This window comes from Phaeoacremonium minimum, assembly GCF_000392275.1.
Source record: "Phaeoacremonium minimum UCRPA7 unplaced genomic scaffold PA7_03_scaffold_265, whole genome shotgun sequence".
NCBI classification, from domain to species: Eukaryota; Fungi; Ascomycota; class Sordariomycetes; order Togniniales; family Togniniaceae; genus Phaeoacremonium; species Phaeoacremonium minimum.
The window spans coordinates 143756-204703 of NW_006921170.1; the positions used below are offsets into that span (position 1 = coordinate 143756).

Below are 60948 nucleotides of genomic sequence, written 5' to 3' on the forward strand. Positions count from 1 at the left end.
CGCTTACTAGAACAACATATAGATCGATTCCGTTCCGGAAGGCGCAGTTGTGTTTGTTTCTTGCCCGCCTAAGACACCGAATGCTGTTTATGGTGGTCTCATGTCTGCCAGGGCACAGGCGAGTAAAGCTGTCGGCTCCGTCATCGACGGTCGATTCAGAGATTTGCAGGAGCAGCGCGATCTCAATTTTCCTGTAAGATAGCTTGAGTTTGCCCTATTGCTTGATAGCTAATGACGTTTAGATATTCGCCCGTGATGTTGGGACGGCTCCGCCATACGAGCTAGTCAAGGTGGTTGGTGTGAATGTGCCCGTCAAATTGCAGACAGATGAGCAAGATATGACGATCAATCCCGGTGACTATATCATCGGCGATTTGAATGGTGTTGTCGTACTTCCCAAGAACCTAGCCGAGCAGGCTTTGCCTCTGATGGCAAAGCAAGTTGAGGCAGACTCACAAATGGCTGTTGAGATCAAGAAGGGTATGAGCTTTTCAGAGGCAAGCAAGAAATTTAGGGCATGATGGGAAGGTGAAAGCGATCATGGCAGAACTACACCAGTGTAGAGCAGTTATAGGCAGTAACCAAAGTAGCAGTCCCGCTGTACTGACGACTTATGCTGCAACGGTACAATGACAATGTCATCACTGTACAGCCGAACTCATTCGTCTTTATCTCGTGAAATATCTTCGTTCTTCTGCTAACATTATTCACAACGCGAGTTGGTGAGCTGACTAATGGGGAAGGATTGGCGTTGCATGCGCAAGCAAGGCGCGATTTTGTGCAAGGAAGATGCGATCTGTTGCGGAACCAAGACGCTAACCCCGCCATGATTATAAATCGTGCGATATCAACTCGCTTCCAGCCGGTGGCATAGAGCATTGGTCTTCATCCGTGCTATAGAAATAAGACAGACTTCTCGGTATAATTTGGTTCCACTCTCATTGTAGCAAACATGGCCAAGTTGTCTGAGAAGTTGGTTGGCAAGAGAATTGCTGTGGTCGGCGGGTCTTCCGGGTATGGCAGTCAATGCATCGAATGAGAAGAAGTGCTAACACATGATAGAATAGGATTTGGCGCTGCAGAAGCATTGGCTGATGTCGGAGCAATTGTGACTATTATTTCATCATCACAAGAAAACATCGACAAGGCCCTTGGCCGCCTGAACAATCCCAAAGTTCAGGGCCGCGTGGGCGACGTTCGAGATGAAGAGGCTTTCACCCAGCTTTTAGTTTCCCTTGCTCCCCTGGACCATATTGTATTCTCTGGTGTCGACAAGATCATCCGCGGCCCACTTGCTGAGGCGAATCTGGATGAAGCGAAACACTTATTTGGGGTTAAGTTTTGGGGGAGTATCGTCGTGGGAAAAGGTAGGTCAAGCTGCAACCGGCTGTATCATGTCGTTTTTTCGGCGTTCTGACAGTGCTCTGCAGCTCTTGCGAAGCACGATATCATTTCTCCAGGAGGGTCCTTGACACTCACGTCTGGCGGTGCCGCATTCAAACCCGGAAAGGGAGCGGCGATTGGGGGAGCACTGAATGGAGGTGTTGTAAGCCTAACAAAAGGTCTTGCGAATGAGCTTGCGGACAAGAGAATTCGCGTCAATACTGTTGTACCTGGCCTAGTCAAGACAGAGCTCTGGGACAAGTTGGGTCACAGCAAAGAAAAGCAGGAAGAGATATTCAACAAAGGCTCAAAGGACTTGAGCGTCGGATTTGTCGCAACACCTACAGATATCGCTGAGGCATATTTGTACACGGTTAGGGCAGATTATGCGAATGGGACTCTTGTCGTAATTGGTAAGCCCTCAGAAATATTCGGAGATCCTGCGATGGTTAATACCTCTAACTTTTGTTGTAGATGGTGGTTCGCAGATCTAGATCTGTATGGTAACAATGAGAGCAAATATGTCACCATAACCCTATCAGTTGTAGTCAATATCATCAATTCAATCATGCGCAGCACACTATTATAAACAATTGACGAGGTATGACGTTGTGATCCGGCAATGTGAGCAAATCGAAGTGGGAAGATCTAAGTCTGCTGACATCAGAAGTCTAAACAGTCTCCCTAGGCCGAGTCTCAACCTTGTGGAACTTCAATTCAACAGCAAGGCTTGAGCGACCATGAAGAAAGGCGGATACTGTGCCACTTGCTTGGGCATGTTATTGAAACGGGAATGCGCAAGCTACCAACTGAAAAAATTGAGTCCATCTAAAACCTCGGTCTCGGATACAGGTAGTTTGACTCTCAATCTGAAACACATGAGCACGTGCTATGACCAGCCAATCTTATTGCGCCTTTTCTATGAACTTAGAATCTGCGACGACCATAGTCCTTATTGCAAACATGGAGAAGATGACATGCACTTTCTCTTTGGTGATCAGCTTAGGCCATTGAATTGCAATCTGGCATGTGAAAGACGCGTCGGGATATTTGCTGGGAAGATCAGGCTAACCGATCGAAACCCCTATGTTTGAAAAATTTCTAGACCATGCTAAAAGAGGATCCTCAACCAAATCTGGCAAGCTGAATCTCGGCAAGGACCCTGACTCGCCATTGAATTCCACCACTATGGCGCGGCCAGCAGTCTGGACCAGTCAGGAGCGAGGGAATGTTGAGCCGCACGGGCCCGATGCCGGGTACGTTTTCAAGTCCCCTGCTGCTGGTGGAACGTTGGTATCAATTTTGTTGGTATCTTATTTTTCCCCCCCTTAGCTTGGCGCGACCCCGTTTCTTAGCTCGAGAGGGAGAGGGAGAATAAAATGGCGGGCTGCCGCCGGTTGCGGGCTCGTTCCTGGGGAGTCTCGTCTTCAAGTTCTGGAGGGTGAAAAAACTTCTCAAGAACCAGGGGAATCGCCATGTCGCAAACTACTATGACTGTCACGGCTCGAAAGCCCGAACAGAAGGTAATGACAATATGCGCCGCCATATATATGTATATGCGCAACTGAGCTAACGTTTTACAAGAAATCGGAGGCCTCTGTCCCTGATGTGAACACAATCAGAAATGCCATTCCGGCGCATTGCTTTGAGCCATCGACATTGCGCTCATTGTCGTATGTTGCTAGAGATCTTACTCTGGCGGCCGCTCTAGGTTGGCTTGCCCTGACCTATATCCCACAAATTCCCAGCACTCTATACCGCACAATCGCCTGGATTGTCTACGGATTTTGCCAGGGCTGCGTCGGTACTGGAATCTGGATTCTGGCCCATGAAGCTGGTCACGGTGCCTTCTCAGCACACCAGACCCTTAATGATATTGTCGGCTGGGCTCTTCATTCGGCATTGCTAGTCCCATACTTCTCTTGGAAGTTCTCGCACCATCGCCACCACCGATACACTGGCCATATGGAAAAGGACATGGCTTTTGTGCCAGCGACCCGACCTAACTCACCCAAGAAAGGCTTCAGCACTCTCTACCTCAACCCCGAATGGCTTGAGGACTTTGAGGACGCCCCGATTATCCAGCTTCTACGTTTGATAGTGCATCAGCTTGGCGGGTGGCAGGCATATCTCCTTTTCAATGTCTCGGCTGGTAAGGCTAGTCGCCAATACGAGGGATCCAGCTGGTTCCGCAACAGCCACTTCGACCCTGGTAGTGCAGTCTTCCGACCGAATGAGGCTCTCTACATCGTGCTCTCAGATATCGGCCTTGCCATTACAATCGCAGCCCTGTATATGGCTTCGAAGGTTGTGGGAGGAAGCACGGTATTCCTACTTTACGGAGTTCCCTATTTTTGGGTTCATCATTGGCTTGGTATGCGCCCAATTCTCATCATCCATTGAACATCACTAATAAATCATGATAGTCGCTATTACCTATTTGCATCACACTCATCCAGAGTTGCCTCACTATGAGGCTGATTCCTGGACCTTTGTCAAGGGTGCTCTTGCTACAGTTGACCGTGATTTCGGGTTCATTGGCCGCCACATGTTCCATGGTATCATCGATACCCACGTTGTCCACCATCTTTTCCCGTGAGTCTTCTCCAAAGTCCGAGGATTGCAGACCTGTAACTAACAACATCAGGCGCATCCCATTCTACTACGCCGATGAGGCAACTGAGGCTATCAAGACCCTTCTTGGAGATCTCTACCACCGAGACGACCGATCCTTTATGGGACAACTTTGGACCACCTTCAACGAGTGCAAATTTGTTGAAAGCAACCCTAAAGTTCCTGGTGCTTTGAAATGGGCTGAATAAGTCCATGTATATATTTAGACATAGACCGCATGCATCTCACGACACTAGACCTAGACATGACTAGACATAGACATTTATAGAGACAGAAGAACGAACAGCTATGTTGGCGGCTTACAATCAAGTCGATGGGACCGAGGCTGTCAACTTATTAGAGATATTGATATCCAGCATTAGAGTTCGGGCCTATTGAGGGGGTCTTAACAAAGATCATATTTGAAATCCATGCGCACGGCCTAAATGCTTGAAGTGACAATGATACCAAGCGAGAACATTGTATTGACGGCGAACATTGCTCGTAGCTATCAACCTGTTCAGCTTACATGTTGCCTTGACGGGAGCTGAGATGGGTTGCATATCGAAGGATCACGAACAGGATTGTCCTCATGTTCGATACCAAAGCAACAACCAACATGAGACTTTCAGAAGGAATTCGGAAGTGAAGCGGGCCAGAAAGATTTGCAAGCCAGATGAAATAAGATGAAAATGCTTGAAACGATGCAATCCTGTCGCAGGGAGCAGGACAATGCAAAGACAGGGCCATAGGGCTGAGAATAGATAACATCCAATATGTCCCGGTTGCATGAACACCTGATATCAGGAGGATTGGTCCTTTTTAGCTTGGCGCCGCAGACGTCTGTGGCGTGATCAAAGAACTAATAGCATCAGTCAAACCCCACGATTAGAGAGCACTGATTGTGTCTCGCTGATTGGCCAAGTCGCTTGAAGGATGCTGTTACTAACAAAGAAAGTGCGGCTAACATGGAGATCAAACGCCCAGCACTGTGGCTTCGTCCACCAAGTTGGCGTCTCATTTCAGTACAAGTGCGGCACAGTTCATGGGACATACAATACTGGCAACCGAGTTTGCTGGGCTGTGCGATAACATGGTGAATACAACTTTTCCATAGAGAAGGAAAGACAAATCCACAGCCACCACAATGATTATGTTGGAGTGTATAAAGAACCATGCCTTTGTCCACTTGAGTGGATCACTTGGACACACACTGCCAGGTCTCGTTGATTGGTTTCGCTGATATGGCAATTACTTCAAATGATATCTTTACGGGTTTGTGGACAAATTGGGCTAAGGGATCTGTATTTGGGGCAACTATTACCATTCCATCAGGCATGGGAGCGATTCTCACGGCTGTTCTCGCGATATTTGTGCAACTCGCCGCAAATCATATTTGGCACCTGGCATCATATATCATTCACCGCGTGAGAGACACAGATGAGGTACGGTGGAAACTTTCGAAATAATATTGACCAATCTAACAGTAACTAGGATTGCTATGGTATCGTCAGGCAGCAACAAGTTGTCTTAAGGAACACATCGTCTCCTCTCGCCACGTCTCTTCGAATCTTCCAACTCGCCTGGGCATGGCGTAATCGACGTCCCATATCCCTATGGCTGTGGAGCTCGCTAGCAATCATTCTCCCGGCGCTTCTCTGCGCCTCAGCTGGAATCCTAGCTGGTATCTTCTCCTCGTTTGTCATCTCGACATCTGATATCGAGGTGCTTCTGAATTCAGCAAACTGCGGCATGTGGGACACTAAGAATCCATTTACTGAAGGCCAGGCAAACCAGAACGTCGCCGCCAGTAATGTCTTTGCAGCTGAAGGATTGATCGCTGGTGAAGCATATGCGAGACAATGCTACAATGCCTCATCCCTGAAGGATTGCAACACGTTTTCTGTGCCTACTATCAACTGGAGGACCGACTTTCTGGCTGCTTGTCCCTTTGACGAGAGCATGTGCATCGGACCTGCAATGGCGATGGATACTGGCCCAATCAACTCAAACCATGTCCTAGGTCTTAACTTTGCACCAGAAAATCAGATCACAATGCGCAAGTTGACAACCTGTGCTCCCTTAGTCCAAGATGGGTTCGTCACCATTTATAATGATTCCGGGTTGAACTATGCCTTGTATGAGTATGGTCCCACCGTGGGGTTGTTTAACGCAAACTATACCTGGCCCATTAATCTGGAGACACTGGATCTTGTAACAGCATACACTACAGCGTACGTGAATCCGAGAACACAACCTTATCTAAACTTTCCTAACACATAATTAGAGCCATGGCATATTGGTCTGATGCATCCTATCAGAACGATTTTGACCCCATTCCGGCGCTGAATCGGTCAGACGGAGATGGCACACTGTTCTTTCTTTCTAGCAATGCTCTGCAGTTTCCGCAGCCTTGTGACGACCTAGTTTTTGCTGCCCACACGCCAGACCCTGGTGTGTCTTTCAGTAACGAGACATTCTTTCTGGGAGATAACCCTGCCGGTGTTTTTGGCTGCCTTGAACAGGTAATGAGTACTCAGCAGCGTATCATGAGTAAGACTAATGGTTAATTGTAGTATCAAATTTGCAACCCAGCAGTCTCTGGCGGCTCGACTCTCTGTAGTGCTGTGACGGGAATATTTGCTTCAACAGATACGGAGGTTGCCAACCTCAATCTGAATGCAATTCAGGATGCTATAGTGCAGGTCCTTTTTGAGGCTATCGCCTTCTGGGATGTCACGATGACGATCAATGCGGCGAGCAGCCCCCCAAACTTACTTGCACAAAGCCGCGTCACAGCAGGCTCTCAATTCTCTCTGCCCTCAAACCAATGGCAGATCGAGCTGCAGAATTGGCATGCTGCCGTCCTCTCTACATTACAAGAGCGCCTCACAATGCACGTCATTGGACCATCGGATCAATCAACTCAACAATTTGTCCTGGCACCGGAGGTTGATGCCGCCAAGTCAGTGTGTCGCGCGCAAAGGGTCCGAGTTGGCCAAGACTTCAACAATGTCTCTATGTTTGGACTGCTGTTTGTCTTGATAGGGGGTGCCATGGTAATTCTCACTAGCGTCTGCCTTGACTCCATCGTGGGTCTCGTTGTCAAGCTCACAAAGTCGACCAAGGTGGCCAAGGGACAAGAAAGCTGGTTTTTGGACGACGTGTTACAGATACAGCGACTGGCTTACAAAGGACAGACCTTCTGGAACTGGTACGGTGATACTGCAGGAGAAACACCGATTCCAGAAGAGGGTTGCTTGCTGGGACCTCTGGAGGAGCCACTGAGTATAAAGAACAGTCGCGACTTCGTAGGCACAGGCAGCGTCTATCTCTCCGATAGAACGAGAGCATAGACGGTTTATACTCGACAATAGTGTATCACATATCATTAGCTCCTCACTGTGGATTGAGTTTCTAACAACTATTGGACACGGCACCGCTGTCCACAATGATGGCGATGTCCAGCCCGCAACAGGCTTCCATATCTTCCAGGCGTCGTGTTCCTGTGCGCAAGCAAAGTAGTGCTGGGCCCCAATTGTCAAGCGTAGATAGTCGACAAGGTGATACCAGTGCAATTTTGCCCACCCACTGCTCCTGGTCCAGCACCAAGATCCAATTGTAGGCCACACCCGAGTAGTGTCTTCCACGTGTCTTGCTGGCAAGTCAGCTGACCCGAATCTACCGAGCACACTGCAGGCTGGTATTCGGGCTCGAGATTCTGCACAATCTTCCCATCCAGAAGGTATATAGCGCTGGCCGTCAATTCCTCGCGAGCCTCGACGGCGGCGATTTCTGGGTATCCTTGATCGCCTAAGCTACCCACGGCGCACAAATGCCCGCTGCCCTCGACACTGAAGCTACTGGCGCGCTCCTGCTCGGATGTAAACAGGATCATGTTGCCGCTTGTCTTGAGATACCAGCCATCGAACACGGAGCCGTCCTGCTTGATTTGCACAGCGAAGGGAGTCGCGGTCTCCCCGCAGGTCGTGTCGAGTACCCGCGACGGTGTGCTCGTAGCAGTCGTCAGCGGTCGCGTGCCAGTCCCCGTCGCGTTGCCGTGCGGGTATGACCCGTTTCCGCGAAAGGTTGGGGCTGTGCCATTTCGAGGGAGGACAATTCGAGGCATGTTGGGCTTCGGGTCTTCGCCCTGTAGCCAACTGTCAAGGCTCCATGCTAACCCGCACGATGAGTACGCTAGCACCGGAATGATGATTGACAGAGGTCGCATCTCTTTCAGCTATCACGGCGACTAGAAAACACGCACCCTCGCAGGATGTCGTGCTTGAGAGGGTCGGTGTGGACGGTGGTGGGAAGGAAATCCATTTCGTCCTAGCTGACTTGGTCGTGGAAAACCTGTTTTGTTTGCTATAACAGAGCCGGTCGTGAAAGTGTTAAGGTAGCATTTTCAGGGGATTTAATTGCGGTTTCATGCAATTGGCATCCTCCCTAGAGCCAATAGTAGCTTGTTCTGAAGGCAAGAGGCCCAGCACCCGATTGCACTGATAACGATGTATACATGTACCTGGTTTATGATAAGCCTACTGTTCGCGGGGTAGATTTTTGGTCAAAGCATCGAATTCTCGACATCGGCTCTAAATCAATTCTACGAACCTTTCTCACGGTACCACAAGCAAATCGAGGACACGGACATCGCTGTGTACAATCACTGCAAGGGCAATTCCAAGTTTGCTGCCGTTACATTTGATACGTCCAACCCGTGCGAGTGGCACATTCACTTTGAATTGATCATAGACAGCAAGGAAGAATGGAACTATGAGTGGAAGTACAGTAGACTGGCCATTTGATCGACTTTGTGTGGCTGGTCCAACGTGATTTGGAGGAGAGGAAGACTAATACAGCCTTGGCGGCTAAGAAGTCTCATGCTGCTCTACGTAGCGCCGCTCATGCGCAATGATGTTGCAATATTTCAAATCTAAATCTAAAGCTACTTCTGGCCTTGGAAACATGGTGATGCAAGAATGCGCCATACGCTCGAAATCCCAAAGCGTGGAGACGGACAAGTGAAAGTGAAAACGGTCTTGAACTTCTCCAATCTTATCTACCCTTGTTTGAGGCAACTGTTCTGGAGCCCTACTGTAGGTACCTAAGTACCCCACTAGGACTAAAAACACCCATAAGTCACGGCACACTCTTCACATGTCTGTACCGAGCAGCTCTCGCCTTCCTTACTTCGACGTATTTGACTTTTCTACTGACTCCTACGTCGCGATAATTCTATATTCCAGCTGAGAGCAAGTTGTGTTCACCAGCCCTTAATGTAATGCTAAAATAACATGTATCGGTTTTTGATCTAATTTTAGGCGTTTACTAGATTGACTTAGCACACAAATGACCTAGTATCTAGCAGATTGCTGAGTAGTGATAGGATTAATTTAGCGCTTTCTTGGAAAATCATGGTAGCATGCCAGAGTGGTTAATGGGTAGGACTTGAATTATTTTACAATGATATCCTATGGCTTCGGCCGCGTAGGTTCGAACCCTACTGCTATCGAACTTTTTGGCTTTTGTTCATGCTTTCTTTCCCCAGCTACATTCCTTCTTAGGCTTGTCACCATACTGTACCTATGCTTTGTTCTTAATAATTTATAGCCATTGATAACTAGAGTGCATCGTACTTCACTTGGTTGTAGCCACGCAAAACACAACGAGAGGCAGTATTCAAACAATCGATGCGAGGGCCGATCTTCCGCATAACGTTGGGTAAGGGCTTTGCAGGACGTTTCAATCTCATTTTTTAACGAGACTTGCCATCCGTTTACAGCCAAGTCAATTGATTTAAAGTAGAGAGCCAGAGCTTTTGTTATCGGCAGTCATCTGTATCTCCTAGAACGCCCTGCCCTGATTGCATTAAGACTTGCAGGCATGATATGTGAACTGATAAATGAATAGCCGTAGAAGATTCGCACTGAATTCAGATGGTCCATCAGAGTTCACAATATCTCTCATACATCGATGGTATGAAATGTTCTTCATTCGGAACTCCTCAAAGTCGGGAATAGTTCGAGGTACTCTTTCGCTCCAAGAGGCCTTCTTCTCCGAACCCAAAGATTTGAGGAGAACTTGTAAGCGCTGCAGATGCTTCCGCCATATGACAACATAAGGACCCATGAGTATCTTGCTATAAATCGATGGTTCCGTGAGATATTGCTCAAGTGATCTTAAAAGATCCTCCTTAGTTCCGAATACGATTCTTGAACAAATATATGAACTATCAAGTAGGATTTCGTTTACTTTCGCGATGTGCTCGGGTGATAAATGGAAGAAGCTAAAATAGAAAATGTGATCTTCTCGCCTTGGACGTTCGTGCGCGCCAAGGGATTGCACTCGGCCGTTTTCCACAACGCTGTAGTTGTTTTTTGCTATCGTTATGGGGAGATCCCCGAGAACCGAGTTGGTACCAGGTCCAAAAACGTCATCAACAACTCTAGACCAGGCCGATTCCCTCCAGGCCTTGGTTTTAGGGTTGGCGTCTTCTTCTGGAATGGGAAGAAGTTTGCTTCGCAGAATGATCATCAATTTCGGGGAAACTGGAGCAAATTCGTGAAACGTGACATAATCAGCATCGTGCATCGTGCCTGTTTTTCCGTCTCGAACAAAGTTATTAGGGCCTTCGAAGATGTTGTAAGCATTGTCGGGAAGAACGAAACTATCTCCGGACTCTGCGGGAGTGCAAATGGCCATATACATTTGCTGAAAATGGCACAGGAACGACATTGCGTCTATAGGAAGCATCTTTCTGTGGATATCCAGCTCCCAATTTCCTGTCGTATCCATGTCTAGCTCCATGATCGTCTCGAGATTATGGAACCAAAGGTCCATCGGGCTTTTCAGGCCACGCTCTCGCATGTAATCATGCACTAGGTCCCGGTCGTCCTCCTGATAACTACTAGCTTCAGCGTGGCAGAAGCGCTTATGGAATGTCTCCCCACGATAATTCAATAAGAATAGAAATTTCCTGACCAGATATGTCTCATTTCTTGTCAGCAAGATGCCGTCGTTGCCGTTCTCGAAATCATTGATAATCTTTCGAAAGATGGCACTTGCTTGTGACTCCATTTTATTGAACATAGCTTCAATACGGCGATGATCGCGTTTCGAAGGCTTCATGGTGTTTTCGTACATGTCGTGCTGCCCGCAAATTCTCTTGACAGGGGCCTCGACTTTATAGCTTTGGGAAGTGGTGAGATCTATACTGTATACTACTGGATCTCTTTTAAACTTCCCTTTGCGACGATTCCGGATTGGCGAATCCGGTGCATTTAGTGCAGATTTCTTACGCTTGTAAGGGTGCGCATAATTTTTCAAGATGAATTGCGGAATGAAATGCTGAAACTCTGGGGTTCTTGATTTGGAAGACATGATGATATTCAAGAATTGCTTGAGTTTCAATAAATGTCAGGAGCAGCTACATATGGTTTTTCCCAAGATGAGGTAGAGTCTTTATAGCTTACAAGAACAAAACAAAGCGTGAGCTCAATAGTGCCTGACTGCCTGATGGGGGGCCTACAAATGCATAGGCCCCCATTTCTACCAATGGAGTGCGTATTTGAAGCTTGGGCACATATACAATCTGGCTTGTAGGAGAATACTTGCAAGCCGAAGTAGAAGGTACTTAACAGATGTGTGCGTTCATTTCAAGTCAAAAGCCATAAATTGGGGTTACCCCCAATCCGTTGCTAATTCATTTGACTCACACATCTTTCCACCACATCTTCACAACTCAATTCTCACAACGTCTATTCTTGTCTTGCCCGCTTCGATTGGCCTCAGTGTACTTGCTCAGCAAACTCCGTCAATCAACAACAATTTGCAATCAATAAGGCTGATCGAAGCGGGCAAGACAAGAATGGGCGTCCGTGGGGTTCCGCTCCTTACCTCATTCCCTTTGTTCCGTCTACGCTTGCGCCCGTCCCATCATACCCGTATGTTACCGAGAAACACAAGTGAACATTCGTTACGGTTCTTTACTAATGAGAGATCACACCAGACATTGGACTTACGTCAACATGGCGGCATTTGAGTGTCTTGTGGTGTCTAATAAGTCCAGCGACGGTGTTTCTCGAAGATCACGTCTTATTCCTCAAGTGGTTGTTGCCTTTGCAATCTGCTTTGGCTGCGGTTTGCCATTTGAGTTACGAGCGCGACCACGAGTATTCACTGGAACAGGCGAAGACCCACAGCCCCTTAAGCGCCGTTGCGTGTCAATTGCGAATCAATTGCGAAGCACGATGCGGGTATGGCAGATAAAGACACCAATATTCAACCACGAACAGTAAGTGCCTCAAAGATCAATTTGAACCCATACTAAAAGACCTTCTACAGTAGATTGATGGACCCGGATAACGTCGCTAAAAGGTGTCCTATTGCTACTGCCGAAAACATCGGGTAGCATTACTCAACAATCTCAACAAGCAAACACACATAAATACAACTCTAGAAGCTAAAAGCCATCATATTTAAAATCCCCAAACTTCAATACCTACCTTCTCGGGGTGGGTTCGTAACTGCTATCGATAGTAATTGGCCATGGAGGAATCTCAAGGCAATGGAGCTTTTGAGTTTAGCTGGGAAGACTCCGGTGACTATTTAGAAAATGGGCAAGTCGAGTGTCAAGATGCCTTATTTGGAATAGGTACGCTCACGGCTGAAACACCATATTGGGTTGCAGAGCTACAAGGACCAGACTCGGATGACACGTACGCGAATACTGGAGACTTTGACACCATCAGAGATTCAAGTGAGATGGATATTGGCACAATATCAGATCCAGATTCAGTACCGCATATCTGGGATGACAATGCTTTCATGAGAGGCATTTCTATCGACAGCGAGCAAATGTCACGGTCCTCAGAACAGCACTCTCCAGCCACATCATCATACTGGGACAACCGGTCCTCATCTCAAGAAGCAGCTCCAGCTTGTATCTGTCCTCAGCAGTTAGACGCCCTGTCGTCTTCTGGATCTTCTCAAGCCATGTCATCCGTATCTCAGATGAGGTCGCCTCAAAGTGCTGTGCCACCTGATTCGGACGACTTGATTAGTCCATCAATGCCAACAAGAGTCGGCAAGGCCAATGAGCCTCTCCGAAAGCCCGCGTGAGTCCATATGTGTTCTTAAAGCCCAGAAGTCCAAATATAACATCTTCACAGAAGGCAATTGCGTCTTGAGACCAAGCCAGAAATCTGCAAGAAGTGTTTCAAAGGATATCAGTATTGGCGTGATCTGAAAAGACATTATGTCATACATCACAAGCGAGAGGCGAAGGACATGAAGCTGAACATGTCTAGGAAAGTTTGCAGCCGGTGTTCAAAAACATTTAGTAGGGATGATCATTTGAAGAGACATTTGGACAGCCCAACAGCATGCAAGGCTAAGTCAAGATACACGCGGTCAAATTGTTGAGACTTTTATTGTGTAGTTTCGTGGTATTATTTCATTCGGTTCCAGATTAGTCTAAGCTTTACGAATTTACGACCATAAAATCTATCCTATGAACTTTATAAGTTGTGACTTCTCCTCTCTACTTGAAAAGAAATCACCTTCATACCTACTATCCTCACTCGTGTGTGTTTTTCACGGCGAGAGCCTTACGACTGGATGGCGGAGAGGATCTCCTTTGCCGCATAATTGCGACCAGCACCTTCGGGATAATTTTTTGACAGTCTCTTCACTTGCTCCAGGATAGCTGCCGTCTTATCACTAAGAATCACCTCTTCTAAAGCACTTGCTAGCTCATTTCGCTTCCATGAAGGCTTGGCTACCTTGTTGGCCCACCGACCGACCTTGAGAAGCTCGACGCGGTTGCCATAGTCGAAGCAGTCGGACCACGCGGGTAACAACACCTGAGGGATACCAGCACTATGGCAGATGTATGTAAGCGGTGTTCTGCTCGAACAAGAACGATTTGACTCACCATATCGACTCATTGAATGAGCTAGCTCCGCCATGATTCACGGAACAAATGACACGCCCTGATTCAAGGATTGATTTCGGTTCCGCCGTTATCCAGCTCGTTATCCTCACGCGATCTGACTCAAATTCTGAGCGCAGTGCATCCTGCACCAGCTTCCATAGGCCCGAGTAATCATTGGGGTCCGATGCATGCTCGCCATGGGGAGTCTTGCGGCGTAGCTTCCAGAGAATCTGCAATTTCGCACCTCCCTTACCTCCGTAGTCCACGTCTTGTGCCTTGTCCAGGAGATCGCGGAAAGCCAAGGCCATCTCCAATGCCTGGTTTACATCCATCTGCAAATGCGTTCCAAGGTTGACGTAGACCGTGGGACCTCGCGCAAGCCATGCTGCAAGCTCACTATCGACGTCGGCAACGGCTGGAGCTGCGCGTACTATTGGACCGCAAGGGATGACGTGCTCCGGGAGTACGTCGAACGGATAGTCGAGGTCTCGTGCATTGGAAACAAGAATACGGAGCCCTGGGGGTGGCGCTTTCAGAACACCTAGCTCATTCGCGGTCATGAGGTTGATCGAAGGCGCGATGTGCTGTCGCATGTAGGATACTGTGTTCTTTATCCTTGTGTCGGTGACAAGCGCATAGCCTGCGACCAAGTTGAAGACGATGTTGCTTGGGATGAGATGCCATGGTAAGGGGAATGGGAAGGCCGAAAAGATACTGGTCGAGTTGTTAGTCCCTCGAAGTCAAGACATAATCATTACGGGAAACTCACAGCGGGTATTTCCACATCATGGCCAGCCACGGCTGAAGTGGTACAGCAAAGTCTTTGATGGTATTCGGTGCCAAGACGATCCAATTTGTGTCAATGTAATGACACAATGTCATCCCAGGAGTAAAAAGGGGCTCGACTACAGTGATATCCGGCTGTACTTCGTCGTAGACACGCTTCGCTTCATGATACAGGCCGACAAACTCCTCCGGCGTCCACGGCTGCATAATTGCCGGAATCATCAGTATGCCCTTCGACGAGTTGATGAACCCTGGGCCTCGGGCAAATGACTCCATGACACCGACCTCAGGTCGTTCTTGGGCGCTCCAATTGCTGATGCCGTTGATCAAATGGAAGATTAGCGGGCTTGCGGTACGGGCGGTGCGCAATGCGAACTCGGATGTATGGCGAACGCCAATTTCCAGCCCGGCAAACGATGCAATGTGAATTTCTGTGTCTGGAGCGATGTGCATCATGGCATGTGCCGTGGCCAGAACGACGTTGGCCTGGCCATAGTCGCTGTTGGTCAGAAAGAGGACCTTTCTCCTAGGGGACGCCATTTAGATTGTTGCTGCGACATCCACCTGAGAGCAGTTTGGCAAGAGGGAACGCCATACTTAAGAAATAATGGAACAAGACCCGGTAATTCACAATTTGATATTTACAATACCTAAAATAGAGCAACTCAAATGTTCAAGGATATACGGATCAGCATGACCCGCAGCCCGGCGGAGGTTGTACATGTTGGAGGATGACACAGATGAGCAGCCGTGTACCGCTAATTGTTGAAGGACAGCAAGATGAAAACAGCTGTGTCGCATGCATTAACAAATACATGGGCTCCTACACTGTCGCTAAGCCCTAGCAATTTCCGCCGCCCGCCCGCTCAATCTACGGGCTTTCGGGCGACGGCGGAAGGCAGCTGAGACTTGGCATTTCTACGACAAAAGACAGATCTGGCTGGGGCTTACATCACCCATATCCATATCAAAATACTCTTTTTCAAGAGCCAAAGATCCCCAGTTCGGATTACAGTGCTGATGTGAGACCGAAACCCTTGCAAATACAGCTCTCTGTATCTGGGCAGTGGGACTTCGGCGACGCCGATCGTGAAAAGACCGTCCCTGTCCCCTGCCCGCTCCCTGAGCCGGCGTATAAGTTGATTGGCCGCTCGCACTCGTCTGTTGATCGTCTTTTCGACTTGTAATCAAGCGTGAACGGTATAGATGATTAAGTCTATTGTTCGGTTTGGGTATCTAATGCTTCCTTCTAATCAACTTCAGAGTAGTATGTGCAGTGGCCCGTCGCGCATGTCCAGAACTGCACGTTCGGGCGGGCCGAGTAGACGCCCGTCATGTCCTTCCGGCTCGGGCGCTGGCAGTGGCACGGGGGATTTGTGTCGTGCAGCCCGCGGGCGTCGGCCCATGACACCCAGCCTCGTCCAAACTGACATGTGCCGCATGCGTAATACTGTCTTCCCGCGTTGCCGTTGGGGTTGGAGGCGTTGACGGAGTAGAGTTGTGATGGGTTGCCGCACGAGTGACAGGCTGGCCCGTGGTGAGGAGGCGGTGGAGGCGGGAGTTGAGGAGGGAGGTTGAAGTTTGGCAGGGCGATCGCCGCTTGAAAGATGACTGCTGGCACGGGGTTGTAGCCGACGGCCGCCATGCCGAGAGGATTGTACTGTGATGTCCTCCTAATACCAAAGGGGTGAGTGTGAAGATCGATAGCGTTCTGATCAGGGAGACCTACGGTGTTTGAGATTAACAATATATGTGTTACGGTTTCAACATGTAATTGTTCACTTCAGTCACCAGTTCAAGAGTGATTAATGGTTGACAGAGAAACCTTTACAGTCTTTCCCTTTGGTTTATCAATTCAAGTCTCGAGACTCTGTATATCAATCAGATCATCGTTCGTCACACACACACACACACAGCCTGAGCCAGCCTGACCTGGCCTGACTGAGTTAGAGTTGGGCGCAGTCCTGAGTCTCGAGAGGCAGATTTGCTTAGCGCCCACGCAAGAGGCCGACTATTGTATGCAAGATGCACCCATGCGCGCCAACCACTTGGGGTGCTGAGATTGGACCGATAGGGGCAAGTTGATCATCTCTGGACGCCAAGGCACCCTCAGTTCCGAATTGATCATACTGAAGGAGACAGAAACAGGAAGAATCAAGAGTTGGGCCTGGTCAATCATTGCGCCGTTGGTCCTCATGCTTCATACACTAAGAGACATCAGTCGTCAAGGCTACAATGAACCGAAATGTGATACCTCAACCTGACTGAATGCCGAATGTACTCTCTTCAAGTTTGCCTTTCGAGATGCAATGCAATGCTGGCCGAGGATATCATCATGCTCGTTGGGCGTAGACTTGGCTCAGCATGCAGACACTCGAGTAAACAGTGACCCACGATGACAAGCCTGTGTCTTAGCTACTCAGAGTTACTGTGTTTCCTTCTCAGCCTGTCCAGCCTGATCAACCAAGGAGAGCACTGCCCTTCATATACTTGGCAGGCAGTAATATTTGGCTATGCGGCAATCATTGATCTCTAAGAAAGCCGAGGAGGACTCGGACTCGCAACTGTCAATTGCCAGTCAGTCCAAGGCACGGGTCTTGATGGATGGCTGGACTGTGAACAAACTGATCGGCGGATAAGGGCGAGGGGGCGATGCATCTTGGCGGGCGGTTAGTGGACTCCGGCGGCCTCTGCCGCTAACCGACAGGGGCCGTTAGTGACGGCAGGCCATAGATACCCCGCCATCGTATCGTTAGGGAATCCAGCCGTCGTTTGCAACATCCAATCACCAGCCCCGCCTCGATTGTGCCTGCCAGCTGATACCAGATGGGCCAGATGGACCGAATGGGGCAGTCTGAGATAGATGAACCAACGACGTCAGCGTGTGTCAATAAACAGATCGACAAGATTACAGTGGACTGGCAGTCTGGCAAGACGACCTCATACGCCATTGTGCTGTACAAGCTCCCAACATTAACCTGAAATCGGGGAGAAAGAGAGAAAGAGACACGGGTCAGCCTCATCTGGCTCCTCTGCTGATCCGGCTTCAGTCACACACTCTCCAGCCAGCCAGCCAGCCTCACCCTTGGAACTCGTTTGCTTGCTTGCTTGCTTGTGGCTGGTGGTGAGGGCTTCACCTTCACGGAGTGAGCAAACATGTGTGTCTCCTATGAACGATGGATGGACCGTGAGCATCAATCCGCTGACCCCCATCGTCCTGCTTAGGATCGACCCTTCCCTCCGGCTCCGACGCGCCATCCACGCCAACGACGCGCTGCTGGTCCAGCGCATCCTCAAATCCCATCCGACTCTCCTGCTCAACCCGGACGCCTCCCCCGAAGGCCTCTCCAACTCCAACCTCCACCTTGCCGCCTCGCTGGGCCACCTCCAGATCTGCAGACTGCTCGTCTCCCTCGGCCACGAAGCCGAGAGCCCCGCCCTCAACGAGAACCACCAGACGGCCCTCATGCTCGCCGCCGCCGCCGGCCACACCGAGATCGTCCACTTCCTCAGCGAGAGCGACCCCGCCTCCATCCTCCGCCGCGACGTCAACGGCCGAGATGCCATCATGGAGGCGAGCCGCGGCGGCCACGACACCGTGCTGCAGATCCTGTTGACGTACGTCCCCGGCGGGGCACAAGAGGCGGTACACCGAGCGGATCTCGAGGGGAATACGGCCCTGCACTTTGCAAGCAGCAATGGCAACCTGCTTGTTCTGCGCACGCTGCTTGCTGCCGGGGCCGATGCCGAGCGGCGGAACATCTGGAGCTGGACTGCCATTGCGTATAGTGCTACCGTTCAGGCGGAGGTCTACCTGAAGGGTCTGGTGGCTGATGCCGAGCGGAAGAGGCAGGCCACTCGCCAAGTCGAGGAGGCTAGGAAGGCAGGACTGCGGCTGGTCGAGCGGGAGATCGACGTCAATGACTGAGAGTTCTTTTGGGCATCAGCTAACAAATCGCAAATACAATGTGGACGTTAACAAGGACCTGCGGCACGGAGCCACGATATTCTTACTCGTACATCAGATCCTCAGGCGAAATGAGACTTCTAGGAGTGGCTGGGTCAGGAATCTTACCCAAGACCCCTGAGCTAGCATCATACGTTCCGGCTAGAGGACATCATCCGGAAGGCCACACCAGAATGGCCACTAAGGGTATCTTCCCTTCTGAAGCGGGCCGGTCTCGCCTGAGGCTTCCAGAAGCATTTCAACTACAAATCGCACTACCGGAAACAACGTATCACGAACTGATGATACATAACAGCCGGACCAGTCAATGGTCCCAGAGTGGAGTCTAGGTTGACCGAGGAAAATGTCACCAGATCCAGAGAAGATGCTAACGTGGAACATATTCTGCCTTAGGACTTATGGGGACATTTGTGGCACATCTGATGGATGGCCTCGATCAACGTTGGCTTTCATGGTTGCGGGTACCCCAATGACACCCCCATGCTTTGTTCCTCACAGTAGCTGCATTTTCCAAGCTCGCCACTGACTATTGCCCTTTGGCGTCGTTGTGTGCCACTCATCACTATCAGTCAATTGATCCGACATTTCACTTTATGGATTGGCTGCTGTTGAGTCACTGCCTCACTCGGGAAGACGCGATGGAGTGTTCAAGTAATCACAAGTTTCATAGAACACACTTCAAGATTTCAAACTCCCCACTTGTGGTCATCTCAACTGCCTCCAATCTCGAATCACTTCACGACACTTACTCACGTTCTTCTTTGCAAAGTGACTATCTGGTCATTTGAGTCTGTGTTACTATGGCGCTTCACGAGATTGGCAGATACGTCCCAAGCTTTGTTCGTGGTGTGCATGGCACATGACGTCCAGCGTAACTGTCCTCATCACTCTGGGCTCTACTTTTACTACCAGCTTCCTTTCTTTCTCGTCTCCCTGAGGCGTGCTTGGGATCGTTGACATCGAAGGCATTAACCCTTTCACATTCAATCCTCTTGATTTCTTCAACATTTGAAAGTCAGCATCTCCTTTCTGACGGAAACGGAGACATCGTAATCAGATCGTTACGTTCTCAATATTATAGTGGTAAGTCATCCTCGACAGGCACGGCCGTTGCTTATGTCCCTCAATTTACTCGATGGTTCGAACACCAGGTAGACTAATAGAAAACTAACAGAAAGCCACCATTTCAACTTTGTGAATCCATCCAAGTCTTGAGGCGTGTGCCTCGATCTGGCAAACTGGCGTCATTGGATAGGAGAACCCATCGCTTCCCATACCCTGCAACCAAGCTTGTCATTGGCCAGCATCTTTACGTGTCGCATCGTCCTCGATTCTGGGCTTGGCTCATTGTAGCTGGCTTCTACGATTGCGAAGGGAACGAGCTCTGGCACACAGAGATCTTCCTAGCACAGGACGCGAGCAGAGAGACCCGAGAGTTCGTCCAAGGTCCAACACTTTCAAGGTTTGCTAGTGACTGTGAGTTGTCTACTCACCTTAGCTCTTCATTTCACTTTACTTCTCTTCACTCTTCCTCTTATTATTAGCTATGAATCAACAATGGCTATGACACCCATCCACGCCAGAACGTATAAAGCCAACGTTTCACTGCCTTCTCCATGCCCTTCGCGGTATTTTCTTCTAACTTTTCAACAGTTCAAGGGAGCACTTCAAGGTTGAGCGCGCGTGGGAGCAATCTGAACCCTAATATCAACCGCTCAGAGCATGCAGGCGTTCGTTCAGGTATTCATCACAACAGGACTTCTAGCCTTGGCGATCGTCATTCGACAAATCACTCTTTGTCTCCTTTGAATCCAGCTTACCAGGCTTCTGCACCATCATTCTATCCTCATAACAGTCACTGGACAGCTTCTCTCCCATTTCATACAAACCCTGCGTCACGACATTCAAGCCGACACTGGCACAACTCTCACCAACACCAGAACTCGATCCACAGATACTGAGCTCCAGGTTCTTTAGGTTCTCCTGGTTCTCCTTTGAAGGAACTTCAGGGTCTATTCTTGTTGCTGTGAATAGGTACTAGATATGGCTACAATCGGATTCGGCGGAGGTTACAATCCTCGCTACGGCCGAGACGCAGGCCCTACCCCGCCGACTTATGCACAGGGCCAGCCTGGCTACGCTGCACCATTTGGATTCTTCCCACAGAACCCATACCCCATGTTTCAGCAGCCGGCTACCGTGGGTCAGCAGTACTGGCCTCCTGGCCAGATCACCACCACGTCCTTTGCGGCCGGAGGTCGCTACCCTCAGCCCAACCCGGTCATTGACCCAAGAGTGCCGGCAGCAAACCTGAGCAATAGCACGGGTGGTGTCGGCTGTGAGCCAGGCTACAACTACTTCTTTCCCGCGGAGCATACGAAGATCCATGTCTTCCGCACTGGAGCCACGCCGCCGTGGCAGCTGCCTCCGAACTTTACCATCCCCTTTCACGCCCTGCATGTGCCCACCAATACTACCATCGCGGAGCTGCTGAAGGGGTTTGGCGCCAACAATCCTTCCTCGAAGAAGAACGTCATCTTCGAATGCCACCAGGGAGGCAACGGCCGCTGGTATCGAGGTATGGTCATTAGCGGCGACCAGAAGGATCGGCTGACGACGCCCATCAAGGATCTTGGCTGGGACGCGACCCGTACTGGTCTGAGGGGTGGAAAGCCTGTTGTTTACCTGTATGTCACTAAGGATTGAGGTGAAATTTTAGGGTTGGTGGGCCGTTATAACATGGTGCCCGCGACTGTTCGGAAGGCTGGGAGTTGATGAGCCGCACGCTTGCTTGTGAGGAAGTTTGCTTGTTTCGTCTAGCATTAGCTATTGAGGGGACTCATGGCTTGTGAGCCTTGTGGTACATATTCAAGGTAGCAAAAGCATGATTCCATAGTTCCCCTATTCATGACATCGTGATCGGGGCGTCAAATGTCATAATCGAACTAAGGAACTCATCTGCCACAGTGTCCCAATATCCCTCCTCTCCAAATTGCGGTATTCCTTGTAGGCCGTCGTCATTATCTTCATTCGACCGAGGATACTTGAGCTCAGTGCCATGCTTGTATCCATCAGTGTCCTTAGCAGCCACTATTGCAGCCATGTCGTCCGGCTCAGGCTTGATCTCGCCGTAGTCCATCAGCGACCTGTCAAAGCTGTGAAACGCGTCAATAGTCTTGCCAGAGGGTGACTCCGGGGCGCCACCGTCCATGTGAAACTGTTTGTACGACTCGTATAGCCTCAACACGGTTTGATACCATTGTTGTGCCAGCGGCCAAAGGCCAACGACTTGCTTCAAGAATCTAACGTCTGTCTCGGTCCGCTCCCTGGCCCCGGCAGCTAGGTCAGGATAGACCCAACTGAAGATGGCAAGATACATATTGACTGTGGCCGCGCTGAAGGCAGCAAAGCCCAGAAACGGCGTGAGCATAACGGCATCGTGCCGTTCTAGCTCTACCAGAATCTCGGTGATGCGTGCAGCTGCGTTGAAGAGATCCTTTAAAGAGCTAGTCCAGAAAGCATCGACATCTATGCCCTCATACGCCTGATCGAGACCTTTCGGCAGTCTGCCGCGATATGTCGGCCCTTGCACGGGGAAGAATTGAAGGTATTCTCGATGCAGGAAGATCACCGATGAGAAATACACTAGGTGTAGAAACCCGTACGGTCCCGTCTGCTTATTGACGGCATGCATCACAAAGAATGTCTGATCATACTGAAGCTTCGGCGGCAGCTGTTCCCGCCAGGATCTGAGCACGCCTTGTAGCTCGGCAAAGCGCGAAAGGGGCGACCACGGCGGATGTGACTCCTTCTTGACACCGCCCGACGACACCCAGCAGTTGATTGTGCTCCAATGCCTCACAGCCAGGATCAAACTCTCTTTTTCGCTTGGTTCCGCCGAGTCGGTGAGATGTCGCAGGGAACTCACGTCGCCCCAGACAAAAGCCTCCTCCCGGCAGGGCATGCCAATCTCCGCGGTCTCGCTATAGGTTGTCAATGCAGTGCGGTTCTGGCCCGAAGCTAGCAGGCATTCCATAGAGTTCATTGACCACCATGTTCGGACCCGCGTTTCTTCCACTACGAACTCCTCCCGGGTTTCGACGGGCTTGTTGAATGGCGGCGCCAGAGGCGTCTGCTTGCGGAAGCTCCTTAACAGAAGCCCTACACGGATTGCAAGGCCAATATAGATGAACTGATGTAAGTCAATATCACGATAATCAAGTTGTAAGGAAAGTCTATTGAGCAAGGAGGACAACTCACGGCAGTAGCCCCTCGGCCAGAGCCCCACTCGTGAAGGCTCAGGAAGAGGAATCCATGAATCTTCTCAAGTGACGGCTTGTCCGCTCCCATGAGTAGAATCGGCCGAATCGGATCCGCAAAGTAGTCTCCTGCAGCTGTACCAGATCCATGCCTTTGAACCAGCTCGGGAATGAATCTCGCGGTAAGCGCCAAGATTGTCGTAGCGAGCAGTGGCTTCAGCGTGCCTGATTGAGCACTGGAACGGACAGAGGGCTCATGGAGAGAAAAGAAGATGTCAGGGTAGAAGTGCTGGAAGAAAACATCGACACCTTTCATGAGAAGATCCGATGAATACAGGCGCCTCAACTCTTCTTGCTCGGAGCTTTTGCTAAATGAGAGGCTTCGGCGTGACATCCACAGGCTTCTGCTGTTCGATCCCCGTGTCCTTGCAGTGGTGTTGCTGGAATCTTGTCCGTCATCGTCTAGAGCCAATTCCTGCTTCTTCGCGATGCTCCGCTCTTTTCGTGTGGGGAGAAATGCGCATTTGACGCCTGATCGCTGGCAGAGCTGGCAGGATGACGGCTCATCGCCGGGTCGACATTTCACCTTGGACACCCTTAGATCGTGTCAATTTACCAGTGCTGAAGCCTAAACTTGCCTCCCTACTGCTACTCACCGGCATCTCGTACAAGCACGAGCCGCTCGTGGCGGACGGCTCGGCCTAAACTCAAAGTCGAGCGAGTTCGACATCGAATTCAATGTAATCACAACACAGAACCAGAGCCATCATCACAAATCCAATGAGGGGTCGAATATTTGAACGACTTTAGCTCCATTGCTTATCGACCGACGCATGCATCTAAAGCTTGGTGGCTTCCGGAAGTATAGACTAACATGAGCCGTTCTAAAGCCGGGTGAGTGCTAAGAGCCAATGCAGCAGGGGTTATTCGATTGGCGCATTTACTGATGTCTGGTACTTTTGAATTGAGATATTATTTACTCTAGGAAGTCGCCTCTACTCTCCTTCAGCGCTAATTCATATTCCGGGAAGAACTGCATATACATGAAACCTGGTGTGCTCATCTGCTTGGTTTTTTCGGCCTCTTGGGGTTCAACGAGAATTTTCGGGACGCCATTGGCAGCAGCCGCTTCGGCCAGCAGTTGCGCGTGGCATGCCCGCTCCAGGGCAATATAATAAGCCGCTGCTTCCCCGACGCTTCCACCGCAAGTTAGAATCCCATGATTTTGCAGTATGATGCTCTTGTTCTTCGGGCCCAGTGCTTCAGCAATGTGTAGTCCTTCCTCTTGCGCAATAGCGGCTCCTCCATAGCTCGCATACACTGAGAGATCATCGTGGAAATAGCACGAATCTGTTGTTGTTAGATGCATGTCATCAGCGAATAGATTAACAAGTTGTACTTACCTTGGGTCAAAATCTCTATCGGGCGACCAAATATCGACCATGCCCGTCCGTACGGGGAATGAAGATGAATAGCGACGTGCACATCGGGCCGTGCCATATGCAGGGCGGAGTGAATCATGAAGCCGGCGGTGTTGATCAGCTTTGTTGTTGGCTCAACAGCTTCACCCTGTTCATTGACCAATACCAAGTCTGAAACAGTCATGAGAGCAAAATGCCTTGCGTATGGATCTTGGATAAGCCATTCTTAGTCAGGTCCATGGTCCTATACATTTCGTGAAAGATGAACTCACTGATCCAGAAATGATGAGGGTTCACAGGATCTACACCAGTTGTCAGTGCTCATGCAGCGCCTACACCATTGCAGTCCTGCCTTACCCCTGAGAGAAATGTGCCCAGCTCCTCCATCTGCGTAACCCAGCCGGGCAAACACACGGAAGGCGCCTGCAACCTGTTCCTTTGCCCATTTTCGTTCCTGAAGCTTGTCTGAGAAGCTTGGCACTTGGTATGTTGGCTTTCCATCCTTGTCGAAATTTAACAGCTTTTTAAGGCCAGTCTTGAGGCTGATAGGTTGTGCCTCGGGTTGTGCCGTCGTGATCTCAATCGCTACCGTGGACGACATCTTCAGAAGTCGACGACTGCATCTAATTAGAGTTATTGATCGAAATTCCTCTTCTCTTAATACTAAGGATTTACAAGTCCGGCCTCATGTCCTTCACTCGGGCCGTTGTGTACCGCCTTCACAGCAACCGAACACCGAGCCGGCTGAGGCCGAAAGTCCCCTAGCGGAGGCGCTAAGTCTTCGTGATAAGGCGATCGACGCCCCGATTTTGCGGTATAACCGTCCTGTCTCCCGAATACCGTGTGCCGGTATCAACATCTAATCATGGATGGTGCTATTCGGCCAATTATCGAGATTGTATTATCTATAATAGCGCGATTTGAAGATATCGCGAGAACGCTGATATCGTCCGACCTGATTCAACTATCGTGCTGAGGGAGTCGGCAAAGTTCTATATATACGCCTTGCAAGGCGCATGGGAAACCCGGATGCATCACGATAATTGGGTGTGTTTGCAGCATATGACCTTCACGCCTTCACACATATTAGTACACCGCTTGATCTCAACATGGCTGAAAAGACAGCGCAAGAGAGCTCCAACGACTCGACTCCCGACGTCGTAGCGACGACGGAGATCTTACATTCCGGCGATGCTGATGTGGCTCTCAAGTTCGTGGAGGCGACCGGCCCAGCCAGCGAGGACTTTGTTCTTGACAAAGCCCTGAAGCGACGGGTGCTATTCAAAATCGACCGGCTTCTACTTCCAATTATGGCAATTACGGAAATGCTGCAATTTCTTGACAAGACGACGTTAAGCTACGCTGCGATTTTCGGAATTAGACAAGACACGAATCTGCATGGTACGGATTATTCCTGGCTGTCGAGTGTCTTCTATTTTGGGTATCTCGTCTCCCAACCCTTGTCTGCCGTGGCCCTTCAAAAGTTTCCTGCGGCCAAGTGCCTGGCAGTCTGCGTCTTCTTGTGGAGCGTTATTCTCTTCATGCATGCTGCATGTAGCAACTTCGGAGGGTTGATGACTGTTCGCTTCTTCTTGGGCATGGTCGAAGGTCTGACGTTCCCGGCCTTTATGCTTATCACCAATGCCTGGTATCCAAGGAAAAATCAGAGCTTCCGAATGGGAATATGGTTCGCGCAGAATGGCACTGCACAAATCCTTGGTGGTATTCTCTCATATGGCCTGGGGCACATTAAGTCTGGAATACCATCATGGAAGTGGATGTTCTTGGTGACTGGCGCTATTACTACGGTCTGGGCGGTGATTCTGTGGTTTGCAATTCCAAATAGTCAGATTGAAGCCCGGTTCCTTGACGAAAACGAGAAGCGAGCTTCGATTGAGATGATTCGTGCGAATAATACCGGAGTCTACAGCAGGACGTTCAAAAAGGAGCAAATGATAGAAGCGCTGACGGATATGAAGACATGGATGTTCTTTCTAATCACGTTCTTTATCAATATACCAAACTCTGTCGCATCGGTATGTCTTTGTGTAGTAATATACTGTGGAGGGACTCTAACGGATGTAGTTTGGCACTCTTATCATCCAAGGCTTTGGTAACACTACTCTTCAAACAACTCTGGTATGGCTCCATTTCAGGTTCATATTTACTCAAACTAATATACCACGCAGCTATCTATGCCCGCTGGAGCTTGGGAGCTGGTCATCATCCTAGTCGTCACTTGGGTTTGCAGCAAATTTCAGAACGGCCGAACTTGGAGCATATTATTTTCTGTTGTCATAGCACTTCTGGGCAGCCTTCTCTTGCTGTGTCTTCCATACACAAATAAGGCCGGATTGCTTGTTGGCTATTATATCGTATGTAAATACGAACATAAGAAGTGATGCAGATATAACTGCTGACCGAACATAGCTCTACTCCTATCCGATTGCATATCTTCTACTACTTGCACTGATCACAGCGAACACGGCTGGGCATACAAAAAAGATCACTACCAACGCTGTTTGTACAATTGGCTATGCTGTTGGCAACATCGCTGCTCCACAGTTCTACAGATCACAAGATGCGCCTCGCTATTGTAAGTACTCACTCCTGGATCAGTACCCAGATCTCAATACAGATGCTAACGTCGATAAGACCTTGGTATCGGATCTCTAGTGGTGTCTCTTGGGTTGTGTCTTGTCAGCTACCTGCTAGCGAGATTCTATCTGGTCTGGCTGAATATGAAGCGGGAGGCAAGAAGGCTCGAGAGTTTGGATACGGCTCCAGAGAACATCGAGTTCATGGACCTCACCGACAAAGAGAACCCACTGTTTGTGTATGTTTACTGAGGCACTGATTTTGGCCAATCGCGGATTGGTTGCTTGGTAGTACCTCTCAGCATCGAGCTACTCTAAGCTGGGCCGGTGTCGTGAAGATGGCGGATCTTCGGGTAGTTCTTCCGAATTTTCTGCAAAATAAACGAGTATTTCATCCTTCGGTTGTTAATTAAATCTTGAAGTAATTCCTTTCATGAAGGTAGACCTTCTAGTCTATTGGGCGTACGTAACATGTACATCATGTTGTGGTAATTTACGAATGCGTACCCCAACTTGATCACTGAAACTCCCCGCAGGACCAAGCCGCATTCAAGGTGTACTCCTCCGCCAGGGTAACAAACGTTAATTGTTGAAGGGTGAAGATACTCAATGTCGAGAGTTATGATACTCATCAAGTTCTCGAGTATTCTGTTTATCACAATGGGTCTATCAACTTCTAGAAAGGTAGTAAACCCTTGTTGAGGAGGTAGTGATACCCTTGCCAAACTAACATTTATCACCCTGGCGGAGGAGTAGTAGCGTCAAGTGTAACTAAAGACGACGTAGCGGCCATCCTTCTGATGCGCAAGCGCTGGATAAGCTTAATCACATTCGTGGAAAATCACCACATTGGCGTGTTTTTGGGCAGTGAGATGACGGCGCAGCTGACGTTTGTGTACACGTAAAAGAAGCGCTTACTCACAAAAGGGAGATGGATATAAGCCAGAATATACACACCATCAATTGACTTTGCTCTGTCCTCTTCCAGCACCTGTTCTTGAACATCCTGACGAAATGGCGCACGATGAGATCAGCCAGGGCACTCTTCAAGCAGCCACACCAGAAGCACCTGTGGTTCCTGGACAAGCCCGGGATCAGCTCGAGATCGAAGGCGAAGGCGACAGAGACCCCGACGAGAACATTATCTATCCGAAAGGTCTCAAACTTTGGCTATCCATGACTTCAGTGATTCTTTCAGTGGTCTTCGTCGGCCTGGACTTGACAATTGTCGCAGTTGCTGTGCCTAGCCTAACCAATCAATTCAAGACGGTGCAGGACATCGGCTGGTATTCTGCGGCTTACATGGTCATTCTCAGCAGCTTCACCTTCCTCTACGCCCAGCTGTCCACCATATTCTCGATCAAGCGCCTGTTCTTGTTGTCCATATTCGTGTTCCAGCTCGGCTCTCTGTTATGCACTATTGCTCCTGTCAGCGCCGTCTTCATTCTCGGCCGTGCAATTGCTGGATTGGGAAGCTGTGGCTTGAATATAGGCGGCTTCGTCATCATCGCACACAGCTTTCCCCGCCATAAGCGACCGCTGTGGACAGGCCTCGCTTCCGCACTAAATGGCACCGCTATGGTTCTTGCTCCTCTGATCGGCGGTCTTTTGATCGATGCTTTCTCCTGGCGGGCCTGCTTCGGTATCAATCTGCCGCTGGGAGTCTTGACATTTGTTTTGACTGCATATGGATTCCGTGACCCCGCTGAGGAGCCATATCCAGATGCAACATTCTTGGAGAAGCTGAAGAAGCTGGATGTTCTAGGTACAGTCTTCTTCGTTCCGGGAATTGTTTGTCTCCTCTTGGGACTACAATGGGGCGGAGTCAAGTATGGTTGGAACAATCCCATCATCATTGTGCTGTTCATACTCTTCGCCGTCTTTGTTGCTGTCTTCAGCTACATCCAGTACCGGAAGCAAGAGAAAGCAACTCTGCCTCCTAGAATCCTAAAGCAACGGAGCGTCCTTGCTGGCGCATGGTTCTCAGCTTGCTGCAATGGCATTCTCGCAGTCACGGAGTATTACTTGGCAATATACTTCCAGGGCGTGAAGGGTTTCTCGGCCTCGAAATCAGGTGCCATGGGACTGCCCTTGATGGTCGGCTTCTGTGTTGCTGAACTTCTGGCCAGCACATTTACAACCATTATTGGCTATTACTATCGTAAGCCGGCCTTTCCTCCATATGCAAGTCTTTTTGCTAATGATCGCCAGCATTCATGCTTGGGACATCTGTCATTGCGCCTGTCGCGGCTGGTCTCCTCACCACGCTGGATCTGGATGAGAGCATTGTCAAGGTACTCTGCCTGCTTGGAATGTTAGGAGCCGCTGTGGGCTTGGGCATGCAAGGGCCAATACTCGCCGTTCAGACTGTGCTTCCTCTGAAGGATATCGCGACGGGCCTCGCTGTAACGGGCTTCGCAGGTGGTCTCGGCTCGTCATTTTTCATATCCGTGTCGTCTACATTATTTCAGAACAGGCTGGCCGAAGAGGTCGAGAAATATGCGCCGGGCACTAACACGACCGCTTTTGAGCACGGAGGACTTGCAAATGTGAGAGATTACATCGGAGCTGACAGACTACGAGATGTACTATTAGGTTATGACAAGGCGGTCATGCAGACTCTCTATCTGCCAGTTGCGCTTGCTGCTTTGACCATCGTCGGCAGCCTTGCGATGGAGAGGAAGAGCGTGAAGAAGAAGCAGTCATGAAGGTCACAATGCCATTGTGTTCCGGTGACGGTGCGCCCGAGGAAGCTAGAAGTGTGTCGTGAATGGCTAATCTTAAATCGAGAATCTTCAGCAATCATACTCGTATGCGAGATGTTTTTTTCTCTTCGTCCATGGCCACCAGGGTCTCGATTCCAATCGGTTCATGCTCGCTGTAACCACTCTAGAATCATCCCTCACCCTCCCGTCTCACTCTACAACATCTCTGCTTGCCTCTGGGTAGTGTCTATGTTCTAATCGTGTTTGAGAAATTCAGCGCTTTTCCAGCAACCCGTGCGGAAGCGTCGACCTCCTTTGCTTCGAGCTCAGAGATGCGAGGGGCGCTGCCCGGCGTGCCAAACTTGTGACAATTTGGCTCCTTCTCTTTGTCTAGAGCAGCGTGCTCGGGTGAGCGTTATGGGTCGTCGGCTTTCTTCGACTTTCTCTCCACTGATGCTCGTGATGGGTCAGACTGCCAGTACTTGAAGTCGCACCACTCCAGGTATAGACGCGCCACGATGTATTTCGGCCAGCTCAGATCGTTATCCTCGAGAGTCCTCTCTAGGAGCGCAATCTTTTCAGGCCTATCTTCTTCCAGTGATGGATCTTTGATATATATCTTCTTTCTGTCCTTATAATGCTTCCCCTCCAGGAATGCGTACAATAGCATCAAGCCCGTTATTCCAACAGTGACTACCAGCCACCATATAAACTCCGCGTTGTTAGGGTCTTTCTCCGCTTGTGGAACCCACTGTGCGTGGAGCTCGGACTTGGCAGTAACGAGGATTACCCAGGCTGGAAACAGAAGGTAAAATGAGATTGACCAGAGATACCAGAGGAGAGCGAGCCGCTGAGCAAGTCTTTGCCGCTGTGGAGAGTGGTTTTGTTTGATAACAACTAATTCGTCCCATGACACGGGATTCTCTTCCATGTAGACCTTATATAGACGCTTGCCTACCCAGGTAGCAGGACTGACAGGAAGAAGAAAGATTCGCATCTCCATCGATACAGCGCTCAAAAATACCAGCAAGTTTCGTGTCCATATGAGTAGATATATGGACAGCTTTTCTCTCTTAGACAGTCCATGCGATCTAGGATGATAATCTTGCTGCAGGCGGCGAAAAACATAATTTCGGCCTTCTCTTGGGGATGCATTGGCGATCACCCTCGCACATGTAAACGCCGGTCCCGTGAGAGAGTAAGCCCACCAAACATATCGTTTAAGCCCCTCAAATGTGCCATTGTTAACCTGAGACGCACTGCTGATCCATTCGTTGACAGAGCTCCAGAGCGAAGATTTGTCGATGCGATCCGGATACCAGATGGTGGGCACCAGCATGTCTGAGGAAGTATGGTAATACCTCGGCGCCACGTTCATGTCGTTGCACGGGTTCACACACAAGCCTGTGGAAGCATCGCATGATGTTGACGCAAGGGCTGATTTAGGAAGGTTTAGAGCAGGGCCTTCCAGTGAGAAGTACTGCAGAACCATGCGGATAATGAAGAGGAACTGGCAAACCCCGGAGTAGAAGGGTCGGAAATCCACATACTTCGTCGGGGTCAGATGTGACGTGAACAACAAGGCGAGCAGCGCAGCATGAACAGCATGCTGTAGAATCAGCGATAGGGCAAAGACATCGCCATCGTGTGCTGGGGTCGTCGCTATGCCGAGAAATACGGCCATGCAAATGCCTGGCAGCAGGAAAGTATAGCCGTAGCAACCAGAGAATGCTATGATACGCCCTCCACCGAGCTGGAGGCAGAAGGGAATCATGCCGACAAAGGCGACGAGGCGGAACCATTGTGTATTCAGTATGGTGATAGGCCAGGCACACCACACCAATGGTCCTGGCTCGCTGCCAAGGTCTCTCGACGCGAGTGTCTCATTCATCATCGCCGTCGCATGTGGCCTTTCTGTTCGCGCAGCGACCTCACCGGATGCTTACACAACGGTTCGAGACGATTGGCCTTTGTCGCAAAGTCGTCAATTGAACGAGTCAGAGAAGTTATGTTTGCATACTCGTTTTCGGCCGATGGGGCTGAGTAGGTTTACCCACTCAGGATCCACTACGCAGCCTCAGCTTATGAATTTCACGATCCACCCGTTGGCGCCGTTGACATAGCCCAGGCACGCATAAAACGGCTTCACATGAAGATCAGGGAAATGCTGCGATGCGGACATGGCTCTCTGTTGCATTGCTGAAGGATACCGCAGCCGGGATCTGGGAAGGAAGAAGACCATGGGCGTCGTCGGCCAATGCGCAGTTCCAGTAAGTGCTTCCTGCTGGAGCTGAAGGGGAGGAGCCTGAAGGAGCTCGACGAGATGTTTGAGGCGAGGCTGCCGACGAGGAAGTTCAAGAGACACGTCTGCACAGGTATCGGAGCGGATCTCACGAGGTTGCAGGACAGGATTGCCGGAGGAGACAAGGAGATGCTAAATACCCTCAAGGGCTTTGATGTAGACGTGACTGCTGAGACTGCCGAGGCAGAGAAGCATGGGCGATGGCCAGAAGTAGAGTCTAGATGTAATAATATGTTCTCGAGAAGCTTCATATGTGCTGATTCTGTATGAGTTCGTCAGTACAGTAATGAGTACTCGAGAAATCAACCTATAAAGCCCAATGACTGCCGGCCTCTTCGGCAACGGCAGGCGTGTATTTATTATGTACACAATCGATACAGATATACAATTGGCCAGTTGACACCCACGCGCCGGCATCGTTGACGACTACTACTTTGCAGCATGATGAGGATGTTCCTTGCATTATTAGTAGGGGGGAACGAGCGTGGTGGTGAGGCTTGGGGGCTGCTCCATGTACCCCAATCGTATTACACCCGAATGCCAAGCCTCTGACATAACCTGACCTGACTTGGGACCACACGTTTATTCGTTTCCCACGACAATTCTTCGTACACTACGAGGATCGTATTTCTTCCCACCTCAGCCATGCACGTTCTAACCAGAGAATCGTCGCATGGCGTAGTGACAGGGTACAGCAGCAGATTATTCGCGCGTGTTACTCGTGTTATTTGAACGGATCAGTAGGCTTCTGCTGGCCTTCCTCCTTCCACCCGCCATTTGACGGATCCGTCCGTACAACCTCCGCATTCGATCCAAAGGGGTCGTCTCGCCCGCGTATCGACCGTGCCAGCGACGACAGCGAATCGCTCGAGAGCCTTCGATTCGGCGGCGCGAGGCCGTGTGCGGTGGGGTGCATGGCGGTGTCGGGGCTGCGGGCCTTCCGGGGCTTCTTGACGGAGGAGATGGGGTCCATGCCGTAGTCGGCGAGCTCGTGAGCATGGGCAGCGTCGTCGGCGCGGTCTTTCCTGGCGCGACGGCAGTGGAGGTAGGTCAGGATGGAGCCAGTGATAAGGACGAGGGCGGCTCTGCACGCAGGCAACTAGGTCAGCGATGTTTTGTTTGAGGGGAAGAAGAGTGAGGCTTACACTGAGCCGACGACGATGCCGACGGTGATGTGGGAGGATGCGACGGGCTTCTCGCACAGGCTGGCGTCGCCCTTGTCGCACTTGTCGCGGGCAAGGAGGAGGCTCCGGACGGGTATACTGGGTATGCTGGGTATCCTGAAGGTCTGGGTGAGCTGTGAGATGCCCCAAGCCTCGCCGTCCTGCCGGACATCCGTATTTATGACGGGCATGTTGTTGGTGACCGTGTTTGTATGTCTTGCGTCTGCCGAGGCGTTGCCAAGTGAGCTTGTTCGAGATGGAAATGTGGATTGGGAGATCTCCGGTGCGTCAAGCCAAGAAAGGCCCAGTTTTGTTCCGACTTGTAAGTATGGATATCGTCAATCGATGTAATGCGATGCGATGCGATGCGATGAGTGTTCCAATGCGGCGATGTTGACTATCTTCTGCGTCTCTGCCTGTCTCCCTGTCTGTTGCTGGGAGTTGAACCCCTGAATTTGATCGGCTTGACGCGGGGGGAGGGGCAGGAGGATCAGCGGCCAATTGCTTGACTTGCGACGGAAAAGAAAAAGCTGAAGATGACTATTTGAGTTGGTGATGCTCTGTGATTATGTCGCCAAGAAAGCATAAGACGCGATAAGCAGGAGAAGTGAACGTGGTGATGTTTGTGTGTGTTTGGTGGTTTGGTGGTTTGGTGCTTAGTAGCGAGAGTTGGCAAACTTGGAAGTTTGGTTGTGTGTATGCATATGCGTGTGTATGAAAAAGGGAGGAGCGATGCAAGCGAAGCGCGGTGACGTGACGTTACGCAGCATGCCATTGGTAGGTGAGTTATTAGGGGTGCTGTACCTGCCAAGTTCCTACTAACCGCAACAAACCCCCTGCAATTATGCACATCTTGTCTTTATTATAGTGGCTCGAAACCCCTGAATTTACCGACCTACGACATCTACTCTTGTACACTACATTCTCGGGCCGGATTGAATGTCGCGTCCGAAGACTCGTCAAGACACACACGTGGGCATCAAGAATTATGCGCGCGATTTCCAGGCCTTGATTGGGCGTTGGGCCACTTGTCTGGGAAACCTGAAACCAGGCCTGGCCCTGCTATCGAGACACATATCTACGCAGTAGAAGTTACCTGAGGTAATTGAATGCATTGTGGCTATGCACCCCGCAAACCAACCGGCAGACTGGAGCCCTGTCGCCCGCTATCGCTGGTTATCGATAGGTAGCCTCAGGTAGCTTAGCACGCTTAGGTATCCTGGCGAGGCTGGCCCACTGGACTGGCCCGTGCCGGTGCCGCAGTACACAGCCCTCTTTGCTCATTTCCGCCCATTCCAGGTCGTCTCCACCGTCTTTCTAGTGTAGACTTTCAGGAGGGAATCACGGAGTCTCCTCGAGGGTCGCTGAGATGGGCACTGGGAGATCGCGGTATCGCGATGGCTTCAGTGAGAATGGGGCAGGTGCAGCTGCAGCTGCAGGGCAGTCAGCACTCTACATTTCCGGACCTGCAAATGAGCCAGCCTATTGAACATCTCGTGTTGAGATGGAGAGGGAGAGGGAGAGGCAGAGGGAACCAGGAACAGGGGCCATCCTCTTTAAGATGATGTCCACGCAAGCTCCCTCCGCCTCCTCCTCTTTCTCCTACTCGGCTCGTTCCCGAGTGGCACGGAATCTTGAACGTGGAACATCTTCACCGAAAAGAGAGCTGCAGATGATCGGTTCTTGGCAAGTCGCCGTAGGGCTGAGGAGGCTTGCTCCAGAAGCATCGGCAGCTGTCGGTCAGCAGCCACATCGCTATCTTGCCGCCTCAAGCTGAAGCTGACCTGGCCATGCACACGTGTGCCCCATCCGAGTCGCTTTGATTGGACTCTTGAAACCCGACATGTTACACCGATATGCCTGCGGCTGATGGCTGTGGAGAGAGAAGAAAGAACAAGTTGGGAGTCACGATGACTTCATACGTGTCCCACAAGTGAGCGGGGGAAATGGCGGTGGTGGTGATGATATATATAATCCCCCGGGAAATGGCAGAGCCTTGAAGAGCCTGCTCTCTCCCGACATCTTTACTTTCAATATCATATATATACATCATCCGGATAAGCCCTTGTCCTACATTTCAACATGCCTATCGAACACTACGGCGTCTGGCGAGGCACCATCACCCAGTGGTTTCCCGACCAGAAGGATGACGACCACGGCCACATCTCCTTCACAGACGACAGCGGCCGCGAGTTCGACTGCGCCGTCAACGTCTCCTCGCTGTCTCCGGACTCCCGCCTCGTCTACTGGTTCAACACAAACTTCCAGCACCCCATCACCGCCCGCCTCGCCGATCTGTCCCGCGAATTCCGCTCGCTGGATGGCCCTCTAGATCAGGGCCCAGACGGCCTCGCCCTCGACTTCCTCCGCGACAATCTCGTCCGCATTCAGGATGGCATCATTCTCGGCCACGACGGCCTCGGCGGCAAGAAGGATATCCTCGACTACCTCGATCCCATCCTGACCCAGGCTAAGCAGGCCTCCGCTGACATCTTCCTCTTCGGCCAGCTCTACTGGCCCAAGAAGGACGGCATTCACGACATTCATATGAACCAGGGCAGCGCCGACTTTACCGACGCCTCTGGCCGCCTACGCCGCTTCTCCCAGCAGAACGGCATCTGGCAGGACGGCGGCATCATCTTGCGCTTCCCTGACGATGGCCACTGGGAGGCCATCTTCCTCGGCTTTGCCAGCCAGGCTAGCCAGACCGATGACGATGGCCAGCCGGCCGGGCCGACATTCGCGCAGGTCTTGGAGCAGCCGCCTCCTGTCACCCCCGGGGGTGCAGGTGGAGGGGAGGATGACGAGGTATCTGGGTTCGTGTCTATCCAGGCTGCACTGGTGAACCCAATCGGACCGGATGGAAACCCGACTTCCGGAGAGAAGGAACATGTTTTCTTGATGAACACGAGCACGGAGGCGGTTTCGATAGCTGGTTGGACAATTGCCAATGGGGCTGGCCAGAGCTTCAAGCTTCCTCAAGGAACGGCCATCCGTCACCAAGACAAGGAGAATATCACCATGCCGCAGAATGTCCCACTAAGCAATAAGGGCGGCTCAATCGTTCTCAAAGGACGCAGTGGGCAAGTCGTTGACAAGGTGGAATACAGTCGAGAACAGGCACAGGTCGAGGGTCGGCTATTGTACTTCAAGCAGAGATCTTGAAATACAGGTTATTATGGCTTTTGATCGCCTAATATCATGATTTTTGATTATTCCAAGGCCCAGATGACCCCTCTGATTCTCCCTATCCCTTTACCATCTCAGTATCCACCACCGACGCTTCCTATCTCTTTCAAAGCCACCTCAACCTGCGTCTCCCCAATCCCTCTTTCCTTCGCATCCTCCAAAATCGCCGCCGTCGCAGTAGCACCCACCCTCGTGACGCCCAGACTCATCACAAACAAGAAGTCATCCAGGGTCCTCACCCCCCCAGCTGCCTTGATCTGCACCTCCGGGCCAGACTTCTCCCTCATCAGCTTCAGGTGCGGGACCGTCGGCCCCTTGTAACTGTACATGCCGTTGCTCTGCTTGACCATCGCGTACCCCGTGCTCGTCTTGACGAATGCCACCTTCACTCGCGTGCAGATCTCACATAGTCGCGCGATGTGCTCCTCCTGCAGGTAGTCGTTTTCGAAGATCACTTTCAGGATAGCTGTCTTCTTCTTCTCTCCTTCTCCATCCGCCGCCCCATCCCCAACAGCCGTGCTCGTAACAACCTCATTCACAGCCGCGATCTCCTCCTCGACATAGCCCCACTGCCCGCCCAGCACCTTGCCCACATTGACCACGACATCGACCTCGGCCGCGCCGGCGCGCACCGCCTCTTGCGCCTCGGCGACCTTGGCCGCCCGCGTGGAGCTGCCGTGCGGGAAGCCGACGACGGCGCAGACGCGGACGTCCGAGCCGGCGAGGACGCGCCGCGCCTGCGCGATGCTGTACGGCTTGATGCACGCGGCGGCGACGTTGTAGCTGCGGGCGGTCTGCAGGCCGGCTTCGATCTCGGCGTCTGTCATGGTGGGGTGCAAGAGAGAGTGGTCGATGGTTTTGGCGATGGTGGAGAGGCTGACCTTGATGGCCCTTGGGCCGGGTGATGCGGCCATTGTGAGATGATGCTCTTGGTTAAACGAGGAGGAGAAGAAGGAATAGGAATAGGAGCAGGAGGGGGAGTCAGACAAGCTACGATGAAGATGATGTCTCTTTTTCTTCACGGTTGGCTTTGTGTCTTTGCTGTATGTTTATATAGTTTCCCAGTGAATACGCAAAATGACTTATACGGCCGATTTACAGAGCGGACATGATGAATCGTGAAGCTATACACAAGATGGCGGAGTTGCCTCTTTGAGCGGGGTAGTGGGCAGACTCTGTCGGAGAGGCCTGAAAACAAGTCATTGCATTCATATTTCGTATTGAGGATACGCAAATTCTTCGTTTGCATCTACCTGTCTAACTAGAAATGTATTTACTTGGTGAATCATCTAACCTCATGGCATCGACCGTGGGATGAAGCACCTAATCCCTAGCCGATCTTAGTCTAGCTGTAGCATCGCCAATTCTGGGTGCTTCCTGAGGCACTGAAGATATCTCGTTCCGAGCCGCCGCTTTCAGGGACTTAATCGTGGGGAAACCGCGCGCTTACTGCAAGATGAAGGCAAAGTCTGGGGAATGAGCGCTGCCCAGGACGATGGCATCATCGCGACTTTGATAGCGCAACCTGCAAACTCACCAATGTCAGCGGCCTGTCGCCTCCCAAAGCGGCAGTCCGATCTCCACACACTCACTTCCGCGGTGGTTCCTGAGGCTCTTACACAGCAATGTCCAATCCTTCTACTTATACCACCCTCTCCTTCCTTTGACACACTTCACGATATAATCTCACTGCTGTCTATCTCACGCCTTTCGCCTCATTCCTTTTGCTCTCTGATTATTTTCCTCCCTCCGCTCTTGATTCGATTTGCAAGCAGCCGGGCAACGATGAAACGTCGGCGACATTCCCGTTTCTGGATTTGTCAGCCGATGCTCGATTGCTGCGCACTTGTGGAGCAGCACAATCGGTATTAGTAAACACCGTAAAGTAGCTGGGCCAACTAGGGTAGGCTATCGTGCGGGCGGGCAGGCATAGGGCACGGCAGCGGGCAGGGGACATGACGCATTGCGTTGCATTGGTACAATGGAGGCGCCAGGCGGTCTGTTGTTTCAGGCGGACGGGTGTGCCAACTGAGAAAGGCGGAGAATATATATAACGATCGCATGAGATATAAAAGGGCTTCAGATCCCTCCTAAGAGGCTATCACATGTTCAAGGCTCTCCACTCTGCAGTTCTTCAGGCTCAGTCAAAACATCTCCGTCTAGCCTTATCATCTTGTCGTCGTCTTCGCTCAGTTCAGCCACCACACTCCCGTCTCTCATCCACCATGGCCGGTCTCAGTCTCTACGAGGTGACAGTGCCCACCTACATCAGGGGCCATCTCATGCTGAAAGTCATCCTCACAAAAGCCGAGGAGCATGCTAAGGAGAAGGGCCTCGACGCCGACGCAGAGTACCCGGGGGCGCGCATCATCGACGACATGCTGCCGCTGACCAGGCAGGTGCAGATCGCCTCGGACATGGCCAAGAAGGCCGTCGTGCGCATCACCGGCGAGGAGATTGAGGCCTGGGCCGACGAGGAGAAGACCATGGCCGAGCTGCACGCCCGCGTGCGGAAGACGCTCGACCTGCTCAAGTCGGTCGACCCGGCCAAGATCAATGGCCTGGAGGCGAATGTCATCAAGGTCCCGATTGGAAAGGGGAATCTCACGGACATGTCCACCAAGGACTACGTCTTCAATATGAACATGCCACAGTTCTACTTCCATATACAGACGGCGTACTGTATCTTGAGAATGAAGGGTGTGCCGCTCGGCAAGGCCAATTTCCTGACCGAGTTCCTATACCCTACTGAGTAAGGAAAGGGGCTGTGGCTGGCCATGTATACGGACGTTTTATGGGGTAATGAGCAATGCAATAGCATCAAACGAGATAGAACAAGGACAATTGTCTTCTTGACGAAGAAAACCTAGTTAGCAGTCAACAGTTGCTCGAATAAAGAGTTCCAGCAACCTAATGAACTCTCCAGGATCATGGCATATTTGACAGCCACCGAGAATAACGAGATGACAAATGCATTCGGTGAAGATATGAGAAGTGGACAATGGTCCTGAGTATACATGCCCTCGCAACTAGCTTTTCCAGCTTACAAGATATGAAAAGCATCGTATTGTGCACCTACATATCGTGGTCAGGGCTGAGTTTCCAAGGCTGAGAAATATTCAGTTCACGGTAGTATAAGTTGTCCTACCTAGTTAGAGACTATTTACTGAATAACGAAGAAGAACGATCCAACACGTTCAAGTTACACAAAAATTCAAGTTGCTAGACTCATAATTTTGTTTGAGAAAGCTAAATTTGCTCCTAAAGAGTTTGTCAGCCAATTGAATGCGGCAAGACCATAAAGAGGCAGCGACAAAAAATGCTGCCCCTGTGTTTAACACTTTTGGGAGAACCTCCAACCGGCTCAAGGTTCGTTACATATCGCGATTTGCAGAAGTGCCGCCGAGCAAGATGTCATCGGTGTGTCGGCCTCCGTTGAGGGTGCTAATAGCCGGCCCGGAATTTTAGCCACTCTCCTGAAAAGAGGCCAATATATGACAATATACCCGACGTCCTGTTCCCCACGAATTGACTAAGTGCCGAAACACGCCCCGCACAACTATGAAAGTCATTGCTGCTATACATGCAGTTATGACCGACGGGAAGAGGTAATGCGAATGTGCAATATTAAAAGATGAGCAGCCGCACGTATGGGCCGTAAACAATGCCATGTAGCGAGGAAAGTTGTACAATTGTGCCTTCGAAGCTCTCAAGAAGACTCAGGAAGATGCGATCTGCGGATATATTCTCTTCGGTGCTCGGTGTACTCGCTGTCGCTGTCAACGTGTCCGCACAATGCGATCGAGCATCATTGAAGACCCTCGCAGATAGTTATATCGCCGCTCAGACGGCCGGCAAGTCTTCTTCGATCAGCAGCCTGTCTTCCACGGTAGCATACACCGAGAATTATAAGACTGCGTCTATCTCGGCCGGTATCCTAGCAACACCGTTGAAGATCGACCACAACCGCAGCACATTCGACACGACAGCGTGTGCATCGTATACGGAGCTCATTGTCGCGACTGGATCGCACCCATATGTTATTGGAACCCAGATTCACGCACCCAATGGATCAATTACTGCTGTTGACACGCTTGTGACAGACAAGGGCGACTGGCTATTCAACGCCACGGGGACATTGTACTGGGCCTCGCGCGAAGACTGGGGCCCTATCGATGCTTCGAAGCGCGACAGTCGCCAGGTCATTCAAGCTGCTGCCGACGCCTATCTTGATTATTTCAAAGACAAGAGTGTGAAGGTGCCGTGGGGTACGCCGTGTGCGCGTCTTGAAGGTGGAAGCTATACTGGAAAGGGTGCTGCGACCGATAGTTGTAACGTAGGGGTACCGAACAACATCAACCTCACGAAACGGCGGTATGTTATCGACGAGGAGCTCGGGGCAGTAGATGTGTTCTTGAGCTTCGAAGACCTCCCGGACAGTCATGAGTTTCGGGTCGAAGGAGGTAAGCTTCGTTTTGTGCACACGTTAACGGTCATGGGATGAGGTATATTCTAGAGAGATAATAGTTAGGGGTAATAATCCTAGGAAGAAAATTGTCTAGCTTACAAAGTGTGGACTGCTTTACAAGAATAAGAGAACCAGGTGACTTGGCCGAAAGGGCTAGGGTGTAGTCTGAACGACCTTTTCCCCCTTAGCCATGTTCTTACCTAGTACAGATGCTCGTATGGCGTCCTACCCGTGGACCAGCACAGAGCTTTTTGGCCTCAGCGTTGTATGCACACGAGTCTACAAAGGCCGATGACAATATCATTGATAATCTGCTCGGAGAATTTGCAATGGGATAGACTTTCGCCTGACAGAGCAACACCATGCGATCAACGATGCAACTAATAGGTGACCGCTATACACACCCTCTACGACTAGGCAGGCCAACATCAGTACAAGTCACTCCGACAACTCATACGTGTTGCTACCCCTTATTTCTCGGCAAGTTTGTCGAGCTGAAGAGGCATCACTATTAGCACCGTAGAGGCAATCAAGTAATCGCCGATTTCAAAGCTAAGCCAATTTCGCTGTGCCTACGTTAACGCCGATCAAAACCCTAAAATAGCATTTGCCTTCTGAATCACAGCCCTCGCGCCAGCACTATCGCCAGCACTTTCTTGTAGTTTCTCAAATCCCGCTGACTGCAAACCCACAAGATCAGAGTGAGCTCTCAAAAAGCTTTCTGTGGGCCTGTCAACGTGTTCTGACTCTCCTTTACCTCCTGGAAAGTCTGGGCCGGGCGTGCCATCCAGAAAAGCAGCGCGCTGTCTGACTAGATATTGTGCATTTAGTTCAGTTGTTGGGCACACTGGGATGTAGAGTACGCTCGAGTCTCCTTGGCCCCTGTGTGCCTTGTCTACTGCGTGTATAGCTAGAGTGTATTAGCACTGTAGAGCAGATTTTCCACTAGGAAGTCGGCTGAGGAGGAAAATACTTACTGTCGCAATGCCAAACGACGAAATCGCCGGGTTTCACTTTCGGAACATGCACCATTGTCCTGTCTAGTTCTAAGTGCGGGTGCATAGACAAAGCAGGAAACTCCATTCCATGGCCTGGTATAGCTCCTTGAAGGTCGCTCGTCATCTCATGTCCAGCAGTGAATACCCAATTGCTAGGTGATAAGAATTCATCGCGATCGGAAGACCCAGCTCTTGCCACATCGAGATCGACAGGCTTCAATGGCTTGAAGAAGGGCCGCAGCAGTGAATATGCCGTCGACAGCTGTAGCAATGGGTTGACCAAGAGCGTGCCTTCATTTGGACCGCTATGGCTCATACTCACCCACCCCTGAAACATTCTAAACATACTGCAGGCGCCAAGGCCATTATACAGGTTCGTCTCTGCATCTACACGGCCACTGGCATCCCAAGGATCGTATTTCTCCCACTCTCCTCGGAAGACTGGATCGTACACCCCACCCTTACCGTACCCTTCGGTCTCCCACCGCTCTACACTGCCACCGTCTTGGTGAGGACCTAGGGCGAAAGCGGCGTCTCCAGGTTGCCGAATACGAAGACGATCGGCGTATGACAATGGTTGAGACAAAGATATGAGCGCATCAGGAGAGGATACGTGCCATAGTGACTGCATGAGCGCCTTCTGGACTTTCATGAAATTAGGGTGCGCCCTGGCCTTGATCTGCGGAGCTGACCAGTACAGTTCGAACACTTGACGGTCGTTAGGGGGGAAGCCTGGTCTTCTCATTAGCGCCCTGCAGAGCTCTGCCCCGTAGGGCTAGGGAGAGCGTTATCGCCGACCTCTTGTGCTGGGATTTTTACGGACATATTCCTCGATCTCAGACTTGTATGCACGGGCTTCTGCCTCGCCGATGACTCCCCGGATGACCACAACACCACGCTTGTGAATTTCATCCTTGAGTCGGTCAATGTTGCCGAGTAATTCATCATACTGGACCTCTGGGATGACGTTGGATCCACCCTGTGCCACGATATCATTCTCGATTTTCAGCCGCTGCAGTAGGCGGTTCCAGCTAGCCTTGATCTGTTCTTCCCGGCCTGCCACAAGTGATAGCTTTAACTCGCGAAAGCTATCTGGTAGCGGCTTGGCTTCTGTGCCTGACAGGGAACCGAATGAATCAGAAATATCTCCCTCCTTCTTAGCCAATGGCGCTGCGCCTGCGCTGCTCATGGCGGCCATCCCGAGGGTGCGAACATGGGATGCTGTCGGCCCTATGGCCCGCTTGATGGTGTTATTCAGCATTGCGGCGATCTATAGGTGCGAACAGGGTGCTGACCCAGCGGGGTGTTAAGCTCTCGCTAGCGGAAAGACTTACGAGCTTCCTGATCCTCTGGCTGGGGAGGGCATCAAAAGTCCAATTTCGATTTCAGGTACATGTCCGCCCGTTGCGGTTATATATCCCATAGGGTTGAGCAAATCGGCGGCGCCAATGCCTCTTTCAAAGGCTCTTCAATGCGGTCAAATAGGTCGGCATTGCCCTTTTGGGGCTGTGGGAGCCTTCCTTTGCGTAAGTTCTCCATGATCTTGGTAATTAGCAGTTGTCTTGGGACTTTCCAGTTACTGGACAAAGATGGTGGTCAGGAGCGGAGGAGCCCGATATAGACTAGTGCATTTGCGGGGATGTTGCCTCGGTAGGCAATGCCGTGTTAGGAGTGTACTTTCAGATATCTCACAGTCAGGGCAAGCTGGCCAGAATGCCGCACGTCGAACTAGTTTCGCTCTAACAATTTACTTCTCGAAGCGGAGTAACCAAGATAGGAAGTGCGCAAAAAAGTCACCCAAGTCGCTGACGCACTTGAGCCTATCACAAGATTCCATTATAACTTCAAGGATGACAAAGCCCCTGATGAGAATAACTTCGATCTAGCCAGGTCCACCATGTCTCGGCGCGAGGCAGATAACACAAGTAAAATCATGGTATCTTAAGATGCCCCAGTTTCAAAGACAAATATCAAGGTCGTCAGAGCCACGGATGTCCAGGACTTCATGACCGTCGCTCAGTCAGTGCACTCCGAAAAGCACGATCCGGGCAAGAGGAACCTCCGCTGAGACGGTGCTGCCCACAGCAGATCACCAACAGTTATCGCCTAGTAGGAGTTGGTCTATCTTGTAATGGCAAACATAACGGCTGCGGTACCAGTCAAATTTGTGGCGTCCGATGCCGACGGACTGCCAGTGAAACGAAAGCAGGTTCAGCAAGCCTGCCCTTCTTGCCGGCGGCGCAAGGTTTGTTACTTTCAATATCTGCCATTATTAACTCAGTTCATTAGTTCTAAACACTCTTATAGAAGCGATGCACGCATACCACCGATAACACTCGCACGCAAAACAATCCACATCTAAGTTCGCAGGGAGGCCGCCAGCCTAGAGTTTCCCATCCGTCGCTGTCTCCTCTTAACTTACCGCTCTCCCCCCAGTCGGAAGGGCACGATGTATCAAACCAAGAGGAAGCATCAGCCGAAGCTGCAACTCGATTAGTCGAGTTGTCAACTTCTCGTTTCGTGGGAGATTTAAATCCAGAGGGTGTCTTCATCGAGGCGAGCAACTACCCGCTTGGCACTGACCTTTATCGCGATCGAAGTGATATCGGAACCTGGTTTATGCCCTCTACCCACTCAGACGATCCTCAAGCACCTATCATCGAACGTGATTGGGCGACCAGGCGGATTCCCGATACGAGAGGGCCAATGAGTGTAGATCCAGCAGCTTGGTTGCAGCCTTCCATTATGGGTCGTCAGTCATACCGCTCGGAAGAGAGCTCCTTCTTGGATAGAACACGGCATACCTTCATATTTCAAGACTGTCTAAACCTACTGCCACCCGACGAAGATTTCGAACAATTGAGGTCTCTTTTCTTGGAGAGAATATATCCAGTGCTGCCGGTGTTCAATTCCGCAGACGTTGCTGGAGATCATCCTTCCAAAATCTCGAGATGTGTTATCAACCAAGTTATCGCATTAGCAGCTGCGACCGATCCAGATGCTTCGAATTACTTACGTCTCGAACGCGACGGTTCGCTCCTATCCTTCCAAGAGTTTCATCAACGGCTAGCACATGCAATATTCGCCATCCTGGACGCAAACATGCTCATTAGTAGAGTGGACCACATTCGCATACTTACAATGATGTCTTTTTTTTATCAGCCCTCTTCTACCAGCGAGCGCGATATGCCATGCCTTCTATTCAGCCAGGCCGTTCATTACACTCAGAGCCTTGGCATCCAACTACTTGGTTACCGACCAGAACGACAAGACGAGAACATAGAACAACTGTTTTGTGCTCTGTGGGCTATGGACCGGATGATGGCTGCCTTCTTTGGCCGACCATGCCTCCTTCACGAACGAGATATCGACCGAGATCTTGACGAGTGTATTGACAAACAACCGCCTTGTTTCCGCCTATTTCTTCGCGTAGTACAATTGCTCGACAAGGTTATTGACTTATATCGGCCGAAGAAGAGTCGCAAAGCAGAGTCAATTGATCTCCCTGTCTTCGAAGGAATGGCCTTAGATGCTGGGGCAGAGAAGTCATCGCCGCGTATATTAGGTCAGTCTACTGCATTGATCCTTCATCTTGACCGTTTAGTAGTGCAATCTTATGCCTTTATTGTGTGGGTCATGCTAAATGAATTCATAGCAACCATAGAGACATTCTATCATGCTGTATCTGTTCTATCCTGCCGCCAACCATCAAGCGCCTTCAGCCCATCAGCCTCCGAGCAGGCTCATCTCCCACACCCTGCTATCAATGCAAGGAGATCTCTATCAGCTGATAGAATCTTCATGGTCGTACAATCAGAAGAGATTTGCTCTCTTCCATTCATACCGTACGCGGTGTCGGTTTCGCTGAGCGTGGCGTACCGCAAGATGCGTCACAGCAAAGTGCCAATGTATCGCGTTCGTGCCCGCACTGTGTTTAGGGACATTGTTTCCTTGCTCAAAAGACTTGGCGAGGTGTATACGACTGCCCGTGTGAATGCAGGCCTTGGTGAGAGTATCTTAAGGGAAATGGAAAAGACAGCCAACTCTCTAACAACGCCCGTCGACACCGTTTCCAACAGAACGTTGCCCCTTGCAGGGCAAACCAGAGCTCAAAATGTGGAGGAGTCGGATCAAGTCGCAAATGTAAACCTCGTCTCAGGTGGTGGCATTTTTGACGGGTCGGCACCAGGAGAAAACGGGCAGATTCCCCTTGATCCTGCTCTCCTTGGCAACATGGATGAGATTGACCTTTTTGGTTACTTCGATCGAGGTTTCAACCTTGGGGCAGTAGATGCAGCCTTAGAGGCCAACCTTGATATGGGGTTCCCACAAAATTGGACTTCACCTTGGTATCAAAGTTCATGAGACAGCGATCCACAATTGCCCATCAGCAATTTCATTGCTACGCTAGTTGTATTGATGAAGATTTCTAACTGCTTGCAGTCTTACATCGGATGGAAGGCGTTTGGATTTGGGACCATTGCAAGCGGTGCATATAGGGGCTTCGGACAATGTATAGGACAAAAGTGGCTTACATATGAATTTACTACATCCGGGAGCATAGTAAGAACACAGGGCTGAGAGGCTGCCTTGGTAGGCTGTTAATTAGCACCTTGATAGGATGGGAGAAAAATGAAAGGGTTGGGTTGTCAGTTGTTGCTGGGGGGGGGTTTTGCTTGACCGATGATGAGCCCCTGAGTAGTAGTATGAACTCTTATGATTTCTACTCTCTAAACTTTGCACACGTCTCAGAAACATGCAATGCAATTGACTGTACCAGTCTCAGCGCCACCACCGTTGCCCGCGCCCTTCCCGTCAACGGAACGCCTTAGCAAACCACTGTGGCCTCTGAGCCGTGTCTCACATGGGTAACCCGTCCGGCACAGTGACAAGCTCAGTACATATCAACGTTCTATTTATCCAAAGAAAACACGGCACGTTCAAACCCAAGCAAGTAACTTCAATGGAGTGATAATATATCTTCTATCTGCCTTGATAGCATGCGGGTGAGTCTACGAGAACCAAGACCTCAATTCCTCGTTGGCAAGGGCATGCGGCATGAGATATGTAAGATGAATGAAAGTAAAAGTGCAACCCAGTCCAGTACCAAAGATACCTATAAGTACCAGTTTTTCCTTGCCAATAACACCGGACCGGCGCCCAAGCATACCTAGTAGTATCCGATTCTCCTAACTAATAACACCGGGCCATCGCTCAAAAACACCCACAGAAACACCTTAACGTAAACTTCTTTGCTACGCAGATTTTAGATTACAGCAGTAAAGCCAATGCACCAATGACAAGCAGCATGGAGCTGAGGTATGCAGCGGCCTTGCTCGCGCCAGCCACCACAACGAGAGTCGATGTAGCCGTCGCCGGGCTCATGGAATCACTGGCCGTGGTGACGAGCGTCGTGCTGGCTACGATGGTCGACTCCCCGCCGGTGGGTGGCACCGGTTGGAAATTGACGCCGCCAGCACAGTGTTCGCATGCCTCAGGCTCATAGACAACGACACTACTGTTGGTGGAACCAGTAACAGGCACGCACTTATAGACGGTCTCTCCGAGACAAGCCTCCCCGGTACAATTGGCAGGGGTATAGCTGAAGCCTCCGTGGCAGCTACAGGGCTGTGCCACGAAGACTATCTCGCCGACTCCGGGAACGCCGGTGCAGATTTCGAAGATATAGCCGCCAGTATTACAGTAGCCGCCAACGCAGACAGTTGTTGTAGTTGTGCTACCAGGTGCCGCTGCGATAGCGGTCTGGGTGGTCACGACTGTTGTGAGAGCTGTCGTGACACTGATGAGCGCTGGATCATTTGTAGCAGTCACAGTTGTCGTGCTTGAGACCGTGGTTGAAGTAGTGGGAGTGACCGTTGTAATAGCTGCGAGGAGTGCAGGGTTGACATAGACTGCTAACAGAGCGTTATCAGGAACCACCGCCTGGCGACGAGCTAGACGTGAAACATCGCGGAAACCACCGCAGTTCTCAGCGGGATTTCCAGGGCAAGGGGTATCACAAAGATCTTTAGCGACAGTGGTGACATTATCGAAGTTATCAGCACAATAACAGTCGCTGGGTATGATCAGTGATTCGCTTCTTGAGGAGGAAGGTCATACTTACGTGGTATGCACTCCTGCATAGACATGGTCCTCACAGGCCGTGGTACACAGCTCCAGGTCCATCTCACCACTAGAGACCTCCAGACTAAACGAGGGGTAGTTCTGGTCTGAGCCAGTACAGCCAAGGAAGTTGAAGATACCAATTGTCGCAGGTAGAGGATCAATCGTAGAAGTGGCGCCAGCGGAAGTACTACTGCTTGTAGATTCAGACGGTAGGGGAACAGATGGTGTGGGAATGGGTGTCTGAGACAATTGTGTCTGGGGCACTTGCGTTTGCGTAGAGTTGGAAAAGCGAGCGCTTGTCACAGCTGGGCTTGAATTACTCTCGATATCTGTGATACCAACCGTTGTGGACACGGACGAAGACTGCGAGGAGCTGACAGGTGTCGTCGTGGCCACACTTGAGCTTGTGGAGCTAATGATAGTCGTAGACGAGAATGTCATCGAAGATGTAGTTGTCTGTTGATTTGGAGCCGGAATACAAGTCTTCTCCTCAGTCATTCCGTAAATACAGCTGCAGTCAGTTGAGCAAACATCATCACCGTTCAGTCCCGCATCGCACTCCTCGCCCAGCTCAAGGATGTTATTGCCACAGGAAGGATAAGGATTGCAGTCCGAAGACGTAGTGTTGTAACCGTAAAGACATTGGCATGTCAAAGAGCAGAGCTCATTGGTAGGCTCGCGGCGAATGACGCTGTAGGAGTAAGGATCGCACTCCTCATCGTCATCCACTACTCCGTTACCGCAAGTTGGCTCTGACAAGCATGTTCCGGCAACCTCGGAGGTGGTATCAACTCCGTAAATACAGGTGCAGCCAACTGAGCAGTAGCCAGTCTGCGTAATACCGTAATCGCACTCCTCGGTCTCGGAATCGAAAATGCCATCGCCACAGGTCTCAGGAATATCCGGCACGGGATTGCAAAGCCCAGTATCTGTATCAAGACCATAGATGCAAGTGCATGCATCTGAGCACACGTCGTCACCTTCCAGCCCTGCGTCACATTCCTCGGTCGACTCTGTGACACTGTTGCCGCATGCCGGAATTCCATTGCACGCTTGTGTCGCTGTGTTGAAACCATAACGGCATTTACACTCCGCTGTACATGTCTCGTCACCGGACCATGTATACCGCTTACTGAAGCCGAGGTCACGACGTTTAGGAAGAGGGTCTTCGCACTCCTCGCCATCTTGAAGCTCTCCGTCACCACAATATGGTGCAGATTTGCAATAACCATACTCAGAGTTTGAGACACCGTAGATACACTTGCAGTCAGCTGAGCAAGTAGAATCTGTGAGGCCGTTGTAATAGCCGTAATCGCATTCCTCGTCATCAGCAGTTTCTGGCTCATAGTAGCCGTTACCGCAGACATTAGGCTGAAGGCACTCTCCCGTTGTAGAATCGATTCCTAGCACACACTGGCAATCGGCACCACAGGCATTACCTGCAACACCGTTGAGGCTGCCTCCGTCATCGCACTGCTCGTTCGTCTCTTTGATGGAATTTCCGCAAACAGGAGCGGGATTACATTCCCCTGGCGTTGTACTCACTCCGTAAATACATTGGCAGCTGGAATTGCAAACTGTGTCGCCGTCTGGACCAGCATCGCATTGCTCCGATGAGGGGCCTGAAGTATAAAGATCTTCGTATAACCCATTGCCGCAGATATTGGGTGTGACAATGCAGTCACCTGTTTGGGTATTGGTGCTGGCGCATTGGCATGCTGTGGTACATGAATTGTCGAGTCTGCCGTTTGAAGCCCCATTATCGCACAACTCAGTGCTCTCGATCAAACCATTGCCACAGACTGGTTCGGGGCTGCAAATGCCTGCAGAGGCGTCATCGACGCCATATGGACACTTGCAGTCTGAGGTACAGACGAGATCCCCATTTGCTGAAGCATCGCACTCCTCGCCATAATTCGGTTCGTAAAGCCCATTGCCACAGCCAGTGGAGGTGTAGACTCGAGCAAGAATATATGGAGCGCCACTAGCTACCGTTTGGGAGCCAGTGTCAGTGGTCAGAGTCGGTCCATCTGCATCAGTAGATATAGCCTCAACGTTAAACTCGGATGGCCAATCGGTAAAGATAGCTGCAACGCTGCAGGGATCCCAGTTACTCATATCGGAGTCGGACAAGTCATTCAGAGCAATGGCCGAGCTCATGACGTGAGCAGCATCCGTGCATCCCGGGCCTGTTTGACGGGGGCTCATTGCGTAGAAGTAACCGAACTGATCCAGAAGGGTGACCATGTCGTAAAGGGGATAAGTATCACGATAATAGCAACCTAATGAAACATACAGACCAGTGGTGGAGGCATCGGTAACATAGCTCAAGCCTTCCTCAACCACGGTGGTAGCAGCTGGTTCGAGATAGTTGCTTTCAGGACTGGTATTGACGACGAAAATATTTCCTCCAATAGAAGCTGACCATTTCGTCCTAGAGTCAATAGCGAATTGAATATCTGCCAAACTGCAGCTTCCAGTATCCGGAATAGCAATAGCATCATAAGCGGCGAATTGTGCTATAGTCATGGAAGCCCAATCTGCTTCGGGAACTAAGTCGACTATTCAAGTAGATCGGAATATTAGTAATGCAGTATATATAAAACCGAATCATTTATGAGGTGAAGTGGTGGTTCTTACTATCATAGTGATCCTTGGCTGTTTCATACTCGTTACCTGTAAACGTCGCTGGCCAAAGAATGGTCTTTGTTGGAGCTGCGGCACTCAGGCTCCAGCTTAAGCCGGTGGCCAGCAACAAGGTGTGAGTTATCGATACCATCATGCTGTGCGAAAAAAGTAAAGAATGAACGGCCAGGATAAGCCTGGCCACTGAAACTACCTACGATGGGTTGAAGGAGTGACCTCGAATGAACGAATGACTGGGTCGGAAGATTTTGATGCTAACAAGACTCATCTTTCCGGTATTGAAGGGCGCGAGGTGACGCTTTTGAAGTGTCGGCCTTTGAGCCATCTGTGGACTAATCAGACATATATTTGCCGGTTTGCCTCAACGAAAACAGCTACAAGACCAGGCGCGTTTGGAACGAAAAGCCACATACTGCCTTAGAACCTCTTGGCCATTCTTTCGGCAAAATCGAGGGACTTGTGGCGTTCATGAATTATGAAGAGACATTTCTAGAGAACCATTCGAGGCATACGCTACGATGCAGCCTATGCCAATGGGTTAAGGCGTATGTTGTAACCCTTTTTCTCATATGACTTTGGCCGGGAGTATGGAGTAGTCTGAGTAAGCGAGGCGAGGCACGAGAGGAGTGGAATGGCGTGGCGCCAATTGACAGCGGACTGGAGCCCAGGGACCTGGTAACTTGTCTTAACCCGGTAAGGCCCTGAACTTGGTGCTATTGCCAAATATGGTGTGGCCAGCCGATCTCCATTCATGTTTCGAGGCTCTCTTATATATGCTGCAATCAACTTAGCTCGTCGCTAGTCTAGCCCCGACTTCGCTTCGCTCTCTTCCTTTTCTGCCATGGGCCTACATGCCTCGAAGTTGCCGACCTTGCCGGTTGATCTGAATAACGGGCATCATCAAAACTCGGCCGAGACAAGAGCTCTAGACTCAAGATTATGAAGATTTCGAGTCTAGCTAGAATGCCAGAACTTGACACCGTCAGATGAAGCAAAAGAGGACCCACACAGTCAAGGGCCGAATGGTGGCGATCTCACTTGCGCTCAAGCATTAAACCGGACTCCATACCAACAACCTATTTCTACTCCCTGACAGCTCCTTTTCGCCCCACGACCTCCGACCCCCCAATAGCGCAGACGCTGCACACGTGTTGCCCCAGAACCTACGCCCCGATAGAATAGTATTTCTATTTCCACAATCTCCACTGAGCAAATCCGTGGCTCAGATCAATTATGGTTGAGCAGCTCTTAAAAGCTCGAGCTCCGGAGAAATCGTGGTGGATAGATACCCCTACGACTATCAGTTAGCTTACGGCTGTATCCATCCGCTAACGTAGCTCTCGGGACTCGCAATGAATGTGCCAAGTCCACCTAACTTATTCAGGTGGTTTCCAGCTTCCATAGCGACGCCTCAATTGTCCATCATGACAGTGCTCGGTTGTTTTCGACTCTCATCGACGCGACGCGACTCACAGTTCTGCTGGAGGTGTTCGTTGACTTTCGATGATCGTCTTGACCCTGCACTTTGCGCTCCGCAATCTCAATCTCAGTTCCACTCTCTCCAGTCATGGGACTGGACTGTGTAATCCTTGTGTCGATCATGGCTCATATACTGTAGCGGGCTTAGATTTATTAAGTACCGAATTTCAGTTCCTCAGATTCTGACGGATCGCATACGTTCGGTGGTTCCGCTCATCTGGACAAGGAATCTAGAACTTCTCGTACAGATTCTAGCGCCAGGGCTCGCTATTATGCCATTACCTTTGCATGACTCTAAAGACGTTGCTCATATCTCAACACTTCATCCGGAAAATATTTCAGTTTTGTCACAAATGAGCTACCTAGCAAAAGGAAGATCTTCCCCAGCTGACTAGTCATCTGAAGTGGTATATATGCTACGTGACAAGTTCAAAATGTTCCCCGAGTCTTGCCCTTGGGTCATTTTCATCTTCTTGAGAGGGGCGCTGTTGTTGTTGCTTTGAACTGTGCAGTGAGTGCGCGGTGGGTGTGCATGTTCCTTCAAAAAAGGGGCTAAGCTATCATCACCCCAAACATAAATGAAGATGAACCCAGTCCTCGCTCTCCGACCCAGGAGTCTAGCAGAAAAATCAAGGACCTTGTGACGCTCCATCTGCTCCATTCAAAGCCTCAATCACGGCCTTCAACCCATTCTTCTGAGCAAACAAAATCGGCATTCTAGTAATCTTTTCCCCCTCATCAAATCGGTCCATGTGCTTCCGTGGTAGAAACATAGTCTTACGAATCATTGCCTCCTGCTGCGCATGCTGGTGCTGACAGACACAAAAATTGGCGAGAGCACTGATGACGTTGTCGAACTTTTGTAGCGGCCCAAACAATCTGTTAAGCATGAAAGTAGTCATCATATATGCTGGCGCTTCATGGCGGGGAATGCTGAGTTTGTCAGGTGGCAAACCTCTATCTGGAACGAGTAGAAAGGCTTCACGAGCTAGAGCACCCTCCCTGCCTAGCATACCCAAGTGAGTGGTAATTGTGAACCTAGATAAATCATGACACATAGCCTATGTACTGGGACAGTTGAAAGATGCAGGGAGCGGTCAAAACTAAACTAGTAATAGAACAAAGCGTTTATAGCCTACGTTCTCCTAGCTTTTTATTTACTACATTGTTGCCCGTGGTTGGTATGTATGATAAAGAGATCACGATTGAAAGATTCTTTCATCATGCACTCAAAGGATAAAGGAGGTAACAAGTGTTCGAGCAATGTAGTACCTTGTAACAGGTCAAATTTTGTTGGCTTGCATACGTTTCATTGACTTGCCATTTGCCCTTTTCTCTCATTGAAGTAATGTTCGCTGTAGAGCATCACTACTGTAGTAAACAAGTCTCGCAGTCTAATTGACGCCTCTTTGTGCTCGCTTTACTTAGCGCTGGGTTTAGTACCTCTTAAGGTTGCGGGAAATCTGCGACTGTGGGAGGCCAAGGTTCGGGGAGCACAGCAATAATAATGCATTGAAATCCAGAAGCTCTTGACGGATTCTGGAATTTTATATGGGGCTTTTATGAAGGAAGACTTCGAAATGCATTCTTCTAAATAGCAAACATCTTAGTCGTACTAACGTTTACTCGACTCCACCTGCGTTTCTCCCAGGCAGCAAAAAGGATGGCCCGAGGCCAGTAATCGTGATATAATTTGACGAATGGCCAGGGGTCCCATGCAGTGAAAGCCCCCTCATTCCAGCAATATAGATGTTTTGCAAACGTTCTGACGCTTTTCAAAAGTTCATCCAAGCTCAGACGAAATCTGAGAAATTCCAAAAAGGGGAGTAAGAGAAAAACTGTCATATCGTGCCCTATCCAATACCGTGGTCTCGTGTCTAGGGGAGGAACAATAACATCTTCGAGGCATGCTTCGGTTATTTTGCTCTTGCGCATTGAAGACTCTCCTGGCCAACTTCCAGCTGAGATGCTGTTACCAAGCACTGAAAGATATGCCTGTACCATATCCTGCATTTCTGGCCCCTCCTGAGCAAATAGCACCACAGCAGTGTGAGCGCGAGGGTTGCATTCGATGGCATAGAGCTTTTTCTCGAACCAATTTCCAGTCCAATGGTCCTCCACCATAAAATCAAAGCTAAGGTGACCGGTGAATGACCCAAACTCTTCCTTACAACGAGCAGCGAACTTGCGAGTGAAATCAAGCATTTTACAGCATAGCGGATCTGACGGGGCCAAGGCTTTGTAGTGCATCAAGAGCTCTGATGACGGGCAAGCCACAAACACTTTGACTTCGCCTGACACGATTAAGGCGTGTGTACAATACTCTTGCTCACCAGGAATATATTGTTGAAGTATCCAAGCGTTGTCCTTCGTTATTGGAAAGCGTTTCACGTAGGCCACAGTTTCTATAGGAGTCGACAGTGGTAATAGTGTCATGTTTCCGCGGTTCGCGTCGTCCACCCCAACAGGCTTAAGTATGAAACGTTGTGCAGCGACTTGTTTCTTTTGCTTAGATCTCTCTTCGAGGTCCTCTAAGACTTTGCATGCTGCCGCTGTAGATGTAAGGTTATATGTGCGAGGCACCGGTAGACCAAGCTCTTGGGTATAGTGCAGAAATGTAGCTTTGTCGTGCAGGAGAGCAGTTATTTCAGCATTGAATTGAATGCAGCAACAATCTGTCAGATTTCTTATTGCCTCCTGTGCCCGCCCGTCGTCAAGCGCCGTGGCAACACCTGAACACGAAACCCACAAGTGCACGTGCTCCTTCTTGACGACTTGAAGTAGCTGTTCAGTATACCTCTGGCCGTTTACAGGTATATCAAGCCGATAGAACTTCGCGCACGCATTAGAGACACGTCCTGGTGATTGAAGACGTGAGGTTTCGAAGTCGGCGCCGATGACATGATGTCCACATTGGTGAAATGCTCGGGCGAGTGTGAGTCCTTTTGTCATACCAATGCCAGTCACGAGAACGGTACGCTCCTGGAAGGATGGATCATTTTGACATTTTCTGCGAAACGAGGGCTTTGGCACCAAACGCCTTAGAATAGAGGCAAAGCAGACTAGGAAGAGAGAAACAGGGAGCGCCAATACGCTGAGGAATATCAAGCAGTAGCTTCGCAATATCTCGTGCAGAGGAGCAGGAGGCATTATGGCACTGACGAGATTGAAAGATGAAGTGAACGTGGCAAATACATGGAGAAATTGCTTGTCAACCCTTGTCTAGTAGGATGCTCAAAGACTAGCACTGATATCTTCAGAATCATTCGGCTATTGAGTATACGATGCGGTACCAATAGAACTATGGCGTAAATCACTGACTTCTGCTTACATTTAGTGCGCCATAAACGGGCCCAGCCGCGATCTCCGTTTTTCTCCCCCCTTGATTTTTTAAGACAAAGAAGCTTGATCAGTGTAGTCATGAATCATCTAGTTCCACCGCTTCGAGACGTAATTAGTGGTGCAAGGATGAAGCTTGTCTTCAGCCGCAGTTCCCTAGAGTTCATTAGGCGCAAACTTTGTGGCGTTCCGAGGAGATTCGCGTTCAGTCGTTTACCTCACCATTCGTCATGTCGGTATTCAAAATCAGCACGAGCGTCTAATCTGGATTTCTAGAATGCCACAACCATTATTGATCAAGAAACTTCAAGAGACTTTAAGAGAGGGATGACATTCGTTAAACATGCATAGTCCTAGGTGAATTTCTCCAGTTGGTGTGACAAAATCCGATCACCATTCTTACCTCCATACGTTTACTGGGCTTGTAGTGACAACGCAAATCAAATCTGGAAATTCAAGAGCTTTTCTAGTAGTTGTTCGCCTCTAGCGGACTCCATCAACAACGCCATTGTCAACGCTTCTAACGGTGCTCTGAGCCAACCCCTTGTTCACGTACTCGCTCACATTGTTCCCACTGTTGTTCCCATTGCTCTGAAATTTGTCTTCATGACCGTTCATTTTGCCATTCAATCCCCCGCTCACTGTTTGGCTGGTGGAAAGCATTCCAACCTCCTTAGCAGCCGCCTCCACACCTAGTTTCCCGTTGTCATTATCAGTGTAGCCGGTGTCACTAGCATCGACGTAAGCCTCGATTCCCTCACCACATCGGGGATACTCGTTCATGAGACCCTTATGCTTGCGCAGCGCCGCCTTGAGTTCCTCGGCCGACACATTGTTCAAGAAGGTGCAGCTTCCCAATGGATTAGGAACTGCCAAACGCAAGCTTCCATCTCGAGTTTTGAGAATGGCAGCTGTGCCTTTGTCGAGGACTTCTTCGTCAAATTGAGGATGATCAATCGACAATCCAGCTCTCGAGAAGAGATTTAATAGCCGTTTATGTTCCTCATCGGATAGCAAACCTCGTGAATGTGCAAGAGTAGCCGAATATGCCATGTCAATTGAAATAGCATGACCGTGTCGCAAAGGTGTCTCAGGCATGAGTTCATGCATCGGGGACCATGTATGACCGTAAGCAATGACACGGTCTAGGCCCAACTCGTGCAGGTTGGGTGTTTCCAATCTGAGCATTTCATAGATACCCTCGCGATTAATCTAGCCATGTCAGCACAAATAACTGTACCAGAACCTGAGGAGACAACTCACGGTGTCCGCAGCGTGGCGCAGCTCGTTGGAGGAGTCATCGGCGCGGCCAAACTTGCTCTCGATCAATTGTTCACAATATTTGTCCAAAAGGTTGAAAACCTCAAGGTGTGAGCACGACGAGATCTTAATGAGCTCGGCGAACCCGTTACGAACCTGTGCAATAGGCAAGGTACGAAGGAATGTGAAATCAAGGAAAGTGTGCATTGGGGCATGGTATGCTCCAAGTCGGTTCTTATAGTCACCGTAGTTAACGGCAACTTTGATACTTACCGAAGCATCTATGAGCCCAATGACTGTGGTGGGTACCCTGATGAAATTGGTATTTCGGCGGTACGCCGCACAAGCGAACCTGTGAACAGACTGTTAGGGGACTTTTCGCCATGTTTGCATATCACCTATGTGAAAAACCATACCCAGCAACATCGGTAACCAACCCGCCACCGATAACGAGCACTGGTTCCTGTTGCCAAGTTAGTCTCCCTCGAACAAAGGATTTCGACGAGCCATTTACCTTTCGAATGATTCCAAAATCGGTCATTGAATCACAGATGCTCAAGAATGTGTCAATGGTCTTGGCCTTTTCACCGATCGATGTCTTGTGAACTTTCAACGAGAGGCCGTAATGCTCGAAGTACCGCTCCATTTTTTGGCCATACATGCCAAAGACATTTTTGTCAGTGACAGCGAGGACTCTACCCCATGGCTTATAGCATTCGGCAAGCCCAGGATTGGTGATGTCGAACACCCCATCCACAAAAGAAAAGTCATATGAGATTTTCTCGTAGCCCTCGACGTGAAAGCCTCGCTTTGTCTCGGTCACGGATGCTTTCAGGTCAGACATGCTTAGATGGTAGAAAGTAAGGAAGTTGAAATTTTGAAATGTTTTGAGATAGAAGATAAAGATTGACACCTCAAGCCTTCCCGAGAGCCAACCAGGAGGGCATTGAACTTATAACAGCCCGGCTAAACTTAACAAGTACCTTTTACATCCGGCCAGAAAGGATGATCTGATCGATGTCATGTCGTCACTACTGCTGAATGCGTAAGTATCGAAATTCATGAGCAGGCCGCAGCTATCAAGCATTGTACGGGCCCCTTCAGCATGCTCCTCAAAGCCGACAAATAGCCTTTGCTACATATCCCTCTGCAGCCGACTCTAAATTTGTCTATGAATTACATAATCTACGGCCTGTATCTAGGATCAGCACGTGGGAGAACAGACAGGACATAAAGGTTGCGGTGACTGTTTAGACTTCCCGAACAACCTAGATCTACCCTCGGTGCGGCACCGATTTCATGAGACATACCTAGTCTGCAAGCAGTGAAGAGAAGAAGGTCTGCAGCTCTGTACAGGCAGGAGCCATCGCCAAGGTATTGTTGTGGTTGACCCTGTATGAGACAAGATGAGCAGTACATCACATCAATCTTCGTGTTCGATGATTCCTAGATGACAGCCTCATTGCTAACACGGCCTACTTTTCCTGTAGCAATATCCGTGAGTTGCATCAGCAGCGCACTGTCCTATGGCAAAGACGATTATGGAGAGTGGACTAGAGACGCAGGGGATAAATGGTGCGACTGCATGGCATGACGCGACGTAAACACGGCTGTAGGGGATCTGTCTTTTTACCAATCGCCAGATAGTTTAATACCGTGTCTTACCGGGTTCGTTGTTGACTTTCCCCACGCGGAGCGCGGTCAATGACTGCAAGACATGGAGTGATGACACATGATTTCCGCCCCTGTCCCACCGCGGCTGACACACAGGTTTCACACCGGGACCACTGCGGCGTGCGTACATTAGCACTTGTTCGGAAATTGAACTGAGCTTTCACGGGTGCTCTATGGGTTGAATCTCTGAGGTTTTATCATTGAAAGGAAATAGATTTCACTAATCTGAGAGTAGTATTAAGCCGCACTTCCGAAGAATATGGCCTCCAAAAAGAGTTTCCAGGGCCGAGCGTATCAGCCGCAGGAGGAGGTGTATGTAAGTACGCATATGCACGAGGCACGATGGTTTCTGATAGTGAGTGTGGCAGTTTAACGACGGCCGTGAGATCGAGCTGCTGCATTTTATGTACAATCATCCTCATATCGATGAAATGCGCGGAAATCCTGAGAAGGTCCTCGCCGCCATAGATGAGTTCGGGGAGACAAAGAAATACCTCATGAACGTAGGTAAATTCAAAGCCAAGATCATAATCGACTTGATTGCCAAAGTGAAGCCAAAGGTTATGGTAGAGCTTGGCGGATACGTCGGCTACTCTGCGATTGCCTTTGGTGCTGGTCTACGAGCATCAGGGGGTGAGCAATACCTAAGCCTGGAAATGAATCCAGAATTCGGCGCCGTTATTGATAGCCTTGTGGACCTAGCTGGTCTGCGAGACATTGTGAAGGTTGAGGTTGGCAAGAGCTCCGCATCCCTTCGTAGGCTCTTCTCCAAAGGCCATCTGAAGCGTATTGACCTACTCTTCCTCGATCATTACAAGCCGGCCTACACTCCAGATTTGAAACTCTGTGAGGAGCTCGATCTTGTGGGCGCTGGGTCTGTAATTGCCGCAGATAACGGTCAGTGCTGTTATTCAGCATCTCCTGTGCGGACCTCAATTAACAATCGCAGTTGTTAAACCGGGCAATCCGCCGTATCTTAAATATGTTAGGAGCACAATTGACGAGAAGAGAAGAAGCACTCAAGCCTTTTCAAAGATGGTCAAGAACGATTTCGACAATAACCATGAAAATGTTCCCGAGGGCGATCAAGATGCCAATTCGCGGGATGATCTGATAAATGGCAATCCAAATTTGATATACGAAAGCAAATTCGTAGAAGGGTGGGAGCCGAGTGGTGTTGCTGTATGTATAGCCATTGTTGAATGGTTCGCAGCTAATTGGTTTCAGGATGCAGTGGAAATCACTCGATGTGTTGGTGTCGAGAATTGGCTGGTGCATCCGGTCTCGGATCATCCAGGGGTATGATGCTGTGTTAGCAAAGCTGACCAAAGTTTCGACACGACCTTGGTTGCAGAACTTATGACCACAAGTGAACGTGGCATTGACAAGTTGCAAGATTCCCATGTATCTAAAGAGTCTTGAACAAGATCAGAACTTCGGATGAGTGCCTAGAACTAGTTACTCATTCATACTAATCACTGGGTTTATATGAATCATTCGACACGTCACGGATTTGTACTAGTGGTGATTGTTGCGCTCTTATAATGACAGTGAGGAACATTGTCTTGTTCTGGAAACTATATAACGCCTGCACTTCTGGCAATAAAGCAAAAGAAAATAGCATCAGAATCATCGCACCTCAGATAAGTACAAAAAAGATCTCAAGACTCGTATATGAGTGAAACAGAAGAGTCTTAAGCCCATAAGTGCTCTCAATAATTATTAAACAAATCAATAAACACCTTACTTCTCACCTCAATGAGACAGCATGTCTAGCGACTCCAAGCAGACGGGTCGGATCGGCCAGGACTCAAACGAGAGGGTTATAGAGTCGATCAAGCATGGCGCACCTAGCAAGATGGAAGAAGCCGCAGCTGATCCACATAGTCATCATGCTGAACAAAGCTCTGAGCAATCAAGCTCGACTCAGGCGGGTCAAGCGGTGTTGAAACCGAAATCCATGTTTCAATTCGAAGACGATGAGGATCCTGACGAAAGAGACAGGAATATGGAGAAATGGTTCAAGAAAATTGTGGATCGCCTCCGTCAACGCATGGATGATGAGGCTCAAGACACAGAAAATGAATGGAAAGCAATTAACAGACTTAAAATAGTTGCGAAAGCCATAGGCCAAGAGATCTCAGAACAAGATGCTGCAAAGGCAAAGTCTTCCGGAACGCCAAAGCAATAGCTTTACGTCGATTCGAACTGTGCAAAGAAATTGCATCGAGGTGGTCACCTGGTTACATTTGGCAAAGACAAAAAGGGGCCTTTGTATTCACAGGAGACAACATGGTAAGGCGAGTATTGAAATCACAAACCGAGCCAGTCGTTAGAACAAATGCGAGGATTGCATTCATATTGGCAGTAGACGAGTCGGGCATCTGAAATTGACATTTCTCTTGACATGCGAGACCAGCTCTCAAATGATCGATTGCGATGCATGTTTCTGACAGTAGTAATCTAACCATCGTAAGCCTCCTGTAACATTTTGATGTCAAGCTTTTTCATCTTCATCATCTCCGTCATAGCTCGGTCTGACTTCTCCTTGTCGGGACCCCCCAAAAGCTTGGGCAAGATAATTGGGACGACCTGCCATGAAAGGCCATATTTGTCTGCAATCCATCCACATTGCC

At 50.1% G+C, this 60948-nt stretch overlaps 15 protein-coding genes across 15 annotated transcripts in view; 9 read left to right on the top strand and 6 right to left on the bottom strand.

The window, feature by feature from the left end:
* The window catches only part of UCRPA7_3219 (putative ribonuclease e inhibitor rraa dimethylmenaquinone methyltransferase protein), a gene marked incomplete at both ends in the record, with an annotated part of 2188 nt that extends 311 nt beyond the window's left edge, over positions 1-1877 (top strand). Inside the window, 5 exons of the mRNA XM_007915804.1 lie at positions 23-193; positions 243-480; positions 1068-1367; positions 1431-1796; positions 1858-1877. Of these exons, the coding sequence (XP_007913995.1) occupies positions 23-193; positions 243-480; positions 1068-1367; positions 1431-1796; positions 1858-1877 (1095 nt within the window). The remainder of the gene's footprint in view (positions 1-22; positions 194-242; positions 481-1067; positions 1368-1430; positions 1797-1857) is intronic.
* Positions 1878-2858: 981 nt separating this feature from the next.
* On the top strand, positions 2859-4205 carry UCRPA7_3220 (putative delta fatty acid desaturase protein; the record flags this gene model as incomplete). Its single annotated transcript, XM_007915801.1, has 4 exons — positions 2859-2906; positions 2968-3757; positions 3810-3978; positions 4031-4205. The coding sequence occupies 4 exons, from the start codon at positions 2859-2861 to the stop codon at positions 4203-4205; spliced, it is 1182 nt and encodes a 393-aa protein (XP_007913992.1).
* Positions 4206-13607: 9402 nt separating this feature from the next.
* On the bottom strand, positions 13608-15259 carry UCRPA7_3221 (putative glycosyltransferase family 1 protein; the record flags this gene model as incomplete). The annotated part of the gene is made up of 3 exons (XM_007915781.1): positions 13608-13878; positions 13934-14647; positions 14703-15259. The coding sequence occupies 3 exons, from the start codon at positions 15257-15259 to the stop codon at positions 13608-13610; spliced, it is 1542 nt and encodes a 513-aa protein (XP_007913972.1).
* A 2629-nt stretch (positions 15260-17888) lies between these two features.
* Positions 17889-18647, top strand: UCRPA7_3222 (putative spherulin-1b precursor protein; the record flags this gene model as incomplete). Its single annotated transcript, XM_007915802.1, has 1 exon — positions 17889-18647. The coding sequence occupies one exon, from the start codon at positions 17889-17891 to the stop codon at positions 18645-18647; it is 759 nt and encodes a 252-aa protein (XP_007913993.1).
* A 2217-nt stretch (positions 18648-20864) lies between these two features.
* UCRPA7_3223 (hypothetical protein) lies at positions 20865-21392 on the top strand (the record flags this gene model as incomplete). The annotated part of the gene is made up of 1 exon (XM_007915822.1): positions 20865-21392. The coding sequence occupies one exon, from the start codon at positions 20865-20867 to the stop codon at positions 21390-21392; it is 528 nt and encodes a 175-aa protein (XP_007914013.1).
* Positions 21393-21591: 199 nt separating this feature from the next.
* Positions 21592-23036, bottom strand: UCRPA7_3224 (putative c6 transcription factor protein; the record flags this gene model as incomplete). The annotated part of the gene is made up of 2 exons (XM_007915805.1): positions 21592-22878; positions 22947-23036. The coding sequence occupies 2 exons, from the start codon at positions 23034-23036 to the stop codon at positions 21592-21594; spliced, it is 1377 nt and encodes a 458-aa protein (XP_007913996.1).
* A 4941-nt stretch (positions 23037-27977) lies between these two features.
* Positions 27978-29671, top strand: UCRPA7_3225 (putative efflux pump antibiotic resistance protein; the record flags this gene model as incomplete). Its single annotated transcript, XM_007915830.1, has 2 exons — positions 27978-29124; positions 29175-29671. 2 exons carry the CDS (start codon positions 27978-27980, stop codon positions 29669-29671), a joined length of 1644 nt encoding a protein of 547 aa, XP_007914021.1.
* Positions 29672-32694: 3023 nt separating this feature from the next.
* On the bottom strand, positions 32695-33324 carry UCRPA7_3226 (hypothetical protein; the record flags this gene model as incomplete). The annotated part of the gene is made up of 2 exons (XM_007915812.1): positions 32695-33055; positions 33116-33324. The coding sequence occupies 2 exons, from the start codon at positions 33322-33324 to the stop codon at positions 32695-32697; spliced, it is 570 nt and encodes a 189-aa protein (XP_007914003.1).
* Positions 33325-35215: 1891 nt separating this feature from the next.
* On the top strand, positions 35216-36298 carry UCRPA7_3227 (hypothetical protein; the record flags this gene model as incomplete). Its single annotated transcript, XM_007915777.1, has 1 exon — positions 35216-36298. The coding sequence occupies one exon, from the start codon at positions 35216-35218 to the stop codon at positions 36296-36298; it is 1083 nt and encodes a 360-aa protein (XP_007913968.1).
* A 98-nt stretch (positions 36299-36396) lies between these two features.
* On the bottom strand, positions 36397-37236 carry UCRPA7_3228 (putative deoxyribose-phosphate aldolase protein; the record flags this gene model as incomplete). Its single annotated transcript, XM_007915829.1, has 1 exon — positions 36397-37236. The coding sequence occupies one exon, from the start codon at positions 37234-37236 to the stop codon at positions 36397-36399; it is 840 nt and encodes a 279-aa protein (XP_007914020.1).
* A 1311-nt stretch (positions 37237-38547) lies between these two features.
* Positions 38548-39078, top strand: UCRPA7_3229 (putative helix-turn-helix-domain containing protein type protein; the record flags this gene model as incomplete). The annotated part of the gene is made up of 1 exon (XM_007915821.1): positions 38548-39078. One exon carries the CDS (start codon positions 38548-38550, stop codon positions 39076-39078), a length of 531 nt encoding a protein of 176 aa, XP_007914012.1.
* Positions 39079-40049: 971 nt separating this feature from the next.
* UCRPA7_3230 (hypothetical protein) lies at positions 40050-40826 on the top strand (the record flags this gene model as incomplete). The annotated part of the gene is made up of 1 exon (XM_007915784.1): positions 40050-40826. One exon carries the CDS (start codon positions 40050-40052, stop codon positions 40824-40826), a length of 777 nt encoding a protein of 258 aa, XP_007913975.1.
* A 1749-nt stretch (positions 40827-42575) lies between these two features.
* On the bottom strand, positions 42576-43049 carry UCRPA7_3231 (putative duf1479 domain protein; the record flags this gene model as incomplete). Its single annotated transcript, XM_007915764.1, has 1 exon — positions 42576-43049. The coding sequence occupies one exon, from the start codon at positions 43047-43049 to the stop codon at positions 42576-42578; it is 474 nt and encodes a 157-aa protein (XP_007913955.1).
* A 12812-nt stretch (positions 43050-55861) lies between these two features.
* UCRPA7_3232 (putative 2-epi-5-epi-valiolone synthase protein) lies at positions 55862-57482 on the bottom strand (the record flags this gene model as incomplete). The annotated part of the gene is made up of 6 exons (XM_007915826.1): positions 55862-55969; positions 56021-56228; positions 56496-56590; positions 56642-56990; positions 57055-57101; positions 57153-57482. The coding sequence occupies 6 exons, from the start codon at positions 57480-57482 to the stop codon at positions 55862-55864; spliced, it is 1137 nt and encodes a 378-aa protein (XP_007914017.1).
* Positions 57483-58743: 1261 nt separating this feature from the next.
* UCRPA7_3233 (putative catechol o-methyltransferase protein) lies at positions 58744-59787 on the top strand (the record flags this gene model as incomplete). Its single annotated transcript, XM_007915832.1, has 4 exons — positions 58744-59209; positions 59262-59494; positions 59547-59563; positions 59727-59787. The coding sequence occupies 4 exons, from the start codon at positions 58744-58746 to the stop codon at positions 59785-59787; spliced, it is 777 nt and encodes a 258-aa protein (XP_007914023.1).
* Positions 59788-60948: the final 1161 nt, after the last annotated feature.